The following is a 60948-nucleotide window of genomic DNA, read 5'->3' on the forward strand; positions in this document are numbered from 1 at the left end:
GATACGCCGATTCAGAAACGTACGTCCGCCCGGCACATTTTTTTACTTCGTTTACGTAAGGCTTTTTCCGGCATAAAGTTACCCCTGCTATATGAGGCGTAGCCAATGTTAAGTATGGACGTCGGGCCAGCGTCGAAGTTTACGTTGTTTGCGTAAGTCGTTCACGAATAGGGCTTTGCGTAAGTTACGTTTAATTCCAGTCAATAATCCCCAATTATTATCACCATCCTAGCCCCTAGACAGGGGTCAAGTCCTGAGGAAAAAAGCGTGGGAACTCCCACCCAAGATCCACTCCCCCACCAAAAAAAAAATAATTATACGCTCATATGCATAATTACTAAACCGAATGTTTGTTTGTTTTTTTCGATCCACTGTACCTTAGTAATCCTTTATGTTACTGCCCGCTTCCTGTATATGGATTCATCGGGTAGTGTGCAGGTATTCCATCACTTCCTCGATGCCGCAATGTCTCCTGGGCAGGGCTGTCTTAATGAGAGGGCACACCTGGGCACTGCCCAGGGGCCCCAGCTGCATGAGGGGCCCTGCACTTTCCCCAAACAGCTGGTCCTTGAGCCCACACTGCCCTGAAATTGGGGGCCCCATGATGGCACTGAGAGTGATAGATTCCAAGGGGAGGCAGTCTGCCTCCTACCTACTTAATGTCTGTTTACCTGCACTGTCATCATTGTAGGGGCCCCAGAGCATTACTTTGCCCAGGGGCTCATGATGCTATTAAGACGGCCCTGCTCCTGGGAGCTTTTGTCATTGTTCCCAGGAGACATTGCAGAGGTCTGCCACAAGTTATCGCGGGAACATTAAGCAATTTCTTTCTAAATCCTGCGATAACTCGCGGCAGACCTCCGCAATGTCTCCTGGGAGCTTTTGTCATTGTTCCCAGGAGACATTGCAGAGGTCTGCCGCAAGTTATCGCGGGAACATTAAGCAAGTTCTTTCTAAATCCTGCGATAACTCGCGGCAGACCTCCGCAATGTCTCCTGGGAACAATGACAAAAGCTCCCAGGAGACACTGCGGCATCAAGGAAGTGACGGAATACCCGCACACTAGCACACTACCCGATGAATCCATATACAGGAAGAGGCCAGTAACAAAGGATTACTAAGGTTCGCCTGCCCCTGACAGTGACTCGAGCTGGGCATCGCCGCTTAGTAAAGGATTGGATCGGGCGGCTCGGCTGCTTGATGCTGCTCTAGCCCTGCAAAGGGAACTGCGTTCCTGCTGTGAAAAAAGTTCAGGGACTCCGTTCCCACGCGTTCCCGCAGGACTGAGCCCTGCCCTTGCAGCCCTTTCCATCTGTGCAAGGAGCTGAGTCTCCACCTCCTCATTAACATTGGGTGGCCTATAACAAACTTCAATTATTAACTTTGAACTACGCACACCTATATGCAGTTCACTGCTATCTTTCCTTTTTACCCTGTGTCTCTGAAAGAGAGTATAGCCAGGAATATTAATAGCGCAGTCATGTGAAGAATAAAGTCAAGATTTAGCAATACCAATCAGACTTCTCCTCATGAACCAAAGTTTCCAGCTGTCCTATTTTGCTTGGCAGACTTCTGGAATTGGTGAACAAACACATGTATTATCACATTTTTCTCTTGTGTTTTGCATATCTTTTTTAGTAATACAAGTAGCACTGTAATTTCCAATAATTGTAACATGGGAAACTTCTTGTTACCTACCATAACCCTCCCCCCATCTATCCCCATTCCACCATCCATTAATGTCTGACCCCTAACTGACCAAAGGTGGAGGTTGGGAAGTGGCAGAGGGCCTGAATGGAAAACCTTCATTTTGGGCCATAACCCTGTTCTTACTCCACTGAAAGATGGTGTCCTTTTTCATAATCTGCTATATCCCTAGCAAACCTACTCCGCTTATTGGAGATGAGATTAAAACTGCAGTTATGATCATAATCTTTATGGCAGTATATGCAGGGCCGATCCTAGGCAGGGTGCACAGGGTACATTGCACCCAGGCGCCTGCAGGGGTGGGGGCGCCGAACATCCAACAGACTCTCTAACAGAAGCCCTCTCTGTGTCCATCACTAAGGCCCCCCTCCAGCTCCCAATAAAGTACTCTGCTTCTCTTCCTGTATTTTGTTTATTGTTAAGAGATCATGTAAGGATCCCAGGTTAATGAAGACTTTGTGGGGGGAGCATCTCTGTGATTGAGTCATTGCCATAGAAACATTTGTAAAGGGGAGGAGTTAGTAAAATGATGACGCCCATGTGGGGGCGCCAGAAATATTTCTGCACCCAGGCGCCTGTGACCCTAGGATCGGCCCTGAGTATATGCGATTATTGTCATAAATTTTCAATGAATTCTTAATAAATAACGCATTTTAGGGTGGTTTGCTGATTATGCATCCTTTTTCATATCAATGTCATGTTAAATCGGTACTTCCGACCTGGTTCCTTTAAGAATTTTTCCCAGGGAGGGGTTTTGGGTTCCATATATAACTTGGTGAATGAGAAGAAGGCTGTGACCTGAAGGAGGCCACGCCTCCAAAACATGTTGTCATAGCAACCGCCCGGGAAGACGATCTGCTTGTCACCACCTCCTATCGCGGCCAAAATTGACGTCACGCAGCGCTGACTGGTCCAGCGGGACGCTGCAGCTAGGATTTTACCAACATCCATCCCCGCTCGTTGAGTCTTGGAGCTCAGATTTTTTTTACAGGCCAGGAGAGGAGGCACACATGTTGGTGCAAATTGCGATTATCAAGCCTCCGCTTGTGAGTGTAACTTTTTGTTTTTATTCAAGATTTTAACTGAATAAACGTTATCACACTAGGGCAGCTGTGCGCTCTTTTTCCTTATATGTGTTAGGCCCCGTACACACGGTCGGTTTGGTCCGATGAGAATGAACCGAAGTTCATTTTCATCGGACCAAACCGACCGTGTGTATAGGCTATCGGTCTGGTTTCCTTCGGTCCAAAATTTCTAAACATGCTTCAAAACCGAACCGATGGACCGCTGCCCAATCGGACCAAACCGATGGTTAGTACAGAAAAGCATCGGTTCAAAACCCGCGCATGCTCAGAATCAAGTCGACGCATGCTTGGAAGCATTGAACTTCGTTTTTTTTCATCACGTCGTGTGTTTTACGTCGCCGCGGTCTGACCCGATCGGATTTTGGACTGATGGTGTGTACGCATATCAGGCCGTACGGCCACTTCAGAGGTGAACCGATGAAAACGGTCCGACGGGCCAGTCTCATCGGTTTGGTCCAACCGTGTGTACGCGGCCTTACAGATTTAGTCCACCACCCAGTGGATATACAAGGGAGCTGCAACACCTAGATCAAGGGAACTTTTAAACACAGATTGGTATCCATTTAAGAGGTGACTGTTGGACTTGCGCTGATTGGAAATTTTGTATGCTTTGGATTTTACTCTCCACTGTTAACTCTTTCCTGTAAAGGTCGGAAGTTCAGGGAGTCAACATCATTGAAATTTGTAAAATGCAAGTGCTGGGGTAAGAATTAACAAACAGTTTACTAGGGATGTTTATTTTTTGTGCTCAACAGTTTAGACCAAAAAGCGCCAAGGGTTTAATACTGCTTTATTAGAAGAATAAGCACACAAAGTTCTGAAAATTGCATGTATCATTTTATTAAATCATATACTGAACGACCAAAGCCCAGTCTTAAAAGTTAACATTTTGTTCTCGGACAGCTCAGTCACATTGTGTGTCCACTCTGAATTTCTTCAGTTAAGATATAGAATCATTTTGTTTTACTCTAAGGTGTTATAGAAAAATATACTAGTCTGAATAAACAGCAAACTTAATAGGTTTTAGGTAAAACAAACAAAGCACACACAGTAGTGTACAGTCAGATACATGTACAGGTAAGTGGGAAGTGATGCATAGCACCGGTATGTATAATTAATAATGTGTCTTTACCCGGGTGGCTACAAGCGTTAAGTCAGCCTTTTTGTAGAATTCAAGGTGAAATGCAAGTGCAATTCAACCACATGCAAAAAACATCTCAAGGACAATGTAAAACAACTTTAGCTGAGGGAAAGCTAATGACCATTGGAAAGTATGACTTTCTGGGCTGGGTTCACGCCATTGCCAATTGGATGCGGGAATTTGCAATAGCAGGAGATTTTGACCAGCTCTCTATGATGCTGGTTCACATAGCTCCGGAGCAGGTCTGGTGCGTTTTGCACAAAAATGCTGTGCATCTTTTGGTCCATTTTGGGTCCGAATTTAGCCCAAAATTTGGGCTGAAATCAGACCTGAAACTGTGAACCAGGATGCACCGGACTCCTGCTGTGAGACGGATGCGGTAATGGTGTGAACCCAGCCTTAAAATAAAAATCAGCAATATTAGGCCTCGTACACACGATAGGTTAACCAGAGGACAACTGTCTGAAGGACCGTTTTCATCGGTCAAAACCGATCGTGTGTGGGCCCCATAGGTTATTTAACCATAGGTTAAAAAAAAAGCAAACTTGCTTTAAAATGTAACCGATGGATTGATAACCGATAGGTCAAAACCGATCGTTAGTGTGCAAAACCATCGGTTAAAAACCCACGCATGCTCAGAATCAAGTCGACGCATGCTTGGAAGCATTAAAACTTCATTTTTTTCAGCACGACGTTGTGTTTTACGTCACCGCGTTCTGACACGATTGGTTATTTAACCTATGGTGTGTAGGCGTGACGGACCATCAGTAAGCTTCATCGGTTAACCTAAGACAACGATCCTTCAGACCGTTGTCCTCTGGTTAACCTATCGTGTGTACAGGGCTTTAGACTGTATTTTGTGGAAGTGAAGTTGCTACCATGAATAAGGGTCAAAATATTTATCAAATTCCACTTTCTCAATAGGCCAGTGGGAGTTCCTTCTATCTAAAATAAAAGAGAAAAATTTTTTTTTTTTTATTTGTTTGGTCAGCATAGCTTGATCTAAGCCAATATACATCAACATTTAAGTATATTTATTTTATACATAATAGGTGACAATAAATAAATTAATTGTATAGTTTTCAATTTAGTATGAGTAATGGATCAATTGCAGCTGCTATTCCAAATTATGGTATAGCAGATTTTGACCCTAAACTAAAGCCTCGTACACACGACCGAGTTTCTTGGCAAAAACCAGCAAGAAACTTGCTGGGAGATATTTTTTTGCCGAGGAAACCGGAAAAGTTCTCTATTTCCTCGACGGGAATGGAGAAACTTGCCTTGTCGAGTTCCTCGACAGCCTAACAAGGAACTTGACGAGGAAAACGATGTGTTTCGCCCGTCGAGTTCCTCGGTCGTGTGTACAAGGCCTAACTCTCATATTGCCCTGTCTCCTCCCTACTCCCTCTCTCACAATTGGATATTCATTTTTTCTGTATTTAAAAGGTTTTTTGGATTCACCACTTTTGCACATGGGCAAATGTGCCGAAGGACTCTGCCAGGACCTGAAGGCCTGACAAAGGCCTACGACACATCTGCACATGCGCCATAATGGCAGTGCCTGAGGGGGTAGATCCACACAAAAGAGGACTGAAGTTCTTCTTTAAAGTTTCTGTATACCCAAAACATTTATTTTTGTGTTGCTAGATATAATTGGGAAAGGTTGGAAGCCCTGGCCCCATTAGAGATATTTCCCTCCACTTTCTGTTCTGGGGACAACATTTTACTAAACAGGGAGTGAGAAACATCTGCACCAGGGAGACAGATGACAATAAAAAGCTTACAAAGGTTCTAGCATCCCCTACATATCTTAAAAGAAAGCATTTTGACTTCTGTCTGTGTTTTTGCCACTTCCTGTCCTGGTGACAAAACTTTTACCAGCATGGAAGTGTATATTTCTAAAACCGAGCCTTTGACTGCTAATCATTTCCTATTCTATATATGTATAAAATAAAGTTCTGACTGTGGATACACTTTAGACACTTTTTTAGAATAGTATTACTGCAGGCTTGAATCTTATTGTATTTTATCTTGCATAGCTTACAGTATGTTTTGACGGTATAGGACTTAAAGCCCGACTTGAGTCAAAATTTTCTCTTTTGTTTTAAATAAAGCAGTTAAGAATTAGAAACTTTTTAAATCATGTTTATGTCCTCCTGAGATTTTTTTCAGTGAGGTTAGAAAATCAGTATCCCTGTTAAAATAGAACTTTTATATTCAGAAGAGACATACTGGGTTTGCTTTACTAAGACTGGGAAATGCAAACATCTGGTGCAGCTGTTAATGGTAGCCAATCAGCTTCTAACTTTAGCTTTTTCAAATAAGCCTTGAAAAAAAAACTGGAAGCTTTTGTGTATGCTACCACTATGTCTCTACTGCATTACAGAATTTGTTCCTGCCTGTTTGTATGGTACACTTTCACAGTACAGTTTCAGCATCTGCTGAGATGAATGAACAAAAATTGTGTAATCTCAGGCCTCGTACACACGACCGAGTTTCTCGGCAAAAAACAGCAAGAAACTTGCTGTTTTTTTTTTTGCCAAGGAAACCGGTCATGTGTACACTTTTCGACGAGGAAACTGTCGAGGATCCCGCCGAGCCAAAAAGAGAGCATGTCTTCTTTTTCCTTGATGGGAATGGAGAAATTTGGCTGGCCGAGATCCTCGACAGCCTAACAAGGAACTCGACGAGCAAAATGATGCGTTTCGCCCGTTGAGTTTTTCGGTTGTGTGTACGAGGCTTCAGACTATTCCAATCAAAATGACCGAAGATCAAAACCCTAAAGAAGACCAGCTTCAGTGGCCAGTGGCTGGCAGGAAGCTCCTGGGCCCTTCATTCCTGGAGTGGAGGTGAGTATAGTTCGGCTTTAAAGAGCTATCTCCTTGTAACCCTTTCTGTACTAGAAAATATGCCTGTTGGTTGAATTTCTCTTTACTTTTCTTCTCTCCGACACCCAGAATTTGGACACAAACTGAAAAGATTTTGCCCCAAGAAGTGAAGAAAATCTCCCAAATTGAGACACAGACAGAACTTAAATATTGACAAAGATTCTAACCCTTCCACACTTTTACCAAAAAAAGTTTTGGTTAGAGATGGCTTTAATGTTGGTAAGAATGGAACTACAACGCCTATAGGATTCATGAATCTGCATTGACACTCACATCATGTGAATTGACAAGTCTTGTAATATTGCCTAATTTATTATGGGTAAATATGTATTTATTGCTTTTCTGCCTAATTTATTAATACTGATTAAAAGCCAATTTAGCACACCTCAAGTACTATTAAACCCTTGTGAATTAGGGCCTCTGTCCTCTATAAAGGAATACGGGGCCAAATTCTCAAAAACTCTGCGTAACTTAAATTTCAGCAGTTAAGTTACACTGACTTAAAATTTCTACCTAAGTACCTGATCGTCAAAGCACTTAGGTAGAAATTACACGCAGTGTAACTTAAGTGCCGCCGTCGTAAGGCGGTCCTCCTCTCCTGGGGGCGTTTAAAATTTAAATGAGGCGCGCTCCCGCGCCGGCCGTACTGCGCATGCGTGTGACGTAATTTTCCCGACGTGCAGCGCGCGAACGTAATTAACGCCGGTCGGCTTTGAGAATTTCGACGGGACACTAAAGTTGCGACGGGTGAAAAAAAAAGACGCGCCGGGAAAACAAATAATTATAAAAAAAAATGACAGCGTCGCTCAGCATGCATTCCTGAGAGGGTGAACTCCATGCCAATTTTCAAATAAAAAACCGGCATGGGTTCCCCCCCCAGGAGCATACCAGGCCCTTAGGTCTGGTATGGGTTGTAAGGAGACCCCCCCACGCCGAAAAATTGACGTAGGGGGTCCCCCTACAATCCATACCAGACCCGTATCCAAAGCACGCTACCCCGGCCGGCCAGGAATGGGAGTGGGGACGAGCGAGCGCCCCCCCCCCCTCCTGAGCCGTGCCAGGCCGCATGCCCTCAACATGGGGGGGTTGGGTGCTCTGGGGCAGGGGGGCGCACTGCGGGCCCCCCCACCCCAGAGCACCCTGTCCCCATGTTGATGAGGACAGGACCTCTTCCCGACAACCCTTGCCATTGGTTGTCGGGGTCTGCGGGCGGAGGCTTATCGGAATCTGGGAGTCCCCTCAAATAAGGGGGCCCCCAGATACCGGCCCCCCACCCTAAGTGAATGGATATGGGGTACATCGTACCCCTATCCATTCACCTGGAGGCAAAAAGTAAAATGTAGTAAACACACAACACAAGGCTTTTTAAAATATTTTATTATTCTGCTCCGGATGCCCCCCCTGTCTTCGTTATTAGCTCAATTACCAGGGGGGGCTTCTTCTTCCGCTCTCCGGGGGTCTTCCGCTCTCCGGGGGTCTTCTCCGCTCTCCGGGGGTCTTCTCCGCTCTCCGGGGGGGCTTCTCCGGACTCCGGGGGGCTTCTTCCATCTTCTCCCCTCTTCCGCTCTTGACTCGGCGAACCCCGGTTCTTCTGCAGCTCTCCGGTGCCTTCTTCTTCAGCGCTGGCTGCCTGCTATGTTTGTGTGTTAGCTCGATTTCAAACAGGCAGCCGGCGCGGTCTTCTGTGATGTCAGGGTCTTCTGGTCTTCTGTTCTTCCGATGTTGCCTCGTCGCCGGTTGTCGCTGTAATGATGGAAGCGCGCCTTGCATCCCATTTATATAGGCATCACCATCCCATCATGCTCCGGTAGGTACCCACGTGGTGGGTGCCTACCCACGTGCACCCACCACGTGGGTACCTACCGGAGCAGACCCCCGGAGAGCGGAGAAGACCCCCGGAGAGCGGAGAAGACCCCCGGAGAGCGGAAGACCCCCGGAGAGCGGAAGAAGAAGCCCCCCCTGGTAATTGAGCTAATAACGAAGACAGGGGGGGCATCCGGAGCAGAATAATAAAATATTTTAAAAAGCCTTGTGTTGTGTGTTTACTACATTTTACTTTTTGCCTCCAGGTGAATGGATAGGGGTACGATGTACCCCATATCCATTCACTTAGGGTGGGGGGCCGGTATCTGGGGGCCCCCTTATTTGAGGGGACTCCCAGATTCCGATAAGCCTCCGCCCGCAGACCCCGACAACCAATGGCAAGGGTTGTCGGGAAGAGGTCCTGTCCTCATCAACATGGGGACAGGGTGCTCTGGGGTGGGGGGGCCCGCAGTGCGCCCCCCTGCCCCAGAGCACCCAACCCCCCCATGTTGAGGGCATGCGGCCTGGCACGGCTCAGGAGGGGGGGGGGGCGCTCGCTCGTCCCCACTCCCATTCCTGGCCGGCCGGGTAGCGTGCTTTGGATACGGGTCTGGTATGGATTGTAGGGGGACCCCCTACGTCAATTTTTCGGCGTGGGGGGGTCTCCTTACAACCCATACCAGACCTAAGGGCCTGGTATGCTCCTGGGGGGGAACCCATGCCGGTTTTGAATTTAAAAATTGCCGTGGAGTTCTCCCTCAGGAATGCATACCAAATGCCGTCGCTGAAATGGGCCTTTACAAGGTTTGGCTAACTTTCCACATTGTAAACCCAGCCCTAATTTTGCGCCGGCAAATTCGGAACTTAGGCAGAAATCAAAGTGCTGAAATGCTTTGAAAATCTACTTAAGTCCTCATTTGCATACGCAAAGCTGGATTTCAATGAGAAATGCCCCCAGTGGCGGATGCGGTACTGCATCCTAAAATCTGACCGTGTAAGTGTCTTACACATGCCGGATTTTCTGCCTAACTTTGGAAAAAGCCTTTTGAGAATCGTTTCCAAAGTTAGGCACAGGGATACGCAGACTTAACTGCTGTTCAGCCTGCGTATCTCTTTTGAGAATTTGGCCCAACATTATTATCTGAAAAATGTTGTCACCCTCTACTCCTTATCTATGGAATAAAATATAAAAATGGCCTGGAAGGTAAAATCATTGTATCTATCTTAAAGGTGCGTACAACAGGTGTAAGTATTTGATGTACACAGATTGAGGTCACTTTAGCATTTACATGATCTCCTTTGTTTTATTGGACAGGAAAGGCTACAGTTGTAAGTAGCTGCATACGGCAGATCTGTGATATGTGCGGAACACAAGATACTGCATTCATTTCACCTCTGTGCCAACTGGCCTTTTCTATCTTTGCTGACTTCAGAAACAAGTAGCTACTGGACTGCACACTAATCTAACAACGCTGAAGATGTTGTATGCACAGGCTGTGCCATGTGATAAGACTAAATCCCTGCTATGAAGAATAAGCATAAATCCCTTTTACAATCCAAGATTTGAACAGCTGCCACATTTGAGCTCCCGCTTCTGCCTTCAGTGTAGGAAGAAATCACGGATTCTTGTGGCCTCAATCCAAGGAATATAGGTGGAAGTTTTAGTGAAAACACTGGGCTTGTTCTCCACTGTGCAACCAATGGGTCCAAAACTGACTATCCCGTGGACTTCCCAACGTTCTCTTCCATTTTGACATACGAGTGGTCCTCCAGAATCTCCCTATAAACAACAATCAGTGACTTTTAGGGGTTATCTATACTTAAGATATACAGTATATAAACCTGACGACAGATATTTGTCTCAATATCTCCTAATATCTTGCTAAACTGATAAAAAAATGAATGGCATTGGTCAAAGTCATGTGTAGCAATCAAAGAAGACATTTTGTGACAACTCTAATCTGAAAGTTAAATGACTGGAATGTGTTACTGCATTTTACGCATCATCGTCATTGCTTGCACTTCTTTCGTGAATTAACCCAACAGAATACACCATAATCATACAAGGATCTAACAGGAAATGTTTATTGCCTAGAAACAGTGGGCCAGATCCACAGACAGAGTACGCCGGCGTATCTACTGATACGCCGGCGTACTTTCAAATTACCCGCATCGTATCTTTAGTCTGAATCCTCAAACCAAGACACGACTGCATCTGGGTTAGATCCGACAGGTGTACGTCCTCGTACGCCTTCGGATCTAAGATGCAATACTTCGGCGTCCGCTGGGTGGCGTTCACGTCGTTTTCCGCGTCGGGTATGCAAATTAGCTATTTCCGACGATCCACGAACATACGTGCGGCCGTCGCATTCTCTTACATCGTCTCTAGTCGGCTTGTTCCGGCGTATAGTTAAAGCTGCTATTTTGCGGCGTATAGTTAGACTTGCCATGTTAAGTATGGCCGTCGTTCCCGCGTCGAAATTTGAATTTTTTTTGCGTAAGTCGTCCGTGAATCGGGATGGACGCAATTCACGTCTAAGTTAAAAAAAATGATGTCGTTGCGATGTCATTTAGCGCAATGCATGGCGGGAAATTTAGAAACGGAGCATGTGCAGTTCATTCGGCGCGGGGACGCGCTTCATTTAAATGAAACACGCCCCCTAATCGTCGATTTGAATTCCGCCGCCAGAAATACACTACGCCGCCGTAACTTACGCTGCGAAATCTTTGAGGATTCGAAAGAACGCCAGGTAAGGTACGGCGGCGTAGCGTATCTCTGATACGCTGCGCCGATCTATTTCTATGTGGATCTGGCCCAAAGTTCTTTAGGACAGTGTTAATTTACTAAAGGCAAATTTGCTTGGGAGCTTAATGAATGTGATGAACATTGAAAAAAAAACATGATTGGATGATGGAAGTCAGCAAAGCTTCGCCTCATTTCCTAAGCTCTGGGGAAAAACCCCTTGCAAAACGCAAATTCCCTTGCAAAGTGAACTGCCTATTTGCCTTTAGTAAATGAACCCCCATATCTCTTAAATAAAATATAGCCTGAACTCAATTTTAACCATGAAACAAAAAAACCTGGCACCCTTTCATTCTAAATTCTCCAAGGTAGTAACAATTTGGTAAAAAATATCAGTATTTAATCCTTGGTGGCTTTGTTTGCTCATGTTAACCATCTTTTCCATTGCATATTTCTCTAAGTGTATTTGTTGTTACCATTGTAGTTGTCAGGTACACCTTGGTAGTCCATTTACTCTGTACGACAGAAATGTCTAACTTATTTACTTGCAGTAATATACAGGGAACATTTAGAAATCATCTAACATTATTTTATCTGCTCTAAACAAAAAGGGAAATTTGACTTTGACTATGTAGGTTACTGTACTTTGTACATTGCCTTTTCCCTATTTTGACACCTATATAGTGGAATTCATTTTCCACCTCTCAAGCCTGAATTGTGGGGGGACCCACACTAGCACACAGAACCACACATGAAAAGACTGTGACTGGATACACACAGTATTGATTCACGCTGCTGATTCAGCCTGCTGACATAATAGAATGAACATTCTAACCTAGTAATCAGTTTTAACTAGGGCTTTCTTGTGCTATTTATACTGGAAACTGAAATTCCAGCATGATTAACTTCCCACAATACAAACGTTGAGTAGATCCAATAATTAATGTAAAATTATAAACGACTTCAAATGGAGAGAACTTTTTTTGTTTATTTTCAGGATGACCAGTATGAAAAAAGCAAACTGATACAAAGTAGTCAGGAAGCAGACTTCTATCATTATGTGTATACCGTGTGCAGTGCTTGAGCATGTCAAAGTCCTCAATTTTTGGACACCCATCCTTGCAACAAATGTTAATAACACCTGGTATCAATTGTATTAAAATCCCTTTAAATTGGTGGAAGGTCTTTATCTAGATTTTACCTTCAACCATTCTTATTCCGAGGTACACACGATCGGTCCTTCCGATGAAGCTGACTGATGGTCAGTCGTGCCTACACACCATTAGTTAAAAAAACGATCGTGTCAGAACGTGGTGATGTAAAACACAATGACGTGCTGAAAAAAATGAAGTTCAATGCTTCCAAGCATGCGTCAACTTGATTCTGAGCATGCGTGGATTTTTAATCGATGGACGTGCCTACAAACGATCATTTTTTTTCTATCGGTTAGGTATCCATCGGTTAAATTTAAAACAAGATTGCTTTTTTTTAACCTATGGATAAATAACCGATGGGGCCTACACACGATTGGTTTGGTCCGATGAAACCGGTCCATCAGACCGTTCTCATCGGTTTGACCGATCGTGTGTATACGGCATAACAATAACTTTGGAAGATTTAAGGAAATGTTAACCTTGGTATTTTGCTAAGATGTTAGATAGAGGCATGTATGCCCTCTGTGGTAGTAGCTGGTTTAAGCATTCCAACTGGTTTGTAGGTGGTCAGCTTACTAGTAGACATGTGCGGTTCGTTATTTGGTGATGCGGATATATCCGAATACTCGAATTACAGTATAAACAAGGTTTACCAAATGCTCCGAATAACGAAAATCGTCCGAATTTTGAACTTTCAAATAAAAATACAATTTTACATCGCATACCGTTCAAATTCGAACTGTAAACATATTTCTGAATCAAAAACTGTGTATGTTATTAAAGTACCATTTCGAAATAAAGCTGTTTTTGTTAAACCAAAGGTAATTTAAAGAGTCATTGTAATCATTTGATGAGAATTTTTCTTTTGTTTGTTCACTTTGCCAAATTAGAACGGAAAAAATATATAACATTTTGGTTTCGACTGATTCTAAATCTATTGATTTGAAAATTTCGAAAAAAAAGAAAAAAAAAGAAAGAAAATTTAAAAAATTCAGAATACGATTCCCGAATACGAATTGAACGAATCAACCGAATTTAACTAAACAAAATAACTAGATTAATGAATCTAAACAAAATGAAACAAATTTTTTTGGTCATGCTAGATTCCAGAGGCTTGCCATGCATCAAATTAAGGAATGGGGTGCTTCCAGAGCAGAAGAAGCCTCTGACCTATGCCTCTTCATTTAAAGGGGTTGTAAATTTAGATGTTTTTTTCACCTTAATGCATTCTATGCATTAAGGTGAAAAAACATCTCAGCATTAGGCTTACTTACCTGACCCTTCAAGAATTTCGCGCCGTGAATGCGCAGGCTTCTCAGTCAGCTTCTTGGCTCTTTCATTGGTTGATTGAAAGTAGCGCAGTCATTGGCTCTCGCTGCTGTCAATCATATCCAATGACACGGCGTGTCGGGGCCGAGTGATACAGTGATCATCTATAGCCGCCGGCTGTATCACGGGAGCGCACCCGCAAGGACTTTCCACCATGCGAGAGAGCTCGCATGAAGGTGGAAAGCTCTTGTGGGGGGTAGCCGAGACAGCCGCAGAGGGACCCCAGAAGACCAGGTTCGGGGCCACTCTTAGTCTAGGTAAGTATAACATGTTTGTTATTTAAAAAATAAAAAAATTCTCTTTAGTGATCCTTTAAGCATTTGATCATTTTTATTAGTGCAATATACACATGTGTATAAAAGAAAAATTACTTTCAGGCACTTGCAAAAAAAAAAAAAAAAATTTCTTTCTATCCATATCATATTGGAATTCCATATGATGAGGTCAGACCAGTAAAGATGGATTCTGATTGAATTCTATAAATTACAATGATTAGCAATTAGACAAATATATATTTGTATGGTAGTAGTAGTTGTAGAAATACATTATTTCTAACTGGACTGCACAAAAATCATTTTGTCAATAACAAGTCAATTCACAAAATGTTTTAATAACGTTCGGAATTTATTAAGCTCAATTGGTCACAGGAGTTTGAATCTTATGATCACTTATGATCAAATACGACAACTGGTGATTTATTTACAGATTGGTTTATTGATTTTTTGTAGGAACATTCAAATTTTTATTTCAGAAAACACTACTCTGTTCATGGTTTATTACGCTATGACTTAAATGAATTGAGTCATAGCATAATTAACCACACTTCCATTTAGAAAACATTTGAATGCATGTTTAAAGGTATTAAAAGTAGAACTCCATTAATCCATGATCTGTGTAAAGGAGGTTAGTGGTATTACTTAAGCCTCGTACACACGATCAGATTTTACTGCGGGAATTGTGTGATGACAGGCTGTTGTCGGAAAATCCGACTCTTTGTATGCTCCATTGGACAATTGTCGGATTTTCCGCGGACAAATGTTGGATAGCATGCTTTAAAATTTTCTGCCAACAATTGTCGGATTTTTCGATCATGTGTACACAAGTAAGTTTGTCGGACAAAAGTCCAAAGTACAAACACGCATGCTCGGAAGCAATGCTCACCAAACACTACATTAGCAAAAGGTGCCCAAAGGGTGGCGCTAAAAAGCTGAAAAACCACGTAGTACATAACTACGTTCGTGTTTGTTGCCCGACAATTGTGTGCCATTTATATGCAAGACAAGTTTTTGGCCAACTCCCTTCAGACAAAAGTCCTATGCTTTGTCTATGGAAAATCCGATCGTGTGTACCAGGCTTTATACTTACCTCCTGGTCCTTTAGATTTTTAGATGCAAAGTAGTGGTCCTTCAATACCAGTACTACGATAAGGGATATAATAGCTATCCAGAGATTCCCTGGGAAACTTCATCCTGGGATGCAGCGTAGCAGCTTTTTTAACTTTTAGGTTTAAGTGAGGTGAAAACAAAGACCACATACATGGTATGTAATTATTTGCTGGATTAAAGCTTATATAAACCCAGGGTTATTAGATGGAAATTAAAGAACAAAAGAAAACTATGTAGCTCCTACTCTATGGTACATTTTGTTTTTGGGTTATTGGTGCTGATTGTTGCACAGATAACAATGATATTAATTTCTTATATATGGGTATTCTTAGCAGGTACAATCAGTAATGTTTGAAAAGTAAGCAAAATGTTGGGTGTGTTGACCTTCATTCTACATTTACACACACATTTTTTTTGTAATTATGTATTGGAAACATTTATACAGAGGTAATTATATAATGATAATATCAATTTAATGATTTACTGAATTTTCTAATGTGTATGAGTCATAATAATTATCCAAATGGCCACTATAAATCAACATCAACTTAGCTCCACCATACGGACAGATGTGTTGTGAAAGCAAATTTTTACTTTTGTGTAGGAATATTTCATAGTAAAATTGGGGCACCAATGTAAAATTCATGTTTAGTTACCTGGCAAGCAGCAGGAGATCCTCCAAAATCTCGGAAACCTGCACAAATCATTGACTCCCGAACTCTTTCTCCCCAGAATTTTTTCTGCTTGCAAGTCTTGTTGTCAATGATGGGCAGCTTGGCTTGGTTAAGGACTTCTGACAGTGTTAAGTTTGCCTTTCCACCTTTAAACACAGAGATGTAAGATTAAATATTAAGATTACATTTGTCCTAATTTAAGTCTATAGAATATGCTGTGTGCTCTCATTTTCCACTGCCCAGAGTGGATTGGAGAATTTACAGTCACATGACCACAGTTAAAAAAAAAAATATTACATACACTTGTTTCCAATATTTATCCTTGGATTGAGTACTTATGAAATGTAATTGGCATCACCAATTTTTTTTTATTTTTTACTAGTAATGGTGGCAAACATCAACTTATAGGGATTGCGATACAGCGACAGACATTCTGACACTTTCGAAACTTTTTGGGGACCAGTAACACAAATACTGTGATCAGTGCTAAAAAATATGCACTGTCGCTGATCTAATGACACTGCCTGGGAAGGGGTTAAACATCTAGGGCAATAAAAGAGTTAAATGTGTGACTAGCCTGTGTTTGTGTACTGTGTGGGAGGTGCTTTTACTAGGGAAAGGCATGGATCCATGTCCCTGCTTTGCAGGAACAAAGGATCCATGCCTTCCCTACTGACTTGTTTACATAGGCAGACTGCTGTTCTGCCTGGGTAACAAATGATCGGCGGCTGGCAGAGCACATTGAGTCCACGGTACCCGCTGATCAGCTCCAACTGTGTATAATAACAGCGGGAGTGAGGCGTCCCCTACCAGGGAAAGTCGGATCACATATATATATACTGTAAGTGATCCGGAGCACAGTTGCCGCCCTGTAGTAGTAAAACTGCTATGGGGCAGTGAGCAAGTAGTTAAATGAGAAGCAACAAAACATTGAGCTCCACACTGTTAAGCTGTTATAATTTTTAGGCTAATATCCAGTAAAATATTTTCCAGTAAAAGTGACCCTATCTAAATATACCTAAAGCCTAGTACATACTATCAGTGTTTTTCGTTCAAGCCAGTGGGCTGAACGTGATAATCTTGCTGCTCCGATGTTAGTACAGCGCTCTTCATGCTGAGCTATTGTTTTCTGACAGGAGGGCTGCCAGAACACGCCGGTCAGTGCTCACAGCCATTGGCTGCAAGTGCTGATCGGATGCTGGTTTTCCAGCATGTTTATTTGACAGAAGCTGGCTGCTCAGCCAGGTTATGTCGGACAGGCTGGTATACACACGGGCAAATGTCTGCCAGTTTCTGTTGAACCGGCCGATAATAGCCGATATTTGGCCTGTGTATACCAGGCTTAACACTATAGATAGATTGAACATAGACAAAAAAGCATGAACTACGTGTATCATCACAGGGTGATGCTGTGTATACACAAGTAACAGTGTGCCGATTGAACATAGACTTGAAATATTTAGTTTTTTAGGGTACAAGCAGATTACCTCTGGTGTCTCCCCATCCGGTTACCCAGCAGAAATGGCCTGGACGTAGAGTTATTTCTTTCTTAGGAAGGCAGGCATAATGTATAAAGTGAGTAGGCAGTATATCCTCCACAGGCTTCACTAATGCAATGTCATAGTCCAGCTCGTTCAGATGGGGATAGCGAAAACGTTCATGTCTATAGATGCGCTTCACATTGTAAATTTTTTCCGTAGATTCTGTACGGTTGAGGTTATGCTTCCCAAGGACGATCCTCCAGTTGGTGGCATCTTCTGCCTTACCCCTATATAGCAGAAGTGAATGAAAATCTGTGTTAGAATTAAACATACGGTAGTTTAATTTATTTTAAAGTATTATTAAACTCACATTTAAAAATAATGCTGACAGGCAGGGTTTTTATGACAGAAGATACCCTAATTGTCTCTTCTGTCATAAATGCTTCTACCCACCTGTCAGCCGTAATGTACACATGTGCAGGTCAGAATACATTTACAGCATCACTCTGTGTCGTGATGAAGTGACTCCTGTGTGACCTGACCTAATCACAACAAGAGCGGGGCTCTGGTGGCACGCTCCCCAGATCACGTTAACAAAATCACATACAGGTACGTGATTTTGCACAGCCGGGCCGCCCTGCCACAGTATATATGCAGTGGGCGGTCCGGAAGTGGTTAAAGTAACAGTATGCATCAAGGTATTTTTCTTTACCTGGGGGGGGGTCTTTAGGAGTCAGGTCACACCACAATTTCTACGTCCCTAATTTGTTACTGCATTTTTATGCATTCAGATGAGTTTCTGATGCATTCCAGTGCACATTTTACCCTCTTTTTTTCTTTATCTCAATTCACGTTCAAGACGTACATTCTAATGAGTTTTTTATGCATTTTGCTGCATTCCATACAGAAAGCATGCAACATGTTCTACTTTTGTTGACTGCACTGGAATGCACTGCACTAGTGTGAACTAGGGCCATTGGAGTCCATGTTAAACACTGTCCATGTATTTTTGATGCAGAATAAAAATTCACTGGACTACATCTGGTGTGAACCAGTCCTACAGCACAGGACCCTTTCCCAAAGTCGCATCGTAGTTGCGTTGCATTGATGTGAGCGAAATGAACCAGTGAAATGAATGTGATTTCCATTGTGATGTGATAAACTTGCACCAGTGTTAACCAGGCTTAAAGGCATGGGGCAATGTTCACATGCTGCAGAGATGTAAATGTGATTGGGTGAGTACACAATGTGATTGGGTGAGCACATAACACAGTAATAAAAATTTGATAGCACTTGCTGACACATTAAACCTGACCACTTAATTATGCATCTGTTTTGTGTGGAAATCTGTCTTATCTTCAGTAATATATCTGTCTTAGATCTTTGCACTTGGCTGCCCAGAGACCCAGGTCTGTAAACCTGTCACAGAGAGTTTGCTGAAGTCTGATTTGTGACTAGGCATGAGCCGAACACCCTGTTCGATTTGCACCAGAACCTTCAAACGGACCGAACATTTGCGCGAACATTTAGAACCCCGTTGACGTCTATGAGACTCTAATGTTCAAATTCAAAAGTGCTTATGTTAAAGCCTAATATGCAAGGTATTGTTGTAAAACGTCTTTGAGAACCCGGGTCTTGCCCCAGGGAACATGTATCAATGGAAAAAAAGTTTTAAAAACTGTCGTTTTTTTCAGGACTCGGGTTCTCAAAGACGTTTTCACAAGTAGCTTTAGGTGCAAACTACAGAGCACACGACCAGTACACACCAAGTAGCTTTAGGTGCAAACTACAGAGGACACAGGCAATAAACCACGTAAGAATACAGCAGCTAGTACAATCGCCTGCTTGCCAGTAAATTAGGAAGAACTGATCTAGCTAAACTATACAGTGTATAAATATATGTACAACACCTGGGATGTATATATATCCTCTACACACTGTAACATTAACTGACTAGCCTGCCTGCCTGCCTGCTCTATCTACCTGCAAAAAATTACACTCTCTCTGTCATCTCTTAACCACCGCAACACACTACACAAGGCCGACCTGCAGGCGGCCTTTTATAGTGTGGGGCGTGTATTAAACCCCCTGAGCCATAATTGGCCAAAGCCACCCTGGCTTTGGCCAATTATGGCTCTCCGTTTTTTGCAAGCTGTGATTGGCTAAGCATGCGGGTCATAGTGCTTGCTTGGCCAATCATCAGCCAGCGATGCCGCAGTGAATTATGGTCTGTGAAACGTAACTCGAATTTGGCGCGAACGACCCGTTTTGTCCGTATTTCGACGAACGATCGAACGTACGATGTTCGAGTCGTACATGAGTTTGACTCGAATACGAAGCTCATCCCTATTTCTGACTATACATGTCTCTAATTTTCTTGATACATTTTGTCTCAATGTATTTAGCTGTGTTTAGAAATAAAGCTAAATTTATATTGACACAGCGGGTGTGAACAACCTCTGAAAGTGGTTCCTTAGGTAACAGGTAGCTTTTTCCTTTGCACTTGCTTGTTTTGCATAGGTACTGATATGCCACCCCTTCAATTACCGTATGTGCTTTATTTAAAGAATGAAACATCACACAAACATATCTCACTAAGAACTTACAGGGTCATACGTTTGGCTTACACCCAATCGTTTTGAATTAACGGTATTTATAGAACTTCAGAGCGTCATAAGCAAATGAACATTTCATGGACACCATGCAAACAAAAATAAAATAAGAGAATGTCCAGTTCTGATTCTACAGTCCCTATTTTACTAGATGATTGTCAGATGCTCACTGTAGATGAGGTTAACTTAGTGCATCCCTTCTAACTTCAAGCCCCGCTACACCTCCTATACCAACCAATGAAAAGGTAACTCTGTCACCATGTTCCAAATGGTGGTAACAATAGAGTTTAATAGTCCATCAGGTATTAAAGAACCTATAGGGCCAGATTCAGAAAACACTTACGCTGGCGTATCTACAGATACGCAGCGTAAGTGTAGAGATACGCCGTCGTATCTATGCGCCTTATTCACAATACTAGATACGCCTGAAATATGGCTTCTTCCGACCGACGTAAGTCTTAGTACGCCGTTGTATCTTGGGTGCATATTTACGCTGGCCGCAAGGGGCGCTTCCGTCGATTTACGTGTCGAATATGCAAATGACCTAGATACGCCGATTCGCGAACGTACTTGCGCCCGTCGTATTAAGCTACGCCGTTTACGTAAGGCTTACGTCCGGCGTAAGTTTACCCCTCATAAAGCAGGGGTAAGTCATGTTAAGGTATGGACGTCGGAACAGCCGTCGATTTTTACGTCATTTACGCAAGTTGTACGTGAATGGGGCTGGGCGTAGGTTACGTTCACGTCACAGGCATTGACGCGGCGTATGTTAGGGAGTAAATTCGATGTGATACTGAGCATGCGCGCGCATGCGCCATTCGTTCGGCGCTTCATTTACATGGGGTCACGATTCATTTAAATACATCACGTCCACCTTCCACCTACTTTGAATTAGGCGGGCTTACGCCGGCCTATTTGCGTTACGCCGGTGCAACGTTGTTCGGCGAGTGCTTTGTGAATAGTGATCTTCCCTCTCTATGTTATGTCGGCGTAGCGCATATCAGATGTGCTACGCCGCACTAAAGATACGTCGATGTATCTGAATCTGGCCCATAGTGTCCAACAATAAATCGAGGAAAAAGGGATGCTATAAAAACGCTACAGAAAAACAAGAGTGTCATGATCAGGAATACCAATAAAGGTGGTGGGATTGTCATTCAAGACAAACAGAGTATATCCTGGATGCGAAGCGCATTCTAGACTAGAGGATAAAACATACTACAAGTTACTAGAGTCTGACCCCACAATTTCTGTTAGGAATATACCAAATTAAATTAAAGGTTTTTGTCAAATGTTTTGATCATCAGAAAAATCCTACGGTATGGTATATACCTTTTTATTATCTCCCCAAGGTCCATACATTTCTACCTAAATCTGGATGCCCTATTATTTTTGTCATTACATTTTAATCTCACACAATACATTAAATATAATTTACAAGGATTTGTAAAACATCTCCCCCTCATACCTTAAGGACACTTCAGATCTACATAACAACTTGTAAACCATCAACTGGTCTGTCAACTACCATTGGTTAACTTTGGAAGTCTCCTCGCTTTATTCAAATATTCCACACGCCAAGGGCCGTGAGCTGTTCATTTGTAAATGCAGATACCCTGAGGCCCCGTACACACGACCGAGTTTCTCGGCAGAATTCAGCCAGAAACTCGATCGGAGCCGTATTCTGCCGAGAAACCTGGCCGTCTGTACACTTTCGGCCGAGGAAACCGACGAGGATTTTGTCGGGCCAAATAGAGAACATGTTCTCTATTTCCTCGTTAGTCAACTTCAAATTCCAAGTTTTTGCCTAATTACTATCTTAAATTGTAACAGTTGCCAACACAAGCCATAGATGAGCAATATACTTTTTGGACAGTTTAAAATGTAGAGAAGAAACAGCACACAGGACACTAATTATTTTAACCAATAAGTAATTTTTAAGAAGTGTTTTATTACCAAGTACTATCCAGAAGAACTGACAGAAAGAGCCACGAGGAGACTAAAAATGTTTGACCAAAATATATATGCCTTCAAAAAGCCACGAAGGAAGAGACTTCTTTTTTTTACTACTTCTATCCCCAACTTTATAACCAGGCACAGTGGACAGTTTAAGAAAATAAAGGACATTCTATCTAGACACTGGTTCCTACTTACATCAGACCCCCTCCTTAAAGCGGGAGTTCACCCAAAAATCAACTTTCTGCAGTTAGATCCAGCATACTGCTGACATCTACATCTTTTTTTTTTTTTTTGGTACTTATCGTTTTAGCAGTATTTCTTCTATGGCTCCGAGCGGGGATTACTTCCTGGTATAGGCGTTCCCGAAGACAAGCAAGTTGATTGACAGCCTTCGATAGCGCGTCACGGCTTCCGAAAATACACACCAGTGACACTCGGCAATTTACGGCGCCTGCGCAGTCAGCTCTACATGGCAGGCGCCGTAAACAGCCAAGTGTCACCTCGGCTATTTTCGGAAGCCGTGACGCGCTATCGAAGGCTGTCAATCAACTTGCTTGCCTTCGGGAATGCCCATTCCCCGCAGGATTCCCCGCTCGGAGCCATAGAAGAAATACTGCTAAAACGATAAGTACCAAAAAAAAAAAAAAGACCAGCATACTGCAGATGTCAGCAGTATGCTGGATCTAACTGCAGAAAGTTGATGTTTGGGTGAACTCCCGATTTTTTTGTAAGGTTTTGACCATCAAGAAAATTTTAGCGCCAAGTAATTCTTCTGCAGCAGAAATGACTGCCCCATTTTAATGTTACGATCAATAACAAGATGTTTTAAATACAGAGCCATAAACACCTGACAGGGATTTTAACCCTTCTACACGCTATCCAAGCCTAAAAAAAGTTGTTTTTTGTCCAGTGAAAGTTTAAAGTGGAGGTTCACCCAAAAACTCAATTTTTAACATTAGATTGAGGCTCATTTTGGGAAGCAGAATCGGGTGTTTTTTTTTAAATCGAAGCAGTACTTACCGTTTTAGAGAGAGATGTTCTCCGCCGCTTCCGGGTATGGGCTGCGGGACTGGGCGTTCCTATTTGATTGACAGGCTTCCAACGGTCGCATACAGCGAGTCACGATTTTCCGAAAGTAGCCGAACGTCGTATAGAGCCGCACCGACGTTCGGCTTCTTGTGACGCGATGTATGCGATTGTCGGAAGCCTGTCGGAAGCCTGTCAATCAAATAGGAACGCCCAGTCCCGAAGACCATACCCGGAAGCGGCGGAGAAGATCTATCTCTAAAACGGTAAGTACTGCTTCGATTTAAAAAAAACACCCGATTCTGCTTCCCAAAATGAGCCTCAATCTAATGTTAAAACATTTTTTTCGGGTGAACTCCCGCTTTAAGCACATTTGGCAAAAATGTCCTTTGTTACCTTTTGATCATTACAATTTGTTACTGCATTTGAAAAAAAAAATAGTTTTCTAAACTCTTCCCCCACTGCTACTTGCTTTCAGTGAGGGTATATAATTTTCCTGGGTCCCATCAGGGACCCAGGAGAGGAGCGCAGTGGGGGGACAATGCCGGTACATAATGCCGCCCCACTATTCTGATAGTCCCGGCTGGCGGAGTGATACTGCAATCCACTCGGCTCCCGGCTGCAATCCTCACAATATGTGAAGAAGTTGAGCGGCTGACAGAGAAGAGCAGGAGGACAGCATGGCTGCACTGGACACAGTGAGTGGGGATTAGAGCATAGAATACTCACTGTGTCCTATTATGTATCTCACACCACAGCAGGTTATCAGCATTGCAATTTTCACACAGGTAGCAGTAGCACTGTAATCAGGTGCTTTATCATGGCTCTCTGTCACATTGCTTTTGGGTGCTGACTTTGTTATGGCTGTTACATACAGTAAGTACAGCAATAAGTTAACAAAGTCAGCACCCAAAAGCAATAACAGAGACATGATAGAGCACCTGATTACAGTGCTACTGCTACCTGTGTGAAAATTGCAATGCTGATCATAATAAGAAACAATGCAATGCTAATTTACACTTAATTTTAACTGTTTCCCATCCAGCGATGTATCAGTACTTCGCTGGATTGGAAGGGCGATATCTTGGTCATCACTACAGCAATGATCAAGATATCATTTTTTTAACACCAGCAATTCTGCACAAAGTAAAAGCAATCCTAGTGGCTAAGAAGCCCCTGGATTACTTTTACAGGCAGTGGAAGGGGGTTTCACCACCACCTTTACTGCTTTTAAGATGTGACCAGTAGCATCCGTTTACTGGGACACAGTGAGAAGGATGGATGTCGTTCCTCCCACGTGTGATGTCAGAAACTGGACGTGATGAGGATTTTATCACTTTCGGTTTTGGGTTAATTTTAAAAAGTCATTACCGGCTTGAACAAGTATCTGATCAAACTGATCTTGGTTTGATCTTGTGCTTTGGAGACCAGAGGACAGATGTGGGGTCTAAAAGACCCCAGATCTCTCCATAAACAGGACATGTCATGGCCCATGCTATCACAAGGGATGTTGTTCATCCCTTGACCCTTGTGAAAGCAAAAATGAAAAAAAGTAAAGATACAGTGTAAGATTTGTTTTTCTATTTCTATATATAATAAAATACAATCTAAAAAGGAAATTTAAACTGCCCCCACTCCTTCATGCTTATTAATTGCAAATGCATGCGGTGGCTCCGCACACATATGTAAATCGCTTCAATCCAGGGTCAGGGGTAGGGCCAGGGGTGGGGTCAAGGGCGTGGTTGAAGGGGGCCCCCGTCAGGTAGGCTGTATGGGGCCTCATGATTTCTAACAGCGGCAGTATGACAACTTCTGTAGGTACACATATTGTTTGGCACTGTAATGTAAGTAGTGCAGTCCTTAAAAAGGGCTTCTGGGTCACCTCCCCATTTCCCTTTGAAAGGCTTAGGGATGAGGGATTATGTGGGCTTTGCCTTTAATACCCCTGTGTAATTTTCTTTAGAAAATCCATATATATCTCTGTGTGCCATTCTAAAATGAAAAGTGACTCACTAAAGTGTCCTGGCTATTTTGTTTCTTTCTCTTGATAAACCCTAGGAATAAGGGTACAAGAGACACTTATGTTCTTATCTACCAACCACTTATATGCAGGAAAATTGTAAATACTGAATTGAGGTTTACTAACTGTATAGCAATATAAGCTGCATTCTGCAAGTTGTGAATATATAACTCAAAAAGTGGAAATAAGCTGAGGGCGCGTGTGGAGCCGCATTGGAGGAGGGGGAGATGCTGCCATGATTAAATAGGATCTAATTCTCCTTCCAGCCTCCGCCCCCTGTCATTCTCTTAGCAGGCCTGGCATACAGCGGGAGTTGGCAAAGAACTCAAAGTGGTGGGGGGTGGTGAGGCGTGGAGGGGGATTGGGCGGGAGCGATAGCTGCCAAAGTTTACTTTTCCTATTAACAAGCTGGTGATTTGTTGCTCGGACCTCCTAGCAACCAATCACCATCTTGTTAATAGGAAAAGTTAACTTTGGCAGCTATCACTCCCCTGTTCATTGTTGTGCTCCACTTTAAAGCCCCATACACACTATCAGTTTTCCTGATGGTTTTCTCTTCAGGTTTACCAAAACCATGTAGTACAAGGGCCTGCCTGATTGCATTCAAATTGAAACGCTTAAGGTTTGACCTCATATTAGATGGTTTTGGTAAACCTGAAGAGAAAACCATCAGTAAAACTGATAGTGTGTATGGGGCTTTAGTGTTTCTGCATCCTAAATCAGTGAAAGTGTCATTCATTGGTTTTAATTTTTTTAACTCTATATGTAATATAGCATTAAAATATTTACTTAACAAGGCAGTAATGATATGTAAAGTGCCTATAGTAGGCAAACATATTTTATCCCTATTTTATTTATCATAGTCAGATAATGACATATAATTAAATATAATTGCTGGTATTGGTTATTTTTATTTTTTTCCTTATTCTGTGTAATTATTACACTGAATAAGGAAAAGGATAACAATAACCAATATCAGCAATCAGCAATCATATTTCATTGATCTGACTGTGATAAATAAAATAAGGATAAAATATGATTAGCCACTATAGGCACTATACACATCATTACTGCCTTGTTAAGTAAATATAGCATTATTATTAAATATAGACATGTGCGTTCCCGTTCGTAACGAATGGATTTTCGTACAAATTTGTTAGTAATCGTAAATTCGGATCAATTCGAACATCCGAAAAGCTGAAAGAACCAAAATACGAAAATTACGGAATTACGAATAAGTAAAATAACGAACAAGCGAAAATACGAACTTATGATTGGACTCTTACTAAAATACGAAACACCGAAAAAGCAAAAGAATGAAAATGACATCTATAACGAACGATTTGCATTCCTTATTTTAAATCCTTTGTCTTTGTATTTTCATTCGTATGTTTGTATTTTCATTTGTGTGTTTTGTAAATCTGTTTCTTTGTCTGTTCGTAAATTTGTGTACTTGTATCAATCTTTCGAATGGGCACTGGGCAGTGTAGTTAGTGAGTGATTACTTAATATCTTAGCCAATCAGCTTACCTCTTTTGTGCTGAGACACATTGTACAGTGTAAAGCCTCGTACACACGATCGGACTTCAAACAAACTTTTCCGTGGATTTTTGTCTGAAGGGAGTTGGCCGGACTTTTGAAACTGAAAAAGTTTGTCCGATAGAGCGTACACACGGTCGGATTTTTTGGAAAACGCTCATTTTGACGTTGGTTGGCAAAAAAGTCCGACCGTGTGTACGGGGCTTAAGAGAAAGTATATCTCAATATGGATTAGCCGCGTGTTGCTATGTATTTACGAAAGTACAAAATTACGAATCCATTAAACGAAAATTATTATCTAACAAAATTACGAATTTCGAAATAAACAAAAATAAATTAGACAGAATTACGAATCATTCAGTATAAACGAAAATAAAACTGTTACGAAAATACGAACGGGTCCAAAGAGGAAAACTTGCGTCTTACGAAATACGAACGGGTCCGAATAGGAAAACTTGAGTCTTACGAAATTACGAATCTTTACAAATCTACGGAACGAGACGAAACGGAACAAAAAAATACGAAATTTTTTGTTGTGCACATGTCTAATTAAATAGCATTACAAATATTTACTTAACAAGGCAGTAATGATGTGTACAATGTAGTAACCCAAAGGCAACCAATCATAATGTAAAGCTATGCCATATTGTTTGGCATGAAAGCAAGCCCTGCTTTGTTTTTCCTTAATGCCACACTTTCATTTTGAGAATTTTTTTTACATGTGACTGTAAAGATGAAAAAAAAAACGCTCTAAATTCATAAAAGGTTTGAGCAGTTACACCTAATATTTGTTTTCCCTATTGATGTAAAGCACTTATTTTCCTTTTATTGCTTCATGTTAATATTGTAAGAGCCAGTTCACACAGGGGACTCTGGCCGCGACTTTGCAAGGCGACCTGAACACGACCTGAGCTCGCACCACAGCGCGACTTGAGGTGACTTACAAGGGGACTTTAAGTCGCCTCCAGAACAGGAGGCTTTCTGGTGGCCAATCAAAAAACAATCAGCTCTGTGGGAGGGAGGGAGGGGGTTGCCTGAGAAAACATGAGAAAACAATTTTCTCTTCCTGTATTGTTGCTTCAGTTAAGACACAATCCGACTTTGGAGGCGACTTCCATTGAAATCAATGGGTACAAGTCGCCTAGAAGTTGGATTGAAGTAGTATAGGAGCCTTTTCTGAAGTCGGAGCGACTTCAGTAGTGTACATTAAGACAGCTCCATTCACTTCCATTGATTTTCTCAACCACGCGACTTGGGGCGACTTGGGGCGACTTCAAGTCGGATCTCAGGTCACCCCTATGTGAACCGGCTCCTTTTAAGTTGTTGTTTTATTTTTGTAACTTAATTCTGCATAAAATATTTATCAGTGTCATTTCATGAGATATATTAAGAGGGAGTGTTTTGGGGGCAGAATTAGGGGCAGGGCAGGGTAGCGGTTGGTTGGGGCAACTGGTGGTGGATAACTCTTAAGGCATGTCTAGTAGCTCAGGACTTGAAATTTTGAGCCCTGATATAACTGTTTTAGAGTTTCAGAGATGTGATTAGAATACATTTAATTTATAGATAGGAAGTAGGAAACATCTTTAGATATCTACATAGTACTGGCTAAGCACCAGTCTTTCCCCTATACTTATACTGTTATCCATTATCGCCATTATTAAAAGCATGTAAAGAAAACACTTACTTCTGAAAGCAGTGGGCTGCAGTGAGAATCCAATTCTTGTGAATGAGCGTCCCACCGCAGACGTGAACATACTTCTTACTTCCTCTAGACCGAACCTTATAATAATAATAAAAGAAAAGACGATAAATCAATTTCATGTAATGATTTATTTTACTAACCAAATTCTGTATTTTGTTTGTCAAAATAAAACACTATTCTAGTTAGTGTTAACATGTGGTCATACCCCTTTAGCACCTGATGGTTGTATACATGTACACTATATTGTCAAAAGTATTAAGATGCCTGCCTTTACATGCACATGAACTTTAACCTTCTGAGCGGTGTTCCCGAGTCTGACTCGGGGTGAGATTTTTTTGTCTACTATCGATAACCCCGAGTCAGACTCGGGCTCGCCTCGCTGCAGCCACAGACAAAGTTACTTACCTTGTCCCTGGATCCAGCGATGCCACCGCGCTGTGTGAGCGAGCTGGACCTCGCTCGATTCACACAGTGCCTCTGTGTGCAGCCGATCTCCGTTCCTTGCGACGTTACGACGCACGGGAGCGGAGAACGGCGCCAAATTCAAAAAGGTAAACAAACACAATACATACAGTATACTGTAATCTTTTAGATTACAGTACTGTATGTAAAAAATACACACCCCCTTGTCCCTAGTGGTCTGCCCAGTGTCCTACATGTACTTTTGTATAATAAAAACAGTTCTTTCTGCCTGCAAACTGTAGATTGTCCATAGCAACCAAAAGTGTCCCTTTATATCAAAAATGGTTTTAGAGCAGCTAGAAAACAGCGATAATAAATTATAATCACTTGCAGAATTGTGCGATAGCGATTTGTGGGGAAATTCGTCATAAAAAAATAAAAGTAATGACAGCGACAATTCTGCAACTGAGCAAATTTCAGTGATTTTGAGTTGATTACATTATTGCATCATTTTTATTTTAATTATATTATTATTTGTTATAATTATTTATAATTATTTATTATATTATAATTTATAATTTTGTTTTTAAAAAAAATTCATACCCGGGATGCCTACTAGACTCTTGTTTGGTCAGATTTAAAGCGGAGGTTCACCCTCAAAACGAAGTTTACTGCATTTATACACTTCAGGCCATTAAAGATTGATGTTGTTTACATTTTTTGTCCACGATGCTCCCTTACCTCTAATCTGCTCCACTTCCGGGTATTCATCCCTACGGGGAGTGGGCGTGTTGCTCTTTTCCCCGACCGCTCTGTGCATTGTGGGAGCAGATTGTATGGTGTCCAGGGAGTGACGTTCAGGCCAATCACAGCACATCCTCAGAAATAGCTAGGCGTCTGGTCTCGCGCTAGCTGGGCAGTCACGTGACGCGGGAGGTGGGTCACGTGACTCGCAAAGCGCTGATAGAGAAGCACTAGTGTGATGGACACAGCGGGGCGTGTCCTTTTCAGGACGCCGCCCGCCGTTGTGATGGTAACTGTGCAGTGTTGACGGCGCGGCTCGCCGTCAACACTGCGCATGCGCGGGATTACGCGGTGAATGCTGGGAGATCAGCATTCGCCGCATCCCGGAAAAGGGTACAGGATCGCTTCAGCCCACAATTAAGATGGCAATGTCCATCATAATATTTTATAAAATATTATTTTCTTGGAAACGAGGATCCTGGCGGCTGCAAGAACGGCACTAGTGAGTAAAATAATTAGTATAGGAACAGCAGCAGATTTGTCTTAAAAAAAAAAAACGTTTTCCCACAGAACCTCCGCTTTAAGTGAGTTATTCCTAAGAATTACAGGCCTACAGTATAAAACGCCAAATTTCCTTGCAAATAATGGTACCGCTTTCAGCACCTTTTTTCTGAAATAATCATACCGCCAGGGAGGTTAATGGCATCCAAGTCTTAGGCCCCGTACACACCATAGAATCCATCCGCAGATAAATCCCAGCAAATGGGTTTCAGCGGATAGATCCTATGGTGTGTACACGCCAGCGGATCTGTTTCCGCGGATATATCTCCCCTGGGATGGATTCCAGCAGATCGAATATTCGCTGACATGCAGAACATATCCATCTGCTGGAGTTCATCCCAACGGATGGATCCGCTGGTCTGTATAGACTCACCGGATCCATCCGTCCGAAGGGATCCCCCGCATGCGTCGTAATGATTAGACGCATGCGTGGAATTCCTTATATGACAGCGTCGCGCACGATAATCGTGGCGACGGCGCGACACGTCATCGCCGGAGGATTTCGGCGCGGATTTCAATGCGATGGTGTGTACACGCCATCGCATAGAAATCCGCGGAAATCCTCGAGAGGATTTATCAGTGGAAACGGTCCGCTGGACCGTATCCGCGGATAAATCCTCCCGTGTGTATGGGGCCTTAGTCTGTAGGGTTCAATATTGAGTTGGCCTTTCCTTTGGAGCTGTAACAACTTCAACTCTTCTGGGAAGGCTGTCCAGAAGGTTTAGGAGTGTCTCTATGGGAATGTTTGACCATTCTTCCAGAAGCACATTTGTGAGGTCAGGCACTGATGTTGAATGAGAAGGCCTGACTTGCAGTCTCTGCTCTAATTTATCCCAAAGGTGTTCTATCGGGTTGAGGTCAGAACTCTGTGCAGGCCAGTCAAGTTCCTCCACCCCAAACTCGCTCATGGATTATGGTGTGGGGTTATTTTTCAGGGCTTGGGCTTGGCCCCTTAGTTGCAATGAAGGGAACTCTTAAGGTGTCAGCATACTAAGACATTTTAGACAACAGCATGTTCCTAAATTTGTGGGAACAGTTTGGGGATAGCTGCTTCTTGTTTCAACATGGCTGAGCACCAGTGCCCAAAGCAAATTCCTTCAAGACATGGATGAGCGAGTTTGGGGTGGAGGAACTTGACTGGCCTGCACAGAGTCCTGACCTCAGTCCGATAAAACACCTTTGGGATGAATTAGAGTGGAGACTATGATCCAGACCTTCTCATCCAACATCAGTGCCTGACCTCACAAATGTGCTTCTGGAACAATGGTTAAACATTCTCATAGACACACTCCTAAACCAAATATTGAACCCTATTAACTAAGACTGTGATGCCATTAAAGTTCATGTGCGTGTAAAGGCAGGCGTCCCAATACTTTTGACAATATAGTATATAGGATATTGAGATTTCAGCACAGGTATATCTTTTTTCTATTGCATAGTCCAGGTTAGTGACCAAACCTGAACCTGTAGCTCTCCTCCAACTTATGTCTATCTGCCCCATATTGGCATTATATCCACTGTAGCATTAGAAGTTTGCAGAGCAGTGCAGGGACTGACCGTGAAGGGATTACTTTGACACAGTTGGCCTGCTTAAACATGTACTGCAATGTATGTGAAATAAGCATTCACATTGTATGCAAAGGGTGTGTAGCATTGTGCAGAGTGTCATCCAAAATATAGTGGTGCAGATCCACATACAAATACATCGGCGCAGCGTATGTGAGATACGCTACGCTGCTGTAACTTACTTTTTGCTGGTTCGAATCTCCAAAGAATTTGCGCCGTAAGTTACGGCGGCGTATTGTATCTCAAGCGTCGTAACGGCGCGGTATTCAAATCGGCGATTAGGGGGCGTGTTTCATTTAAATGAAGCGCGTCCCTGCGCCGAATGAACTGCGCATGCGCCGTCCCTAAATTTCCCGCTGTGCTTTGCGCTAAATGACGTTGCAAGGACGTCATTTTTTTTAACATAGACGTGACTTACGTACATTCCGATTCACGGATGACTTACGCAAAAAAAAAAAAAAAAATCGAATTAAACGCGGGAACGATGGCCATACTTAACATGGCAAATCTAACTATACACGTCGAAATACCAGCTTTAACTATACGCCAGAAAAAGCCGACTACAGACGCCGTGAAAAAATGAGCCGGACACTCGTACGTTCGTGGATCGACGGAAATAGCTAATTTGCATACCCAACGCGGAAAACGACGTGAACGCCACCCAGCTGACGCCAAAGTATTGCATCTTAGATCCGAAGGCGTATGAAGACGTACACCTGTCGGATCTAACCCAGAAGCCGTCGTATCTTGTTTTGAGGATTCAAAACAACGATACGACGCGGGAAATTCGAAAGTACGCCGGCGTATCAGTAGATACACCGGCGTACTCGCTCTGTGGATCTACCCCATAGTGTTAACCTGTGGTCACACTTCTTTAGCACCAGATGGGCTATATACAGTACATGTATAAGCTGTTGGTGTTTGAGCACAGGTATATCTTATTTCTATTGCATAGTCCAGGTCAGTGACCAGACCTGCACCTGTAGCTCTTTTGTAACTTGTGTCTATCTGCCCCATATTGTCACTATATGCACGGGAGGATTAGAAGTTTGCAGAGCAGAGTAGGGACTGGCCAGAGAGGAATTACTTGAAGCAGTTGGCCAGCTTAAGCATGCACTGCAATGTATGTGAAATAAATATCCCCATTTTATGCAAAGTTTGTTATAAAAGGTGTATAGCAGTATGCAGAGGGTTGGTACAAAATGTATAATGTTAACATGTGGTCACACCACTTTAGCACTGAATGGGTTATATACATGTATAAGCTATTAGTATTTGAGCACAGGTTTATATTTTTTTCTATTGTATAGTCAGTGACTAGACCTGAACCTGTAGCTCTCTTCCAACTTGTGTCTATCTTCCCCATATTGGCACTATATCCACTGGAGCATTAGCAGTTTGAAGAGCAGGGACTAGCCAGGGAGGAATTACCTTGACACAGTTGGCCAGCTTAACCACTTGCCGACCGCGCCATAGGCATTTTACTGCTACGGCGCGGTCGAGTTGTTCTGACAGGACGTCCCTGGGACGTCCTCCCAGAATGCTCCACTCGCGCGCCCCCTGGGGCGCGCTCCTGGAATCATCCGTGAGCGCCGGGTCTAGAAGACCCGGCGCATCACGGATCGCGGTAAATTGCCGCTGTTAGCGGCCGTTTACCACGTGATCGCTCCGTCAAATGACGGAGCGATCACTTGTAAACAAACCGGCGTCATTCGATGACGCCGGTTCCTCCCTCTCCTCTCTGTACCGTTCGGTACAGTGTGAGAGGAGAGGGGGGCGGGTGTCAGCAGCAGCGCTGTGGCTGGATCTGTGACTATTGCAGTCACAGATCCAGCCTTCCATCCATCCCAGCTCAGCTATCCCTGTGCAATACTCTGCAATGCCCCTATAATCTGCAATACCCCTATAATCTGCAATACCCTGCGCAATACTCTGCAATACCCCTATAATCTGCAATACCCTGCGCAATACTCTGCAATACCCCTATAATCTGCAATACCCTGCGCAATACTCTGCAATACCCCAATATTCTGCAATACCCTGCGCAATACTCTGCAATACCCCTATAATCTGCAATACCCTGCGCAATACCCCAATATTCTGCAATACTCTGCAATACCCCAATACTCTGCAATACCCTGCGCAATACCCCAATACTCTGCAATACCCTGCGCAATACTCTGCAATACCCCAATACTCTGCGCGATACTCTGCAATACCCCAATACTCTGCAATACCCCAATACTCTGCAATACCCTGCGCAATACTCTGCAATACCCCAATAATCTGCAATACCCTGCGCAATACTCTGCAATACCCCAATACTCTGCAATACCCTGCGCAATACTCTGCAATACCCCAATACTCTGCGCGATACTCTGCAATACCCCAATACCCTGCGCAATACTCTGCAATACCCCAATACTTTGCAATACCCTGCGCAATACTCTGCAATACCCTGCGCGATACTCTGCAATACCCCCATACTCTGCAATACCCTGCGCGATACTCTGCAATACCCCAATACCCTGTGCGATACTCTGCAATACCCCAATACCCTGCGCGATACTCTGCAGTCTTCCCAGCCTAGATGTGAGATGTGGGGTCTTATTGACCCCGTATCTCACTGTAAAGAGGACCTGTCATGCTATATTCCTATTACAAGGGATGTTTACATTCCTTATAATAGGAATAAAAGTGATAAAAAAATGTATTTTTGGGGAAAAAAGTGTCAAAATCAAGTAAATAAAGTAAAATGAACAATAATTTTTATTTATTTTTTTAAAGCGCCCCTGTCCCCGTGTGCTCGCATGCAGAAGCGAACGCATACGTAAGTCCCGCCCACATATGAAAACGGTGTTCAAGCTACACACGTGAGGTATCGCTGCGAACGTTAGAGCGAGAGCAATCATTTTGGCCCTAGACCTCCTCTGTAACTAAAAACATGTAACCAATAAAAGTAATTAAAGCGTCGCCTATGGGAATTTTTAAGTAGCGGAGTTTGGCGCCATTCCATGAGTGTGCGCAATTTTGAAGTGTGACATGTTAGGTATCTTTTTACTCGGCGTTACTTCATCTTTCACATTATGAAAAAAAATTGGGCTAACTTTACTGTTTTGTCTTTTTTTTAAGCACAAAACGGCCGCCATTGTATTCTCTAGGGTCTTTGCTAAAAAAGCATATATAATGTTTTGGGGTTCTATGTAATTTTCTAGCAAATAAATGATGATTTTTACATGTAGGAGAGAAATGTCAGAATTGGTCTCGGTGCTCCAGAACGCCTGATGGCGCTCCCTGCATGTTGTGCCTCTGTATGTGGCCACGCCGTGTAAAAGTCGCACACATGGGGTATCGCCATACTCGGGAGGAATAGCAGAATGTGTTTTGGGGTGTAATTAGTGGTATGCATATGCTGTGTGTGAGAAATAACCTGCTAATATGACAGAAACAAGTTTTTTTTTTACAGAATTTTCAGTCGTTTTTCTTTTATAGCGCAAAAAATAAAAAACCCAGAGGTGATCAAATACCACCAAAAGAAAGCTCTATTTGTGTGAAAAAACTGACAAAAATTTCAAATGGGTACAATGTTGTATGACTGAGTAATTGTCATTCAAATTGTGAGAGCACCGAAAGCTGAAAATTGGTCTGGTCAGGAAGGGGGTTTAAGTGCCCAGTGGTCAAGTGGTTAAACATATATTGCAATGTATGTAAACTAAACCTCCTGTTTTTTATGCAACGTTTGCTAGAAAGGGTGTATAGCAGTGTGCAGAGGGTTCATCCAGAATTTGTATTTCCCCCATAACAAGCCACTTGCTGTAGGGGGCAGATGTGCGGGCTCACTCCTGGGTCGGGCCGTTTGTGTCATAACACACACACAGCGAGGCCTGGCTCTGCCCCCTGCTCCCACCTCACTGGATTTGATTGAGAGCAGCAGAAGCCAATGGCTACCAGCTCTGGCACACATATTAGTAGTCATGTTAGGTAAGGAATAACAGATTCCCATTTTGTCTTGCTCATACTAAAATATGTGGATTCTGCATTTAGATATCCAGTATATGAAGCTCACTCATGAAAGTTTCACGTAAATTATGTAAATTTACGCAATGCAGAGCACTGACTACTATACAATATGTAAATACACAGGGCCAGATTCTCAAACGAGATATGATGGCATATCTCCAGATACGCCGTCGTATCTCTGAGTTGCGCGGTCGTATCTATGCGCCTGATTCTTAGAATCAGTTACGCATAGATTTCCCATAGATCCGACTGGCGTAACTGTGTTACACCGTCGTATCGTAACTGCAATTATTACGCTGGCCGCTAGGTGTCGCTTCCGTCAAGTGTTCCACGTCGAGTATGCAAATTAGCTAGATACGCAAATTCACGAACGTACGCCCAGCCGACGCAGTACATTTACGCCGTTTACGTTAGGCTTTTCCCGGCGTATAGTTACCCCTGCTATATGGTGGCGTAAGTGCGGCGTACCAATGTTAAGTATGGCCGTCGTTCCCACGACGAAATTTGAAAATTTTACGTCGTTTGCGTAACTCGTCCGTGAATGGGGCTGGATGTAATTTACGTTCACGTCAAAACCAATACGTCCTTACGTCGTATTAGGAGCAATGCACACTGGGAGATTTCCACGGACGGCGCATGCGCCGTTCGTGAAAAACGTCAATCACGTCGGGTCACACAACATTTACATAAAACACGCCCCCCTGTTTGAATTAGGCGGGCTTACGCTGGCCGATTTACGCTACACCGCCGCAACTTACGGAGCAAGTGCTTTGAGAATACAGCACTTGCCCGTCTAAGTTGCGGAGGCGTAACGTAAATCAGATACGTTACGCCCACACAAAGATACGCGATCGTACGTGAATCTGGCCCTAAGTCTGTAAATAATTTCCTATATTTTTAACTTACCATTAATAAGCCATTAATGGTTAATCTAAGACTTTTTAGTTAATGCATTAAATACCAGCAATGCTTGCTAACATTTATTAGCAATGATTCTTATGTGTCAGAGCTTGTATGGCAGGATATCAAGTAGATTCCTGCTGTTATGTCTTTAGTGTACAGCAGCGCATGTATTTCGTTGTAACACATTACCTGCTCCTGCCCTACAGTTTTTATACACGTGACTTGCAATTGTTTCACATTTGGATCTGCTCCCATTGGGCATGATAGTAATAGAACTTAGAAAAATCATGTATATTGCAGAGCTATAAATAAATAAATAATATAAGGGGTATATTTTTAGAGACAGTCGCCCTGTTTGTAAAGCATGGCCACCACAGATTTTTTAAATAAAATTAAATGCTATCCTATGGTAACAGCTAGTCTTAGTGCAGAGACCTTATTTTTATTATTTTATTTCTTTAAAGAGGGAGTTCACCCTAAAAATAACTTTTAACCTTAGATTGAGGCTCATTTTGTCTAGGGGAATCGGCTAGTATTTTTAAAATCGAAGCTGTACTTACCGTTGTAGAGAGCGATCTTCTCCGCCGCTTCAGGGTATGGGTCTTCGAGACTGGGCGTTCCTATTTTGATTGACAGTCTTCCGACAGGCTTCCGACGGTCGCATCCATCGCGTCACGAGTAGCCGAAAGAAGCCGAACGTCGGTGCGGCGCTATACTGCGCCTGCGCACCGACGTTCGGCTACTTTCGGAAAATCGTGACATGATAGATGCGACCGTCGGAAACCTGTCGGAAGACTGTCAATCAAAATAGGAACGCCCAGTCCCGAAGACCCATACCCGGAAGCGGCGGAGAAGATCGCTCTCTACAACGGTAAGTACAGCTTCGATTTAAAAAAAAATTGCCGATTCCCCTAGACAAAATGAGCAGGAATCTAAGGGTAAAAAGTTGTATGTCCGGGTAAACCCCCGCTTTAAGTAAAAAATAAAATTGGGTTAGCAATCCTTTTCTGGTTAAATTTCAGGGGCTATTTGGACCAAATCATTATGGGGGTTATTTACGAAAGGCAAAGCCTCTTTGCACTACAAGTTCAAACTACAAGGGCAAAGTGATCTGAGGAGAAGGGGGAGGGGCTGCCTGTGATCTCCTGAGATACCTGTGTGATTACAGAGCAGCTGGGTTTTAAAAGTGAAACCAAAGTTAAAAAGACTGTGTTGTTACATGAAAATATTAACCACTTAACCGAATGACGGCTACAGCGCGGCTCGATAACTCTGGGAGGGTGTACATTGATGTGCACTGGGGCGCACACATGGGAATATCCGTGACTGCTGGGTCCAGAGAACCCGGCGCATCACGGATCACGTTAAATGGCCGCTGACAGAGGCCGTTTACCACGTGATCGCTCTGTTAAATGATGGAGTGATCACTCGTAAACAAACTGGCGACATGTCCATTTCCTCTCTCCCCTCTCTGTACCGATCGATGCAGTGCAAGGGGAGAGGGGAGAGAACAGTTACAGCAGTGCTGTGGGCTGGATGTGTAGTGCCCACAGAGCTGCTCCGTGCCATCCCACGCCAGCCATACCAGCCACTGCCATCCCTCCATACTCTGCCTGCCATCCATCCCTCCATACTCTGCCTGCCATCTATCCCTTCATACTCTGCCTGCCATCCATCCCTCCATACTCTGCCTGCCATCCATCCCTCCATACTCTGCCTGCCATCTATCCCTTCATACTCTGCCTGCCATCCATCCCTCCATACTCTGCCTGCCATCCATCCCTCCGTGCTCTGCCTGCCATCCCTGCCTCCGTGCCTGCCATCCCTCCCTCCATACTCTGCCTGCCATCCATCCCTCCGTGCTCTGCCTGCCATCCCTCCCTCCATACTCTGCCTGCCATCCATCCCTCCATACTCTGCCTGCCATCCCTCCCTCCGTGCTCTGCCTGTCATCCCTCCCTCCATACTCTGCCTGCCATCCCTGCCTCCATACTCTGCCTGCCATCCCTGCCTCCATACTCTGCCTGCCATCCCTGCCTCCATACTCTGCCTGCCATCCATCCCTCCATACTCTGCCTGCCATCCATCCCTCCGTGCTCTGTCTGCCATCCATCCCTCCGTGCTCTGCCTGCCATCCATCCCTCCGTGCTCTGCCTGCCATCCCTCCCTTCATACTCTGCCTGCCATCCATCCCTCCATACTCTGCCTGCCTCCATCCCTCCATACTCTGCCTGCCATCCATCCCTCCATACTCTGCCTGCCATCCATCCCTCTGTGCTCTGCCTGCCATTCCTCCCTCCATAGTCTGCCTGCCATCCATCCCTCCATACTCTGCCTGCCTCCATCCCTCCATACTCTGCCTGCCATCCATCCCTCCATACTCTGCCTGCCATCCATCCCTCCGTGCTCTGCCTGCCAACCCTCCCTCCATACTCTGCTTGCCATCCCTGCCTCCATACTCTGCCTGCCATCCATCCCTCCATACTCTGCCTGCCATCCATCCCTCCATACTCTGCCTGCCATCCCTCCCTCCGTGCTCTGCCTGTCATCCCTCCCTCCATACTCTGCCTGCCATCCCTGCCTCCATACTCTGCCTGCCATCCCTGCCTCCATACTCTGCCTGCCATCCCTGCCTCCATACTCTGCCTGCCATCCATCCCTCCATACTCTGCCTGCCATCCATCCCTCCGTGCTCTGTCTGCCATCCATCCCTCCGTGCTCTGTCTGCCATCCATCCCTCCGTGCTCTGCCTGCCATCCCTCCCTTCATACTCTGCCTGCCATCCATCCCTCCATACTCTGCCTGCCTCCATCCCTCCATACTCTGCCTGCCATCCATCCCTCCATACTCTGCCTGCCATCCATCCCTCTGTGCTCTGCCTGCCATTCCTCCCTCCATAGTCTGCCTGCCATCCATCCCTCCATACTCTGCCTGCCTCCATCCCTCCATACTCTGCCTGCAATCCATCCCTCCATACTCTGCCTGCCATCCATCCCTCCGTGCTCTGCCTGCCAACCCTCCCTCCATACTCTGCCTGCCATCCCTGCCTCCATACTCTGCCTGCCATCCATCCCTCCATACTCTGCCTGCCATCCATCCCTTCATACTCTGCCTGCCATCGATCCCTCCATACTCTGCCTGCCATCCCTCCCTCCATGCTCAGCCTGCCAATGGCGTTTCCATTGTCCTGGTGCTCCAGGGCCTTCAAAAGTGTAAGAGGCAGGAATTAAACTAGACATGTAATTTATGCTCCTATAACGCCTGATGGTGCTCCCTGCATGTTGGGCCTCAGTATGTGGCCACGCTGTGTAAAAGTCTCACACATGTGGTATCGCCATACTCGAGAGCAATAGCAGAATGGATTTTGGGGTGTCATTTGTGTTATGCATATGCTGTGTGTGAGAAATAACCTGCTAATATGACAATTTAGAAAATAAAATAAAAACAAATCTTGATTTTGCAAAGAATTGTGGGAAAAAATTACAACTTCAAAAAACTCACTATGCCTCTTACTAAATACCTTGGAACGTCTACTTTCCAAAAATAGGTCATTTGGGGGGTATTTGTACTTTCCTGGCATGTTAGGGTCTCAAGAAATGACAGAAGGGTGTGTCTTGTGATGAGAAGTGAAAAACATGTTTTTCACTCCTTTTCTCAGCTTCATAATCTGGCACACCTGAGAGATTAGCCGTGATCATCAGGATCTCGGCTCTTCCCTGTTTGATAAACGTACACCTCAGTGTGGTGGTGGTGGAGTTTGGAGATTTCTAGAAGGAATATTTAGACGCTGCTTGGTTGCAGTGGTGTATTTTGTCCTGAGATTTAACACCAATGTCCAATAGAGTATAAATAATTAGTATTAAAATGTAAACAAATTGTTTGTTCTATACATTTGTCAATGTTCACCAAAAGTTCACCAAACCATTAAACTGAAAACAAATTGTACCTGCAAGGAAACCTGCCAAGGCCAGGAGAACGGGCGTACTTCATTTCCAGACACAATCCTTCCTGCTGTATTTTGTTGAAAAAATGCAACTCCACAATCAGCTGGCCAGTCTGAAAAAAGAAAGTACATGCAAATAATATAACCAATATATTTTCTACACAAGACATTTTGTAACAAATCGCACAGTCCCATTATCGGTTTATACGTGAGTATTTTTCGGCATGGCCAGTCATCTCCAATTTACTCCAGATTATAATGGTATCTATATCCCTTTACAGCATTGATGCATTTTGCTACTTATGAGTGAAAAGAAGTCCATGAAAAGCATCAAGCCCATTCTGATGCATCCAATACACATCAAGAATTTTAGATGGTTTTACCTTCTCCTTTATCCCATTTTATGATATGGTTTACCTTGCACAGGGGGGATTATGATGTACAATTGTATTTGCTTATGCCATGCTCTTATATATATATTTCGATACTATGTATATTGATACCTCCTTTGCTTACATGCATGTTACACTATTTTATGTCATGTCAATCATTGGTTAACTAATAAACATACAGGGCCTGATTTAGGTACATTGGGTGTATCTCTGCGGCGGCGTAACGTATCCGATTTACGTTACGCCGCTGCAAGTTTTTCGGGCAAGTGCTTTATTCACAAAGCACTTGCCTGTAAAGTTGCAGCGGCGTAGCGTAAATCACCCGGCGGAATTCAAATTCGGCGGGTAGGGGGCGTGTACCATTTAAATGAAGTGCGTCCCCGCGCCGAACGAACTGCGCATTCGCCGTCCGTAAAATATCCCAGGGTGCATTGCTCCAAATGACGTCGCAAGGACGTCATTGGTTTCGACGTGAACATAAATGGCGTCCAGCCCCATTCACGGACGACTTACGCAAACAACGTAAATTCATAAATTTCAACGCGGGAACGACAGCCATACTTAACATTGGTTGCCCCTCATATAGCAGGGGCAACTTTACGCTGCGCAAACCTAACGTAAACGTCGCAAATTCACTGCGTCGACCGTGCGTACGTTCAGGAATTCGCGTATCTAGCTAATTTGCATACTCAACGGGGAAAACGACGGAGACGACACCTAGCGGCAAAAAAAATATTGAATTTAAGATCCGACAGAGTAAGAACCTTACGCCTGTCGGATCTAATGGATATCTATGCGTAACTGATTCTAAGAATCAGTCGCATAGATACGACGGGCCAGATTAGGACTTACGACGGCGTACATGGCGTTGCGCCGTTGTAAGCCCTTTGACAATCTGGGCCTATGTATATTGATACCTCCTTTGCTTACACTATTTTATGTCATGTCAATCATTGGTTAACTAATAAACATACAGGGCCAGATTCAGGTACATTGGGTGTATCTCTGCGGCGGCGTAACGTATCCGATTTACGTTACGCCGCCGCAAGTTTTTCAGGCAAGTGCTTTATTCACAAAGCACTTGCCTGTAAATTTGCGGCGGCGTAGCGAAAATCACCCGGCGGAATTCAAATTCGGCGGGTAGGGGGCGTGTATCATTTAAATGAAGCGCGTCCCCGCGCCGAACGAACTGCGCATGCGCTGTCCGCAAAATATCCCAGTGTGCATTGCTCCAAATGACGTCGCAAGGACGTCATTGGTTTCGACGTGAACGTAAATGACGTCCAGCCCCATTCACAGACGACTTACGCAAACAACGTAACTTTTTAAAATTTCGACGCGGGAACGACGGCCATACTTAATATTGGCTGCGCCTCATATAGCAGGGGCAACTTTACGCCGGGAAAAGCCTAACGTAAACGTCGTAACTTTACTGCGTCGGCCGCGCGTACGTTCGGGAATTCGCGTATCTAGCTAATTTGCATACTCGACGCGGAAATCGACGGAAGCGCCACCTAGCGGGCAAAAAAAAATTGCAGTTTAGATCCGACGGCGTAAGAGACTTACGCCAGTCGGACCTAATGGATATCTATGCGTAACTGATTCTAAGAATCAGTCGCATAGATACGACGGGCCAGATTACGACGGTGTACATGGCGCTGCGCCGTCGTAAGTCCTTTGAGAATCTGGCCCACAGATGTTAATATCTATGTAAATTCGTTTGGTTCCACCACCTACACCTCATTCAAAGTCCCAACCTCCCCCTTTTGCATATAGAATAGGGATGGGGGCGTGAACCTTCCCATACGTCCCATTTAAAGTCCCAATGTTTCTCTCCCCACTTCCACTTCTTATTTGGAAACAGATTTGGGTAAAAAAGAAGAGGAGGAGAGAGAGAAGAGCAAGTAGGAGGCTCCAAAAAAAAAAAAAAAAAGAAAATAAGATTTGAAGAAGGTATTTATGAAATAAGTGGTACCCTCAGTCTTGAGGAAGTGAAGTCTTTGTATAGGGGCCTAAATTTGCCCCTGTTAAAACTTGAATACGTTTGAAACGTATATTGGCATTCAAAAGTTCATTAGAATGCCAAATGTTAAAAAGTATTTTTTTATTGAATCCCATAGAAAATACTTCTGGAATATATGATGGCTCTCATACTAATTTGAGGAATAAATTCACTTTTGACTCTCACGATGTAGATAATAAGGGCCAGATTCTTAAACGAAATCTCTAAGTTGCGCGGTCGTATCTATGCGCCTGATTCTTAGAATCAGTTACGCATAGATTTCCCGTAGATCTGACTGGCGTAACTGTGTTACACCGTTGTATCGTAAATGCATATTTACGCTGGCCGCTAGGTGGCGCTTCCGTCGAATTCTGCGTTGAGTATGCAAATTAGCTAGATACGCGAATTCCCGAACGTACGCCCGGCCGACGCAGTAAAGTTACGCCGTTTACGTTAGGCTTTTCCCGGCGTATAGTTACCCCTGCTATATGGTGGCGTAAGTGCGGTGTACCAATGTTAAGTATGGCCATCGTTCCCGCGTCGAAATTTGAAAAAGTTACGTTGTTTGCGTAAGTCGTCCGTGAATGGGGCTGGACGTCATTTACGTTAACGTCGAAACCAATGACGTCCTTGCGGCGTACTTTGGAGCAATGCACACTGGGAAATTCCATGGACGGCGCATGCGCCGTTCGGGAAAAACGTCAATCACGTCGGGTCACATACATTTACATAAAACACGCACCCCTGATCCAAATTTGAATTAGGCGGGCTTACGCCGGCCGATTTACTCTACGCCGCCACAACTTACGGAGCAAGTGCTTTGAGAATACAGCACTTGCCCGTCTAAGTTGCGGAGGTGTAACGTAAATCGGATATGTTACGCCGCCGCAAAGATACGCGCTCCTACGAGAATCTGGCCCTTGATATATAGATATTTTTAAAAAAAATGGTTGTAAATATTTGGAAAATTTTAAGATGAAAAAAAATGAGGGATCCGATGTTTATTAGAAATTAATGAAGTTCAGTGTAGCTTCAAACCTACAGTATGTGCTTTTTGTTATCTTCACTTGATTTTTCTACATTCTAAGATGACAGTTTAAAAATATTATGTGACTTTAATTTTAATCCGCAAAGCCATATCTAGGAACTTTTTAGAAAATAGTGGTCTGGTTTAATAGCATTTCAATGTAGTTTAAAATTGTAGAGTTTAATAGCAGTACACTAAAGCATAGGAGCAGTGGCGGCTGGTGCTCAAAAATTTTGGGGGGGGCGCAAACGAACGAACAAAGAAAAAAAAAAGACAATTGCAGCCTCACTGTGCCCATCAAATGCAGCCACTGTGGCATGCCATCAATTGTCGCCACTGTGTCATCAATTGTCGTCACTGTGCCATCAATTGTCGCCACTGTGTCATGCCAAATGCAGCCACTGTGCCATCAAACGTAGCCACTGTGCCATGCTATCAAACGCAGCCACTGTGCCATCAATTGTCACCACTTAGCCCATCAATTGTCACCACTGTGTCACCACTGTGCCATGCCAAACGCAGCCACTGTGCCATCAAACGCAGCCACTGTGGCATGCCATCAATTGTCCCCACTGTGCACACATCAATTGTCCCCACTGTGCCCACATCAATTGTAGCCACTGTGCCCACATCAATTGTCGCCACTGTGCCCTGTAAACTGCTGCCAGTCAGATTGCCCCCTTCACTTACCTTTCTGGGATCAGCCATCCTCCTTCCACGGTCCCTCGATGTCTTCTCCCGCCCTCGATGGCACTTCAGCCAATCAGGTTACTGGTAACCAGAACCGGTGAACCTGATTGGCTGAGACGCCTGTCAGTGTTAGCCCAGGAACACACCCCCGTGCGTCCCTGGCTAACTATTTGGAAGCCGTTTACAGCCTGAGGGCTGTAATCGGAAAGCCTATCAGAGCCGCTGGCTCTGATAGGCACTTCCAAAGCCAACCAGCTGTCGTTATTCAGATGATGGGCGCTCACCAGGGGGACGGCCATCTGAATAGTGGGCGGCAGCAACAATACATAGATTCATGCAATGCATTAATCTGTGTATTGTATTCAGTGGCGGTGCATACACTGCATAGGAGTAATAGTGAAGGAGGAAAAAATGCCTTTAGTCAGTGGTGTCAACAAACAATTGTCAAACAATTGTAAGAAATCTTTATAAATTTACTTTAATTTGTGCTGTGTACATTGGCTATTATGCCGGGTAACTCACAATCATTGTTGTTGTCGCTTCGTTACATAACGCTTTGGAATTAATACATTGATTTTGTCTCATTGTTTGTTGTGAACATTGGCTAAACCTCTCTCACCTCATTCAAAGTCCCAGGCCTGCCCCCTTTTGTCCTCCAGTGGTGTCAACCAGAACATAAATGCCCATGAGACCGTGGCCCGGATTCAGATACATAGTTACATAGTTACATAGTTACATAGTTAGTCAGGTTGAAAAAAGACACAAGTCCATCCAGTTCAATTGCGTATCTACCGGCGGGCGTAACGTATCTCAGATACGTTACGCCGCCGTAACTTAGGGCGTAAGTTCCATATTCAGAAAGAACTTGCGCCCTAAGTTAAGGCGGCGTAGCGTATGTGGTCCGGCGTAAGCCCGCGGAATTAAAATTCTCCATGCAGTGGGCGTGTTGTATGGTAATGAAGGCTGACCCCACGTAAATGACGTTTTTGGCAAACGGCGCATGCGCCGTCCGTGAACGTATCCCAGTGCGCATGCTCCAAATTAACCCGCAAAAAGCCAATGCTTTCGACGTGAATGTAAATTACGCCCAGCCCTATTCGCGAACGACTTACGCAAACGACGTAATCGACGGAAAATTCGACGCTGGCCCGACGTCCATACTTAACATAGGATATGCCTCATATAGCATTGGTAACTTTACGCCGGAAAAAGTCTAACGTAAACAACGTAAAAAAATGCGCCGGGCGGACGTACGTTTCTGAGTCGGCGTATCTACCTAATTTGCATATTCCTCGCGTAAATCTACGGAAGCGCCACCTAGCGGCCAGCGTAAATATGCAGCCTAAGATACGACGGTGTAAGAGACTTACGCCGGTCGGATCTTAGGGAAATCTATGCGTAACTGATTCTATGAATCAGGCGCATAGATACGACCCCGCACACTCAGAGTTACGACGGCGTATCCGGAGATACGCTGTCGTAACTCCTATCTGAATCCGGGCCCTAGTGTGTAAGTGATCAGCTCACAGACAACATTTGATAACTTTGACACAGGCTGCAGAAGTTATGCATGGGTTTAATGCTAGTACTAAGTGAGGTAGGTAGCCACATTTACTTCTTTTGGAATAAGCCTAAATTCATAATGCAGCCTTACACCATCTGCAATAGCACACCTGACCTTTCTAATCCAAATAAATTCAAAGTGCACATCAAGGGGGCTTACAACCTATGTGCAAATGTCAGATTACAGCAAAACAAATATAGCTAGCTTTGAGAAAGCAACCCTCCTCCCTCCTATGATTTGCATAATTTCTCTAACCATTTTTATTGCATGGCCCCTCCTAGGGCTTAATCATAGATTCATCATCGATTTAGCTAATTACATCAGCCATGCTATACAGCACATTGTGTAATATCTAGAAAAAAAACAAGCTGCGCAAATAACGTGAAATATCAAACAAAAAGCCATATAGCATAATATTTGCAATAATTTTTTGTTTGATATTTCACGTTATTTGCACAGCTTGTTTTTTTCTACATTGTCTTTCTTGTGTGTGTCTCACATTTAAAGTCGCAGCATTTTTTTTCGTTTGTCCATTCGACAGCGCAGTATTACCACATTTTCCACATTGTGTAATATGGGCTGATATCCCAGGATTTATTAGTAACAAAGTGCTAACTAGATTTATTGCAATAGCATGCCATTACAAGACATAGCACATGACTTAAAGTGGAGGTTCACCCGGAAATGTAAATTTTTAACATTAGATTGAGGCTCATTTTGTCAAGGGGAATCGGGTAGTTTTTTTAAAAACGAAGCAGTACTTACCGTTTTAGAGAGCAATCTTCTCCGCCGCTTCTGGGTATGGGCTGCGGGACTGGGCGTTCCCATTTGATTTACAGTCTTCCGACAGGCTTTCCGACGGTCGCATCTATCGCGTCACGATTTTCATAAAGTAGCCGAACGTCGGTGCGCAGGCGCCGTATAGAGCCACACCGACGTTCGGCTTCTTTCGGCTACTCGTGACGCGATGTATGCGACCGTCGGAAGCCTGTCAGAAGACTGTCAATCAAATAGGAACGCCCAGTCCCGAAGACCATACCCGGAAGCGGCGGAGAAGATCGCTCTCTAAAATGGTAAGTACTGCTTCATTTTTAAAAAAACGACCCGATTCCCCTTGACAAAATGAGCCTGAATCTAATGTTAAAAAAAAAATTCCGGGTTAACTCCCGCTTTAAGCCCTGTACACACGGCCCAGAATCTCGTCAGGAAAAAAACGTTGTTTTTCCTGACGAGATTCTTGGCAAGAATCTCTTGCCGGGCCGAGTGTACAGACACCCCATTCAAAAGAACCACCGTTCTTTTGAATGGAACAAACACGGTGACGATATCAACTACGACGAGCATGTGTTCGTCACATTCAATGCCGTCGCCGCCATCTTGCTACACCCTACCTATGCCTAGGAAGCTACTGCACATGCGTCAAAGTCATTTCGAGCATGCACAGGTTTCCACGTCGACAGGTAAGTATACACACTCTCGGGTTTCTCGGTAGGAAAACACTGCCGAGAATCACAACGAGAAAATAGAGAGCGGGTTCGGATTTACAGCGACTGCACTTCCAAGTGCAATTTCAAGTTCACTTTGCACTTGTAGTTTGCACTTGCAGTGCAAAGTGGATTTGCCCTTCATAAATAACCCCCTATGTCTATTCCAGTGACAGCTTGACATTTTTAATTATCCCTCACTTTCAGCAGGGACACAAACAGCAGTAAAAAAACACGATAGAGGTTCTATCCCTCACCTACTGTATTGAAAATCAATACAATAAAAAATTGGCTTTAGAGACCTATTAAACATGGTTCTACTATTATTACATAATAGTTTAAAAAGTATCCAAAAATAGAATACATTGCCTAGCTGCTAACTTTAGCAATTATTTAACATTTTTTAATGTCATTTCTTTCTGTTTATACATTATATGTTTTATTATGTAATGTAAGTAGCTGGGAATGAACTTTGAATTTATGTACATTGCTAGAATCAGAACAGACACACACACAGCAGACTATAGCAAATAGGGTTTCACAATGCTGGGCTTAAAGGGACCATTTATTTTTATTATATTTTTGTGTCCTTGCCCATTATCTCCCACACCTTATCTAAATGTTGTATTTCAGTTTGCTGTCAGTTTAAACGCATTACGCTTGTGTCAATGTTTACAATTCGTCTTGTGATTTTGTACGTCTTCACCTGACCCTGTAAGCAGACATAGGTCAATACGCAAGCCCTCTGTAACAAAGAATGTGAGTGATTGACTTTGCCAAGTATTGAGTTCTGTCACTCTTTGGGAAGGACAGCTATTATCTCTTTACCATGGTTGACTGGGCCCTTCTGGAGCAAAGTTGCTTTCAGGGCACCACTTAAAATGAAATTATTTGTTTTAATTGGATTTTTGGTAATAGCCTTCACATCTATGCTGGATTCAGTAGTTTATTTAGGTTTTGTGCTGCCCCAGGCCTGACTAAGCTTGTGCACCCCCTAATTTACATATGACCCATCCCTTCCTGTCATGGCCACACCCCTTGCTGTTTAAGACCCGCCATGAAATTTTCGAGTGGGGATTCTCTTCATTTGCAAAGATTTCCTCTCACTTGATGTTTGGCTAGTCCCCCTGTCTGGGGCAGGAAGTGAAGGGAAATCTCCGCAATGGGACAGAGATGGTAAAAAATAAACGGACAGTGGCTATAACCCCCCTTACTCTACCCAAAATGAAAAAAAAAGTGTTGCCTATAGTTCTATTTTAAAGCGGTAGTTCCCCCTCCAAAAAATTTTTACCCTTAGATTGATGCTCATTTTGTCAAGGGGAATCGGCTAGTTGTTTTGTAATCGACGCTGTACTTACCGTTGTAGAGGGCGATCTTCTCCGCCGCTTCCGGGTATGGGTCTTCGGGAGTGGGCGTTCCTTCTTCATTGACAGTCTTCCGACAGGCTTCCGACCGTCGCATCCATCGCGTCACAGGTAGCCGAAAGAAGCCGAACGTCAGTGCGGCTCTATATGGCGCCTGTGCACTGACGTTCGGCTACTTTCGGAAAATCGTGACACGATGGATGCGACCGTCGGAAGCCTGTCAATCAAGAAGGAACGCCCATACCCGAAGACCATACCCGGAAGCGGCGGAGAAGATCGCTCTCTACAACGGTAAGTACAGCGTCGATTTTAAAACAACTACCCGATTCCCCTAGACAAAATGAGCATCAATCTAAGGGTAACATTTTTTTGGAGGGGGAACTACCGCTTTAGGCACAAATCCCCCGCCCCCCACACAGTTGCGGAATGCCGGCCACCTGCATACCGGAAGCAGTGCGGCCGCTTCATTGGGGTGCTAGACTAACTTGCCTAACAGTGTAGTGCAAGCCGGTGGGGACTCTTTTCATGCTGCCCCCATACAAAGTGCTGCCCTAGGCCTGGACCTTGTTGGCCTAGGCGAGGATACCGTGTTGGCTGGATTTGACACTAAACCACGCAGACTGTGGCCTAAGGTTTCATGACGGTTGGGAGTGGAATCTTTCCACTTGTGAGTTTGCCTCCAACTACAGTTTTAATTTGGCATCAGCAGCAACTTGGCAGATAATGTGTTAACTTACTACCTTCACAATATTAGATGCATAGGCATGCAATGGCACTGCATGTTGTGCTAGAGGACTGGTGCAAGTGCAGGGCCAGTCATGAGTAGACAATGCCACCCCAGATACACAGTGATGGTCCCCCTCACAGTTTCCTGGATAGAGTGGCTTTCAATGCTGCAAACAGACAATATTTTTTAATTTCTATGCCGTCTATAACAAATCACCTTACCAGTAAGGGGTGATCTATCTCCTAGCCCTACCTTATGTTGCCATCCACTGCAGCCCTCAAGTTCACCAACAGTGCCCACCACCTGCATAACTCTTCATACCACACGGCATCTCCAACCCAACCTGGCCGGCACAACAAACACTTCTAAAGAAATCTGAACTATAAGAGCACAGTCTCTGACAGCAACAGAAGTTGCCCCGATCCCCTTGCCAGGATCCAACACACCTTCTATCTCCATTCTTCACATGTCAACCACTTATTTCTCATCCAGCCCATGCTTCCATATCTGTCCCCCATCATCAGCCCTTTTAAAGGTTATTGCAGCCAATGTTTCACAGACCACTCAGATGTCTTACCTAGCTGGAGTACAATTGAACTTTTTTCTTGCCGCTGTACCAGGGGTCCCCAAACAAAGGGACAGTTTACTGTTCTTAAGACTTTTTTTTAGGGGGGGGGGTTACCAAACTATGCCCATTGTATTGTGAATAGAAAGGTCCCCATGTCAGTGGAAAAAACAATGCCCCATCTTTGATGTCAGTGGGAGGAATTGTGCCCTATCGTTGGTATCATTGGGAGGAATTTTGCCCCATTATTTGTTTGTTATTATTTTTCCTCTTCTCCTCACTGTTATGAGTTTTTCTTAGCATTTTTTTTATAGATTATGGAATAGTCTATATTTAAGTACATATTACAATCTATATCATAAATGTTTTTATATGCTAGATTTCTCCACTGACCAGTGACCACCAATGTAAGGGGGCATTTAAATAATGACCACTCATACAACATGGTATTTACACTTATATAATGGGGCATTTTTAAGTACCCACTAATATAAGGGGGCTTTATTTAGGGGCATGCATGCTCTACTGAGTTTAAAGTGTTTCAAACTCTCTCATTCAACATTAACTTTATGCTGCTAGCATTAGTAAATAGATAGGGAAGTATATTACATTTACTTGTTTTAAAAAGTTTTTGTACATTTCTTCAGATACTTTCAGGTTTCTGGCCAAGGCCAAATTATGTCATTCATCCCACCAGTCTTCATGGGGATTTTTTATTTTATTTGAAAGATGAGGAGTTTTTTTTTCACTTAAAGGAGTTGTAAAGGAATTTTTTAATTTTTTTGCTGAAATGACTGTTTACAGGGTATAGAGACATAATAGTTAACTGATTCCTTTTTAAAATGATTAAAGATAAAAATCAATCATATAATGTACCTACAGTTTCGTTTTTGCATGCTGTTTCCTGCTCTGTGATGTACAGAGCCACAGAGCCAATACAGGTAAGTGATGGTTTGTAAAACGAAACTGATTGGTGTTGAGGGGTTTCAGACACACAGTAATCACACCTCCTTGATTAGTGACCACAGAGAGAAAGCTCCCATGACTTTTTTCATCAGGAAACAGACAACCAGAAAGTGTTCAGAACAGAGAAGGATTAGAGCAAAAACGAACCATGAGGACATGAAACCAGGACTGCAGTAAGGTAAAGGAAGCTAATTAGCTAAAAAAATAAAAAATCCTTTAGTGACCCTTTAAGCACACTCTCCTGCCTGCATGCCTTAGCTAAGGGCAGGTGGATTCCAGGAAGTAAATGCTACATGAATAATCTGCCCTTATTGAAGATGACCATGGCTAGAAACACTAGGGGGTGTTTTTCAAAGTGATTTCTTAACAAAATAAAAACATGGAGACAGAATTGATGGGTGAGTTTAACTGGTCCAGTTAAGTTCTGCTATAATACGTATTCTAAATTAATGCAAAGTGTATGCTGTACTGTGTGTTACATACTCCAGACAGCTGCACCTTGCCGTACATTACATACATACAGGTGACTACAGTCTGTATGTCATACTATGGGGTTGATTTACTAAAGGGAAATATACTGTGCACTGCAAGCGCACTTGCTCCAGAGCTTAGTAAATGAGGTAAAGGTTCACTTTGCAAAGAATACTTAAAGCAGAGTTCCACCCAAAAGTGGAACTTCTGCTCATCTTATTCCTCCCCCTCTGGTGCCACAATTGGCACCTTTCGGGGGGGGGGGGGGGGGCATAGGATACCTGTCTTCGGGAAGTCCCTGCCACGGAGCTGTGACGTCACCGCGGGGCTCCCTCCTTCTTGGGCCCCCCCATGCAATTTTGCTCTCATATTATACAGGACCCTCTCCCCCATACTACCCACATCATCAAACAGGACCCCCTGCCTCCACAGATCCATGCACTGCCCCCCCCCCCCCAATGTTCTCACCTTGATAGTGTCCACAGAATGTCAGGCGAACACCAGGCACTCCCCTCAAACCCCCCCAGCAAATAGGTTCTTCAGCGGGTCGATGGTCTGCGGCTTATCAGACATGGTGAGGAAGAGGGGTCAGTGTGACTGTGCCCGGACTGACAAATACTCTCTCTGGACAAGGTTTACCTTACTAAGCTCTCCAATCACCACACATGCTGCAGGAATAACACCCAACCAATTACCAGCGCCCCCAACATTCAATTCCGTCCTCATCTCCTGAGTGATAGCCAAATCCACCTATCAACTATTTGTGGACAGCGCAGGCTCAAGGGGCAGCTCAGCTGCTTTGGGCCCCACAACAATAAATGGTCCCAGGGGCAGCTGCACCTTTTGCACCGCAGATGTCCCTGGCTATGGGGATGTTTATTTCATCTCACTAACACCAGTAATGGGGGATTTTTTTTGTAATGTCAGCAATGTTAGGGGTGTGTATTTAATCCAATATTAAATTTACTAACTATACTAGGGGAATTTTATTTATCATAATAACACTAATGCAAAGGGTATGTTTTTTTTATCCCTATTACACCAATGCCTTTTTTTTGTCACACTCTCATCTCTGATTGGAGTATTTTTCTCAACTGTATTAATTAGGTTCTACTTTGAGGTAGACTCAAAGGGCTAGATTCACGAAGATTTCGGCCGGCGTAGCGTATCTCAGATACACTACGCCGCCGTAATTTTGAGCCGCAGGTCCTGTATTCACAAAGAACTTGCGCTGTAACTTACGGCGGCACAGTGTAACTGGGCTGGTGTAATTTAAAATAGGCTGGTTGGGGGCGTGTTCTATGTAAAATACTAGTGAACCCACGTTTTTAACGTTTTTAACGAACGGCGCATGCGCCGTCCGTGGACGTATCACAGTGAGCATGCTCCAAATGACGTCGGCAAATCGTCATGCTTTCGACGTGAAGGTAAATTACGGCCAGCTCCATTTATGGACGAGTTACGCAAACGACGTAAAATTTGAAAAATTTGATGCGGTTCCGACGTCCAAACTTAACATTGGCTGCGCAATGTTTTTGGTGATTTAGCTTTACGCCTGAATACCCCTTACGTAAACGGCGTATCTTTACTGCGACGGCCGGGCGTACGTTTGTGAATAGGCGTATCTAGCTGATTTACATATTCTAGGCGTAAATCAGCGTACACACCCCTAGCGGCCAGCGTAAATATGCTGTTAAGATACGACGGCGTAGGAGACTTACGCTGGTCGTATCTTAGCAATATTTAAGCATATCTCAGTTTGAGAATACGCTTAAATATACAACGGTGGGGATTCGGACTTACGACAGAGTATCTATTGATACGCCCATTGTAAGTCTTAGTGAATCTACCCCAGAGTGTTCACCTTCTGTCTATAGTCTGTAAACAAAAAAAAGCATATGCAATGGAAGAATTCAATTTTTCTAAAAATATTCTTTGTGCTGAGATGTATGTGTGTCTGAGAGACTTGGTCTTACCTAACATTCTTGGCTAGTATGTTTCCTTGTTGGGCACAAATTCTGGAACCTAGTTGTGGCCAGAACTGTATCGGGTATAAGGGGCAGGGCCGTCTTTACCACAGGGCAAATGGGGCAGCTGCCCAGGGCCCTGTCACTGTTGGGGGCCCAAAGCAACCCCCTTTAAAAAAAAAGTCCGGAGGTCCCCAGGGGCCCGGAGGCCCCTATGGCCCCAGATGGCAACCCCCCTTTTTTTTATTTTTTTTAAATAAATAAATATATATTTTTTTAATATATTTTTATTTTATTTTTTATTAAAGGGCCAATTTTTTTTTAGAGTTTTTTTTATTAAAGGGACCATTTTTTTAGGGGTCTCCAGGGCCCCAGATGGCAACCCCCTTTTTTTTTATTTATTTTTAAATAAAAAAATATATATTTTTATTTTATTTTTTATTAAAGGGCCAATTTTTTTAGAGGTCTGGGGGTCCCCAGGGGCCCGTAGTTCCCCAGGGCCCCTGATGACAACCCCCCTTTTTTTATAAAAAACATATTTTTTTATATATTTCTTTATATATATATATATATATATATATATATATATATATATATATATATATATATATATATATATATATATAATATTATATATATATATATATATATATATATATATATATATATATATATATATATGTATATATATATATATATATATATATAATATATCATCATTATTATTATTATTATTATTATTATTATTATTAAAGGACCCAGAGGTCCCCAGGCCCCCGGATGGCAACCCCCCTTTTTTTATAATTTTTTTCATATTATTTTATTTCTTTTTTTTCTTTTATATATATATATATATATATATATATATATATATATATATTTATTTTTTTTTTTTTATTATTATTAAAGGGCTCAGAGGGCCCCATGTGGCAAACACCCTTTTTAATTTTTTTTATAAATGTTTATTTTTTTATTTTTGTTATATTTTTTTTTATTAAAGGGCCCAGAGGTCCCCGGATGGCAACCCCCCCCCCTTTTTTTTATAATTGTTTCTTTTTTATATATATTTTTTTAATTTTTTAATAAAGGGCCCAGAGGTCCCGGATGGCAACCCCCTTTTTTTGTAATTTATTTTTATAAAAAAATGTTATTAAAGGGCCCAGAGGTCCCCAGGGCCCCAGATGGCAACCCCCTTTTTAAAAAAATATATATATATTTTTTATTTCTTTTTTTCTTTTTATTAAAGGGCTCAGAGGTCCCCAGGGTCCCGGATGGCTACACCCCTTTTTTATATATATTTTTCTTTATTTTTTATTTCTTTTTTGTAAAGGGCCCCCCGCTTTTAAATTCGCGGAACCCCCCCCCTGCTTTTCAATTTCAGGCGGCAGCACCCCCTCCCGGTTCTCTGCTCCAGGGGGCCCATGCCTGAAGCTGTGTAAGTGGCACCATAATTCCTGATCCCTGCTGCCTGTTAAGCCCCTGTGCTGCCCACAAATCAGGCTGAAAATCATCAGCGGCACGCAGCCAGTGACAGTACTGCTTCCCTTCCCAGTGCTTTAAAATGTACAGCACCCCTGGCTTCCCTTTAGACGTGCACTTCTCCCTTCCTGCCACTGGGTGCTGCTTGTATATAAAAGTGAATTAGAATGTGATTTTATAACATCCCCAGTTTGCTCTTCCTGAGGCTGATTTCTTCATGTCCTGCTCCTCAAGGTATGTCACTGTTTGCTAATCTATATTGTAAATAGAAGTTTTCTGTAGAGTGTGCCCAAAGTCTTTATAATATTTGATGATTCACTGCAGGTCTGGTCAGTGTTTTAAAAAGTTCCTCTATTTTACACATGGCATGGCATGGGGGTCACAGCACCGTCTGTCCATTCTTCTTTAGCACCATGGGACCCCATGCCATGCCATGTGTAAAATAGAGGAACTCTTTAAATCACAGACCAGACCTGCAGTCCAGGCTGAGTAAGGCCTCAGAGCACATGGCATTACTGTCTGTATTTAACTGCTTGATGGGCTTATTTTGGGCTTGGCTGGTTCACATGTATGTGTTTTGGCGGCCCACATTCATTTGAATGGGCCGCCATGCCTGTGTTTCCTGCAAAGAAAAGCGCATGCCTCATGTAATAGGCTGCGTACATGGCACACCTATGCCCATCAAGCACTGAAATACAGCACTGTCTGTCCATTCTGCTGTCTGCTGTGACTTATCTGCAGTTCCCGCACTGTCAAACTTGCTGCATTTTTAGACGTTTAGGTCACGCTTTTAAAAACACAGTGAGTTTGTGTGTGCAAGAACTGCAGGTAAGTATCATGGTGCAAAAGCAGAATGGATTTCAAGGCAACTGTATTTTTAAAATGCTGAATGCACCTTTTTTCTGCAGGAAACAAAGGCATGGCAGCCCATTCAAATCAATGGACTGCTGTACCTGCACAAATGAGGACCGCCAAAACACATACATGTGAACCAGCCAGGCCCAAAATAAGCTGGAGGGGGGCCCAAAAATAATGTTTGCCCAGGGCCCAAACCATATTAAAGACGGCCCTGATAAGGGGCCTTACACCTGTTCCTCTTTTCTTAGATATGATCTCTTTGTGTCACTGGGGAAAACTGTATTATCCTATGTTACACTATTGGAGGCTTAGTGGTCATATTTATGGACCCAGTACTAAAGAATAGAGGCCTCTAGTAAGCTGTAAATGGAAAGGAAACATTGAAGAAATGTCTATACTAGGGCTCTAGGGAGAAAGTCTGTGGTTCTGTAATGATTCCTTGATCGTAAGCCTACACAACATTTATGTTTTAATGTGCCAATTATCTACTTTCATTTTTATATGTGTAGCAGCAGCATTTTCTCTTACCCCCCCAGCCTTCAACAGATGGTTTAGCTGAAAAGAGGACATCTTTTCCCATCAGTAAACCCTAAGGGATCATTTTCCTGGAACCTTCTGTCACTACCGCTAACAAGCACAGTCAATTTTAACTACAAAGTAAGGTTTACAAACATTTTATGTATTATTTATATGCATTTGATAAGCAAATAAAGTACGCTGCTAAAAGAAACAATGTATCAGTATGCATGTAAAATATTTTGTTTTCCAACGATAACATAATATCAGAAGTAACAGAAATCATCTTTCTATTTTATCTCATCCTGCTTTCCTCTCTCTTAATCTCTGTAACCAATTTCCAATTTTCCTTTATTTTATGTATTCCTCTCTCGATCTTACCCTTGTCTTTCGCTGTCTTCTGTTTCTCTCTCCATCTCTAACTCAAGCTCTTTGGGCCAGATTCACATATAATTGCGGCGGCGTAACGTAGCGTATATACGTTACACCACCGCAAGTTTTCATCGCAAGTACCTGATTCACCAAGCACTTGCGTGAAAACTTACGCCGGCGGCGTCTGGCGTAAGCCCACCTAATTCTAAGGGGCGTGTGCCATTTAAATTAGGCGCGCTCCCACGCCGGACATACTGCGCATGCTCCCTTTAGAAATTCCCGCCGTGCTTTGCGCGAAGTGACGTCATTTTTTTGAATGTTGACGTGCGTAGCGTACGTTCGTATTCCCGGACGTCTTACGCAAAAAAAAAAAAATTTGAAATTCGACCCGGGAAAGACGGCCATACTTTAACATAGCAACGATCGCGAAAACCGTCGTGGATCGCCGTAAATCCTCATTTGCATACCCGACGCTGGAATACGACGCAAACTCCACCCAGCGGCGGCCGAGGTATTGCATCCTAAGATCCGACGGTGTAAGACAATTAATAACACCTGTCGGATCTTAGGGATATCTATGCGTAACTGATTCTATGAATCAGTCACATAAATACTCTGAGAGATACGACGGAGTATCAGAGATACGACCGAGTATCAGAGATACGCCGTCGTATCTCTTCTGTGAATCTGGCCCTTTGGGCCTAATCCACAGCCAGCGGGTGTAACTTAAATATTCGGATTTAAGTTACACCGCCGGAAAATTTCTACCTAAGTGCCCGATCCACAAAGCACTTATCTAGAAATTTTCTGCGGTGTAACTTAAATCCGGCCGGCGCAAGGCGTTCCTAATTTAATGGGGCGAGTCCCATTTAAATTAGGCGCACTCCCGCGCCGGACGTACTGCGCATGCTCCCGACGTCATTTTCCCGACGTGCTTTGCACGGTTTTACGTTGCGCCGGGTTTTGAGAATCGCGACGGGCGTAAAAAAAAAAAATACGAGTTGCAGCGGGAAAAAAAAAATTTGAAAAAAAAAGACAGCGACCCGGGATAGAAGGGTCTACTTTTACAAGGCCTAAACAGTTTAGGCCTTGTAAAAGCAGCCCTAATATTGCGACGGCAAACTAATACTTACGGAGAAAAAACGAAGCGTAAAAGCTTTGTGGATCTCCGTAAGTGCTACTTTGCATACCCGAAGCGGCATTCCGACGAGAAATGCCCCCAGAGGCGGATGCGGTACTGCATCCTAAGATCTGACAGTGTAAGTCCCTTACACATGTCGGATCTTCTGCCTATCTATGAGAAACTGATTCTGTGGATCAGTTCCATAGATAGAAACAGGGATACGACGGCGTATCAGTAGATACGCCGGCGTATCCCTTTTGTGGATTACCCCCTTTGTCTCTAGCACTCTCTCTTTCTCATCCCTCTTTCTTGGTCTTATCCGTCTCTTCCTACTTTCCTTAACTCTCTTCTCTCTACATTTTCTTCCTATCTCTCACACCTCTTTTTTGTCATTTCTGCCCCTCCTTAGCTCTCTTCTCCTTACTTTTTTGTCTTTCCTCTCACTTATCTCTCATCCCTCTTTTCTGTCCCTCCTTATCTCTCCTCTCTTTACTTTTTCTTATTTCCCCTCACTTATCTCTCACTCCTCTTTTTTTGTTTTGTCTGTCTCTTCCTACCTACCTTATATCTCTTCTCACTTTTTCTTTTTTTTCTGTCTTTTATCGTTCCCCCATCTTTTTTTGTCTTGTCTGTCTCTTTCTACTTTCCTTACCTCTTTTCTTCTTACTTTTTCTTCTTTCCTTTGTTCTCACCCCTTTTTTGTTGTCTTGTCTGACATTTCCTACTTCCTTTACCTCTTTTCTCCATTCTTTTTCTTCTTTCCTTTTTTTTTTAGGTCTTTCCTTTATTTTAGTTCTCACACTTTTTTTCCTTGTCTTGCCTGTTATTTCTTACTTCCCTTACCTCCTTTCTTTTTCTTTTTCTTTTTTCGTCTTTCTTATTTTTCATCCCTCTAAAGCCCCATACACAAGATCGGAATTTCCGAAGGAAAAAGTCTGACTGACTTTTTCCATTGGAAATTCCGACTGTGTTTAGATAGAGAACATGATCTCTTTTGCTCCGATGTGATTTTGGTCGGACAAAGGTCCGATCATGTGTACGGGGCTTTACTTTGTTTTGTCTCTTGTTTCCTATGTCCCTTACCTCTGTTCTCCCTATTTTTTCTTCTTTCCTCTCATTTCTCTCACCCCTCTTTCTTTGTCTTGTCTGTCTCTCCCTACTTTACCTCATTTTCCATGACTTCTTCCTTTCTCTATCTCCAGAGCATCATAAATCACAATCAAAACAATTTTTTATAAAAAAACTTAAGTAACCACAAACAAAGCAAAAAGTCCACAAAATCTACAGATTATATAATGCAGAAATAAAGAAAACAGCTTTGTTGTCTAGCTTTGTTGCTACTATGTTTTACACAGATGAGGTTTTATGACACAAAAAACATCAGCAAACATCCCCCAGACAAAAAGGAAATCCATTACATTTATTAAACACTCTATTCAATAATCTATTAAACAAGACACTTACCTAGGTGGAGAAACTTGGGGTGGATAATGTGCTGTGGCGATGTTGCCTGTGCTAATGACAGCACACAAAGCAGAATAAGGAGACCTTTTAAAATCATTTCCAGGTGTGTGAACTGTGGCAATGAGGACAGTGTTGGTATTTATACAGCAGAGGATGTGTCATGATGAGCTTTACACAGGGGACATAACACTAACTTTTGCTGTTACCAGGGTCCTGATAAATGCACATATAACAATACCTAGAGATCAAAACACATGGGCCTAGATGGTTCTGTATGTGCCCAGCATTCTGCTTGTAAACTGACCACTGGGAGTAATATCAGCAGTTTTAGACTGGCTGGCAGAAAACAGGCTCAGCTCAGAGTATGTGAGGGTTTTACAGTGTGGCAGGCCAGAGAAACAAATGGAGTTTTTTTTTTTTTAATATATTTATTTTATAAGTTTTCATCATTACAGACCAGATTGCATTCTTGTTGGAGACTATAGTACTTATCTCACTATTAAACTAATACATAAATTGCTTATTTCCAAAACATCACATAAGATCAATCAAAAGCAAATTCTGAAAATGTTCTTTCTTTTTCTTACACATATCATCAATACAACATAACAAGCATTATAAACAGGGCTCAAGTCCTGCGGGAACGCGTGGGAACTGAGTTCCTGCACTTTTTTCACAGCAGGAACTCAGTTCCCTTTGCAGGACGAGAGCAGCCGAGCCACCCGAGCCAATCCTTCACTAAGCGGCGATGCCCAGCTCGAGTCACTGTCAGGGGCAGGCGAACCTTAGTAATCCTTTATGTTACTGGCCGCTTCCTGTATATGGATTCATCAGGTAGTGTGCGGGTATTCCGTCACTTCCTCAATGCCGCAATATCTCATAGGAGCTTTTGTCATTGTTCCCAGGAGACATTGCGGAGGTCTGCCGCGAGTTATCGTGGGATTTAGAAAGAACTTGCTTCTACCAACCACCATCCGACTGGAGTCGGACCACTTGGCCTTCAGGAGAAATATTAAAACCCATCTCTTCTGAGGTCAAGGGGTTCCTTACCCATGAAATGGATACAGCGCCCAGAGGCGATTCAGTTCGCATGTGTTGCGCTTTACAAGTCTCTCTCTCTCTCTTTCTAAATCCCGCGATAACTCGCGGCAGACCTCCGCAATGTCTCCTGGGAACAATGACAAAAGTTCCCAGGAGACATTGTGGCATCAAGGAAGTGATGGAATACTCGCACACTACCCGATGAATCCATATACAGGAAACGGCCAGTTACATAAAGGATTACTAAGGTACAGTGGATCGAAAAAAAACCCCAAAAAACATGCGGTTTAGTAATTATGCATATGAGCGTATCATTTTTTTTTTTTTGTGGGGGAGTGGATCTTGGGTGGAAGTTCCCACACTTTTTTCCCCAGGACTTGACCCCTGATTATAAACATCTACAAATAATAACAATATATAAACAAACATACAAAAAAAAAAACCCACACACAAATACATAAATAAATCAAGCGACTAATCCAATATTCG

The 60948-nt window shown here is 43.3% G+C and overlaps 1 protein-coding gene across 1 annotated transcript; it reads right to left on the reverse strand.

Moving 5' to 3' along the window:
* Nucleotides 1-9759: 9759 nt before the first annotated feature.
* Nucleotides 9760-59676, reverse strand: LOC120909094 (elastase-1-like). Its single transcript, XM_040320745.1, has 6 exons — nt 59419-59676; nt 40391-40500; nt 28231-28325; nt 17397-17677; nt 15892-16055; nt 9760-10404 (listed from the first exon to the last, which is right to left on the reverse strand). The coding sequence occupies exons 1-6, from the start codon at nt 59513-59515 to the stop codon at nt 10225-10227; spliced, it is 927 nt and encodes a 308-aa protein (XP_040176679.1). The 5' UTR covers nt 59516-59676; the 3' UTR covers nt 9760-10224.
* Nucleotides 59677-60948: the final 1272 nt, after the last annotated feature.

The sequence above is a fragment of the Rana temporaria genome, chromosome 8 (assembly GCF_905171775.1).
Source record: "Rana temporaria chromosome 8, aRanTem1.1, whole genome shotgun sequence".
Taxonomy (NCBI): domain Eukaryota; kingdom Metazoa; phylum Chordata; class Amphibia; order Anura; family Ranidae; genus Rana; species Rana temporaria.

What these genes read in the sequence shown, in the direction of transcription:
- LOC120909094 (XM_040320745.1), bottom strand. Translation starts at nt 59,515, where the DNA reads ATGATTTTAAAAGGTCTCCTTATTCTGCTTTGTGTGCTGTCATTAGCA. An exon ending in CTTGGCAGGTTTCCTTGCAG is followed by an intron (nt 28,326 to 40,390) that starts GTACAATTTGTT and finishes TATTATTATAAG; the next exon opens with GTTCGGTCTAGAGGAAGTAA. An exon ending in GATCTCCTGCTGCTTGCCAG is followed by an intron (nt 10,405 to 15,891) that starts GTAACTAAACAT and finishes TGTTGTTTATAG; the next exon opens with GGAGATTCTGGAGGACCACT.